This window comes from Balaenoptera musculus, chromosome 5, assembly GCF_009873245.2.
Source record: "Balaenoptera musculus isolate JJ_BM4_2016_0621 chromosome 5, mBalMus1.pri.v3, whole genome shotgun sequence".
In the NCBI taxonomy this organism is placed as follows: Eukaryota; Metazoa; Chordata; class Mammalia; order Artiodactyla; family Balaenopteridae; genus Balaenoptera; species Balaenoptera musculus.
The window spans coordinates 116,518,884-116,590,972 of NC_045789.1; the positions used below are offsets into that span (position 1 = coordinate 116,518,884).

Consider the following 72,089-nt stretch of genomic DNA (forward strand, 5'->3'; position numbering starts at 1 on the left):
TATAAAAGGAACATTGGGGAGCATGCTGCTTTGCAATGTGAATATGAATGAATTTGCATCAATTGCACAATTGCTTCATTTTTTAATACAATTCTATGCTGACTACATATATCTCAAAAGACAGCCAAGCATATGACATTTTGGTTTTTCAGATATACAAGGACAATTTTCTCCTAAATACCCATAGTTACTTATTGTTCTGTTTTCCCACAAAGAATTTTGAATACAGGAGGATCCATTAGGGCCTTGAAATGAGTCTATTGCACATTTTATAGAGATAGTAGCAGTAATAACAATAGCTATAATAATACTAATAATAGTATCTCATAGCTTTTGACACCCTTAAGTACAGATGGATATTATACAGTTAACTTTGGTAACATCAAAGTTTAAAAAAAATAAAGACTGAAATCCCCAGAGCAAGTGTTAAACTTGGTTACCCACGCTACTTCCTTTCTTGGCTGAGAGTCAGAGTGAATTCTGGATCCAGCATAAAGTCTTATTCAGGAAATAATAACTGCCACAACCCAAGCACTCAGTGTCTCAGCTTTGGAACTGAATTCATGACCACTGCCCACTTTTATTGGCATTGATAGGGTGTGGGCCTGGCTTCAAAATAAATATACCAGTTTATTTGCTGTATTGGTAGTTTATAGCATGCTGCCTTTTTAAATTATAATAGCAACTCTATAAACTAGTAGCTCTTACATGGAAATATTTTCCAAATTAACTCCCTCTCCCAAATATTTAACAAATCTATATTGAAGAAATATATCGTTCATGGAATAATGGTTCTGCTGTCAGCCATATCTACATTATATATTTTTTTAAAAGAGCTATATTCTCTTCCAGAAAACTTTAAAAAGTTGTTCTTTTGGAAACAGTTTGGTTCAAGTAACTGTACTTATCTTCCCCCAGTCTATTTTGCTGTTGCTGTCACTTCTGGCATTTTGTTAAGAGATGTGAAGTTAATTTCTTGAAAACAGAAATTTTGAATCTTGATGCTTCTTAAAGTAAAATACTTTGTAATATATTGAATAGTTGCAAAAAGAAAGATGGAAGATGGCACAATATGAATACATTTAATTTGAAAAGCAACAAATAGAAACAAAATTTCAAAATCAAAAGACTCAGTGCCCCAGTTATTTGAAGATAAACTATCTTGAGAAGTATATCATTCAAGTGTAGTTTACATGTTAAATGTAAGCATCATTGGATGCTCCTGTACACATAATTACATCTTGAAGGATAGGAGGAATTAATACCCAGCACTAGCTTTACTTTTCTGTGAAACTTCCATAAAATAAATTTTATTCCTTCCCTCCTGTAAATAAATAAATAAATAAATAATAAATAAATAAATAAATAAATAAATAAATACTAACATATATACTTGATATACTTGCCAACATCCTAAATTCAGATTCAGACAATGCATTTGGTGTGTAATGTCAACTCACCAATTGAGAAATCATAATTCAAGTGCCTTACAAATTAGCTAGGCTCTCAGAACACAATTCTTATCACAGATTATCTTTTACACTATCGGAGAAAAGAAAAGGGAGGCACCTTGTGAGCTCTTGTCAGTTGATTTGATTACAATAAAAAGTGAATCTTGATATATTCAAGGATACATTTTAGAATGATTGTTACCCCATATTTATTTACATCTGTGTCTGTACCAAATACCACAAAAACGCTGGAGGTAATCTTTTTTTTCTTCTTTTTTTCCCTCATAGAATTAGGTTTCATTGTTTAATTTAGTTCAGTAATTTTTTTAAACATGACACTTTTGTGCTAAAGATGCCTCATTATTATTACCATATGAAATTTACTATACAAAATTGACATCTTTAGAAGCAAACACATTTTAAGATTATTTTCATTAAACATGACAGAGCTTAGGTATTTAATGCCTAAATATATGCACTAGTATATATATGTAAATATTTTGGATTTAACAGCACTCACTTGGGTTGAGCATATTCACAGCAATTTATATACCAAAGTTTTTCAGATATACAAGGACAATTTTCTCCTAAATACCCATAGTTACTTATTGTTCTATTTTCCCACAAAGAATTTTGAATACAGGAGGATCTATTAGGGCCTTGAAATGAGTCTATTGCACATTTTATAGAGATAGTAGCAGTAATAACAATAGCTATAATAATACTAATAATAGTATCCAATAGCTACTAATGTTTTCAGTGTGTCAGATTATTATGAAAACTGTTTTACATGAGCCAACTTATTATTTACATAATAATGCATTAAATAATTTATGCATATACTACAGTATACAACATACATAATACATACACTACAGTTAATGATCCCATTTTTACATATGAGAAACAGTGGTATATTGAAATAATATAATGTGCCAGTGTTGCTGGCAGGAAAGGATTGACTCAGCAGGCCCTGGTTGCTCAAATCCTGCACATCCCCAAGTATGTCTTGGTTGATTCCTAGGAGATAACCTCCGAGACACTGGAGTATTCTGCCTAATAGTTTTTTTTGGTGTGTCTGAGACCTTGGACCATGTTGTCCCAATTGACAGGTTAAGTTTATTCTAAGAATGTAAGTGATAGTGACTATTCTAAGTAGCTGAGGTCAGTCATGTGGGCACCACATGCCTATGTGACTGACTCCCAATAAAAACCCTGGACACCAAGGCACAGACAAGCTTCTTTGGTTGAGAATAATTACATGTGTTGTCATACACCATTGATGGGAATATTAAGCATGTCTCCATGCAAATTCACTAGGAGAGGACACCTGGAATCTTGTACCTGGTTTTTCCAACACTTCACCTCATGCACTATTCCTCTTTGTTTACTGCCACTATAATAAACCATATCCAAGAATAGAACAAGTTTTATGAGTAGTGTGAGTCATAATCAAGTGAATATTCAAGCTTAAGAGTAATCTTGGGGATCACAAATACAGTTGTATAAATAGAAAATGTCAAAACCAGAATTTTAAGTCAGACTCTGACGTCTCTGCTCTTAATAATTACAACATTCCATCCCTAGACTACATTATATATAAAACTAGAATTTAACAAGAATGATTAATTGATAGAATACTTACATCTCTCAGTACTAAATTTTATCAAAGAAATTATGCTAAAGTCAGAATTCTTATAACTAAGACTTTTTAAGAAAACTGTTTTTAATAATTGCCAAATCATTTAATCTTCTTTTTCTTGTTTTCCTATACAGATAATAAATATTTGTAGATGACATGATGTTATATAGAGATAATCCTAAAGAGTCTATCCACATAAAAACTGTTAGATCTAATCAATGAATTCTGTAAAGTTGCAAGATATAAAATCAAGAAACAAAAATCTATAGCATTTCTATGTTCCCAAAACAAATTATCTGAAAAACAAATTTAAAATGTTTCATTTACAATGGCATTAAAAACAATAAAATACTCAGGAATAAATTTAACCAAGGAGGTAAACAATCTCTACACTGAAAATTGTAAGACATCAATGAAAGAAATTGAAGAAGACACAAAAATGGAAAGGTACTTCTGTTCATGGATTAAAAGAGTTAGTATTGTTAAAATTCACATAATATCCAAAGCCATCTATAGATTCAGTGCAATCCCTATCAATCTTCCAATGGCACTTTATTTTTTACAGAAGTAGAAAAAAATTCTAAAATTTATATAGAATCACAAAAGACCCTGGATAGTCAAAGCAGTCCTGAGGAAGAGCAAAGTGGGAGGCATCGCACTTCTTGATTTCAAGCTATTTTATAAAGCTGTAGTAATCAAAGTGAGTGTAGTGTTTTACTATAGCTATAGTATAGTGTGGTACTGGCATAAAAACAGACACATATGTAAATGGAACAGAATAGAGAGCCTAGAAATAAGCCCACAATTAATTTTTAACAAAGGAGACAAGAATATACAATGGGGAAAGGACAGTCTCTTCAATAAATGGAGTTCAGAAAACTGAATAGTCACATGCAAAAGAATAAAACTGGACCACTATCTTACTCCATACACAAAAATTAACTCAAAATGGGTCAATGTAAGACCTAAAACAATAAAACTTCTAGAAGAAAATATAGGCATTAAGTTCCTTGACATCAATCTTGGCAATAATTTTTTGGATTTAACACCAAAAACAAAGGCAACAAAAACAAGTGGGAATGTCTGGAAGTAAAAAGCTTCTGCAAAGCAAAAGAAATCACCAACAAAATGAAGAAACAAACTACTGAATAGCAGAAAATATTTGCAAATCATAAACGTGGTAAGAGGTTAATTTTGAAAACACAGAAAGAACACTACAACTCAGTAGACCAAAAAAAAAACCAATTAAAAATGTGCAAAGTACCTGAATACACATTTTTTTCAAGGAAGATATATGAATGGCCAACAGATACCTGAAAAAGGTGTTCAGCTTCACTAATCATAAGCGAAATGCAAATCAAACCACAATGAGATATCATCTCACACCTGTTAGAATGTCTATCATCAAAAAGTCAAGAGAACATAAATGTTGGTGAGACTGTGGAGCAAAGGGGACACCTGTACACTGTTGGTGGGAACCTAAATTGGTACAGCCAGTATGAAGGGTCCTCAGAAAATTAAAAATAGAACTACCATATGATCCAGCAATTCCACTTCTGGGTATTTATCTGAGAAAATGAAAACACTAACTTAAAAAGATATATGCATTCCCATGTTCATTGCAGCATTATTTACAATAGCAAAGAAATGGAGGCAACCTAAATGTCCATGGATGGATGAATGGATAAAGCAGGTGTTACACACACACACACACACAAATATTATTCAGTCATAAAAAGAAGGAAATCTTGCCATTTACAACAGCATGGATGGACCTTCCTTGAGGGCATTATGCTTAGTGAAATAAGTCAGACAAAGACAAATACTGTATAATCTCAATTATATGTGGAATCTTAAAAAGAAAAAAACAACTAATGGCAAAAGAGATCAGATTTCTGGTTACCAGAGGTTGGGGGGGGCAGAGAGGGAATTGGATGAAGGTGGTCAACAGTTACAAATTTCCAGTAATAAATAAGTACTAGAGGTGTAATGTACAACATAACTATGGTTAACACTTCTGTATGATATATATATATAAAACTTAAGAGAGTAAATCATAAGAGTATTCATCCCAGGGAGAAAAAAAAATTTTTTTTCTTTACCGTATCTATATGAGATGAGGGATGTTAAATAAACTTATTGCAGTATTCATTTTGCAATATATATGTCAAATCATTATGCTGTACACCTTAAACTTATACATGCTGTATGTCCATTATATCTCAATAAAACTAGGAAAAAAACCCATTAATTTTATAGAGCAGTTTATGTTCATAGTAAAATAGGTATCAAATGTACTACATAGTTCCAGTAATATTAACCTATATATGGAAATCAGAATATGATCTTCTTTAGTGATACTGGCAAGAGCATAAAGAACCAAGTCTAATGGGTTGAGAAGTGTGAGAATGGAGGATAGACAGGTAGACAGAATTTAGACAAGTCTCAAGATATTTAGCAGTGGAAAAAAAAACCATGGTAAGTAGAGGGCCATCAATAGTTAAAATATTAGTCATTCTTGTAACTTTATTTTGGCATATGTGTTAGATTATTTTCATATTGGAAATACTTAATTATGTTTATATTTTGATGGGAGGATATCCAAACATGGTAGAATTGAAGGTAATGAGAAAGTGACAATAATCATTATATATAGTTTAATGATACAGGGTTATGAGCTAATGATTTTAAGAAAATTATAACTGAAGAGAAGATAAATATCTGAAAAGTAGCATCTACTGTTAAGCATTCCTTAATTCCTCAAATGATATCTTTTTTACCTTCAATATACTCTCATATGTTGTTTATTATCATATTCATCATGAGTGGATTTAATATATGAATATAACAAGAATAATACAAATACCTCCTAATAAATGTCTAAAATCATTACTGCATAAGTTCAAGTAGAACAGCAAACAATATAAATGACTGCTTGAACTAAAATTATATCTGCCTAGAGGAAGTTAACAGAATTAAGAATACCTACAACATATCACCACAATGTTCAGTACATAATGTTTTAAAAATGCAAGAAATGTGAAGAAACAAAAAACGTGATCCAAAGACAATTTAAAAATGGGCAATGGTTATGACTAGGAATTTTACATCCAAGAGATAGCAACTATATTAAAATATACCCAAACTCATTAGTAATAAGAGAAAGGCAAATAAAGTCACAATTTGATCTAAAACCATAATATTATAATAAATGAATAGCCTCACGTGGACCAGTGATTTTAAAATGTGTATCATAAACTGAGAAGCACATTAAACTTGACACTCTGCATATGAGGTCTAAAGCAAGCAAACAACCAAAACAAACAAAAAGCTTTGGATGCTCACTCTTGGATCCCAACCACCATGCTGAAGGTCAAGATAGCAAATGTGGAGAATGACATCAGCACCATGGCATCATGAATCATTCAATGAAGATACAAAACAAACAGAAGGCAAATAATAAGATGGCATTCATAAGACCTTACATATCAACAATGACTTTAAATGTAAATGAATTGAATTCACCAATTTAAAGACACAGAGCGGACAGGTAAAAAATAAGACTCAACTATATGCTGCCTATAGGAGACTAATTTTAGCTCTAAAGACACTTACAGGCTCAAATTGAAGTGACGGAAAAAGATATTCCATGCAAGCAGAAGCCAGAACAAAGCAGAGCTAGCCATGCTTATATCAGAAAAAATAGACTTCAAGCCAAAAACAGTAACAAGAAACAAAGAAGGTTATTATATTATGATAAAGGGGGCAAGACATCAAGAAGATACAACTATAAATATATATATGTATACACCCAACATCAAAATGCCAAATTATATTAAGCAAATACTAACAGATCTAAGGGGAGAAATAGACAGCAATACAATAGTAGTAGGGAGGTTCAATACTCTCCTATCAGCAATGGGTAGATCATCCAGACAGAAAATCAACAAGGGAACAATGGAACTGACCCACACTTTAGAATAAATAGACTTAACCTATGTTGAACATTTTACTCAACAGTAGCAGAATACACATCCTTCCCAAGTGCACACAGACCATTCTCTAGGATAGAACATACAATGGGACAAAAAACACGTCTTAGCAAACTTAACAAGACTGAAATCATACCAACTTTCTTTTCTGATCACAACGGTATGAAACTATAAATCAATGACAAAAGGCAAGGTGGAAAATCTACAAATATGTGGCAACTAAACACACACTTTTGAACAACTAATGAGTCAAAGAAGAAAGCAAAAGGGAAAGTAAAAAATCTCAAAACAAATTAAAATAGAAATACAACATACTAAAAACTTATGAAATGCAAAAGAAGCAGTTCTGACAAAAGTTTATAGCAATAAATTAATATATTAAGAATTAGAAAGATCTCAAACACCTCAAGAAACTAGAAAAAGAAAAACAAATTAAGCCCAAAATTAGTAAAAGGAAGGAAATAATATAATCCAGATTCCTATTCTTAATTTAGCTCATATATTTTAGCAATCCTGGGCACTTTATGGAATCCCTGTATTCCATATGACACTACAGTGGTATTTACTCATATACCATTCATACAGAGGTATATGCCATACTAATGAATTGTCAAAACCTATTGAGCCATACAATGCAGAGTGAATCTTAATGTAAACTACAGACTTTCGTTAATGAAAACGCATCAGTATTGGTTGATTAATTGTAATAAGTGTACCACACAAAAGCAAGATATTATTAATAATGGGGAAACTGTGTGTGTGCATGAATTCTGTACAATATGCTCAAAATTTCTGTAAGCCTAAAATTTTCCTAAAAATAAGTTTATTGACTGAAAAATAATGCTGCAATCATTACTTAGGCACAACTTGTAAATATTAATGATACTATCTTAACACCAATTTTTTTCTAACAAAGACAAAAGAAAACTTTGTATAGGACATCAGAAATATTAATAAAACATGCTCTATAAAAAAGAAAAACATTTGTGAAAGAAATTAGATTTTAAAAAGGCTTTTTTAAATGCAAGAAATCTTTTTCATATACTATTAAATGTAATTTCATTTAATATATTTTTAAGTATATTCTTCTATTCACATCTGCTACATGCTCTAAAAATTACATATATAAAATAAGAAAATATATTTTGTTTTCTATCATATGACAGAAGTTTTCTTATTTAGCTAGCTAAGTACCCCCATAAGTACTTTAAACACTGCAATCAATATAGAGTGCAGCTAGCTAAACAGAAAAACCTCAATTGGTAGAATAGAAACTTCATATATGCTATCCCTTAATTAGTTTCCAGATTATTTAAGTATCAGACAATATATGCTTATTCATAACATGTATGCAAAAAGAGACATGCTTTCTAGAATAAGAAATAAGATGCTAATTAATAAGATAGAATTTCTGTACTGTTTTGCAATTATTTGTTGGCCTCACTGAAATTCATTCAAAAAAAAAGGCAAAGAAAATTTATATAAGTGCATCCACAATATACAAGTGTAATAATCAAAATCTACTTCTCCCAGAAAATAAAATGTTTCACAAAAGAAATTTATTTTCTAGTACTTAAAATTACATTTTTTAAAGTGGCAGTTTTGTTACCACTATCTTAAATAACTATGCTGTCATTTTAATATTTTCTCAAGGTACTGATTTTTGATAAAAATCCTTGTACTGACCCTCCATTATTGCAAATAATTCTATATTAAAAATAGTAGGAGAACACAGTATATCTTTCCATCTGTTTGTGTTGTCTTCAATTTCTTTCATCAGTGGCTTATAGTTTTCCAAGAATAGGTATTTTACCTCCTTAGGTGAGTTTATTCCTAGGTATTTCATTCTTTTTCATGCAATGGTAAATGGAATTATTGCCTTAATTTCTCTTTCTGATAGTTCATTGTTAGTGTGTCAAAATGTGACAGATTTCTGTATATTAATTCTATATCCTGCAACTTTACAGAATTCCCTCATGAGGTCTAGCAGTTTTCTGGTGGCATCTTTAGGATTTTCTACATATAGTATCATGTCATCTACAAACAGTGATAATTTTACTTCTTCCTTTCCAATTTGGATTCCTTTTATACATTCCTTTTATATCTTTTTCTTGTCTAATTGCTGTGGCTAGGACTTCCAATACTATGTTGAATAAAAGTGGCAAGAGTGGGCATCTTTTTCCTGTTCCTGATCTTAGAGGAAATGCCTTCAGTTTGTCACTGTTGAGTATGTTGTTAGCTGTGTTGAGTATGTTGTTAGCTGTGTGTCATATATGTCCTTTTTTTTTATGTTGAGTTATGTTCTATGATCACTTTCTGGAGTAATTATTATTGTTAAAATGACTATAACACCCATGGTAATATATAGATTCAATGCAAGCCCTATCAAAACGTCAGTGGAATTTTCCACAGAACTAGTACAAATAATTTCAAAATCAGTATGGAAACACAGAAGGCCCTGAATAGCCAAAACAATCTTAAGAGAGAAGAATGGAGCTGGAGGAATCAGACTCCCTGACTTCAGACTATACTACAAAGTTACAGTAATCAAGACAGTATGGTACTGGCACAAAAACAGAAATATAGACCAATGGAACAGAATAAAGAGTCTAGAAATAAACCCACGAACTTACAGTCCATAAATCTATGACAAAGAAGGCAAGAATATACTGTTTTCCCTCCATTGTATGTTCAATAAGTGGTGTTGGGAAAACTGGACCACTCCATGTAAAATAATGAAATTAGAACATTCTCTAGCACCATGCACAAAAATAAACTCAAAATGTATTAAAGACCTAAAAGTAAGACTGGAAAGCAAAAAACTCCTAGAGGAAAACATAGGCAGAACACTCTGACATAATCTGTACCAATATGTTTTTGGATCTGTCTCCAAAAGGAAAGGATATAGAAGTAAAAATAAAGAAATGGGACCTAATTAAACATAAAATCTTTTGCACAGCAAAGGAAACCACCCACAGAACAAAAGGACACCGTACTGAATGGGAGAAAATATTTGCAAATGATATGACCTATAAGGGGTTAATATCTAACATATATAAGCAGCTCATATAACTAAACATCATAAAAAGAAAAGAAACAACCCAATTAAAAAATGGGCAGAAGACCTGAATAGACATTTTTCCAAAGACATGCAGATGGCTGAAAGGCACATGAAAAGGTGCTCAACATCACAAATCATCAGGGAAATGCAAATCAAAACCACAATGCGCTATCACCTCACACCTGTCAGAAAGGCTATCATCAAAAATAACACAAATAACAAATATTGGTGAGGATGTGGAGAAAAAGGAACCCTTGTACACTGTTGGTGGGAAGGTAAATTGGTGAAGCCACTGTAGAAAACAGTACGGAGGTTTCTCACAAAAGTAAAAATAGAACTACCCAATGACCCAGCAATTCCACTCCTGGGTATTTATCTGAGAAAAAAACAAAAACACTAATTCAAAAAGACACATGCACCCCAGTGTTCATAGCAGCATTATTTATAACTGCCAAGATATGAAAGCAACCTAAGTGTCCATCAACAGATGAATGGATAAAGGAGATGTGGTATACATATGCAACGGAATACTACTCAGCAATGAAAAAGAATGAAATTTTGCCATTTGCAACAACATGGATGGACTTGGAGGGAATTATGCTAAGTGAAGTAAGTCAGACAGAGACTAATATGTATGATATCACTTACATGTGGAATTTTAAAAAAATACAACAAACTAGTGAAGAAGAATGAAGCAGACTCACAGATGTAGAGAACAAACTAGTGGTTGCCAGTGGGGGGGGGGGGCAATATAGGGCAAGGCAATTAAGAGCTCAAAATATTATGTATAAAATAAGCTACAACAATATATTGTACAACATGGGGAATATAGCCAGTATTTTATAATAACTATAAATGGAATATAACCTTTAAAACTGTTATTCAGTATATTGTACATCTGTAACTTATACAATATTATATACCAACTATACTTCAATTAAAACTTTTTTTAAAATAGGAGAATATGAAATCTATTTTATTCTTCTCTTACTCCATAGTAAATATTTTATTGAAATGTTAAAGTACCTTATATACTGCTACGGTTTTCTTATTTTCCTTTTGAATTGAATTATCAGTACTGATGATTTGGTGTAACTATAATTTGTGAGAAGTTGAGAAAAGCCAACTAGTAAGCAAGTTTCCTTGTTGAAATTGCTCCAGGTTTTCCAAGCTTCTAAGCATAATTAAACATAAGAGAAAGAAACATTAATTGCTCTACTTAAAAGTTCTATATAGGGGCTTATAAAAGTTGGATATGTTTCTATATGTAGTACCCAATCTCTCAATAAGCAAGAATAGTTAGTTTGATGTGTTGCCCCAAATCCACGTTCTTTTTTTCTCTGAATGTGAGATACATTTTGACCACCAAGTAATGTTGGTAACTTGCCTGTGTCACCCATTGTTTTCATATTTCTAATTTTCAGATTTTCTCTTGATATGTATGTATGTTCACTTTCCTCTGTTGGGTATACATCTGCCTGACAAGGTAGCTAGTTATTTTTCTGTAAACACGTGGAAGGAGTCTGTTTATTTTTCCATTAAGCTGCTATATATCTATAAATTACAGATATGGATTTTGCCATATTCTAGCCTGAAGGGAGACATACATACTTTGAGTAACCCATGCAAATCTAGAAAAGGTAAAAACAGCAAAAGAGGAATCAGTACTAGTAGTCTCATACTATGTTCAGGAAGAAATTTGGTCCAAACATATGTGGCAAGATAGTGAATATCCCAAGAATCTTGAAAGGATAGCTTACTTGGTTTGAAGCCACATCTCCTGGCGGATGAAACTGAGATACAAATGAGGTATAAACAAAATGCCCCTAGAATACCTCAGTGACAAAATATGGAAATGGAGAGGGGGAAATGAGGAGAGGAACTAGAAAAGGGAAGGGGAAGGGTCAGGATCAAGATGGCAGGGGAGTAGGAAGCAGAGTTCACCTCCCTCCACAGAAACACTGAAAATACATCTACAAGTGGAACGATTCACACAGAACAGCTACTGAGTGCCAACAGAAGACCTCAGACATCCAAAAAGACAAGGAAGCCTCCACATAACTGGGTAGGACAAAAGGAAAAAGAAAAAGAAGGAATCAGGATGGGGCCTGCACCCCAGAGAGGGAGCTGTGAAGGAGTAAAGGTTCCCACACCTTGGGAAGGCTCCCCACCATGGGAGAGATTAGACTGCATGGAGGGGGAGTTTCAGAGCCTAAAAGGGGAGAGGAGTAACCAGTTCGTGGAAAGCAAACTGAAAAGACACCTATCCAGAGGGTCAGCACTGCCACCCTGCATTCCCCAACTTGAGATACTCCTCTGTTACTGAGGGTGGTGGTCAGGTGCTGAAGCTCAGACCCTGAAGCTGAGTTCCAGGGAGAGGACCAGGGTTAGGTGCAGAAATAGCCTGAAGAGGTTGGGCCATGGCAACTGAGTGTGTACTAGGAAGAAGCCTGGGCCAACCAGAGAGGCAAATTACCATTGTTTGAAGGCACATGAGGACAGGGGCAGGACCACCATAGGAACTTCTTTCCCTGTGAGTGCTCCCAGAAAACAAAACATCACCTGCAGGAGCTCCAGGGGTGGGTGTGAGTCACTGCCGCCATCTTGGGCTCCAGAGGCTGGCACTGGCCGCCTCTTCCAGACCTGTGGGCAGACACCAGGCCCCACCCCTGCTGACCCAGAAGGGCACAGACAGCTTTCCCACTAGGAATTCCTCCAGTGGGCCCCAGGACCCACTCCCACTGACCTGGAAGGGCACAGACAGCTTCTGCCGCTAGGAATTACACCAGCAGTTCCCAGGACCTGCCCATGCTGTCCTGGAAGCATGCAGAAACCTCTTGCTACTAGGAAATCCATCAGTGGGTGCCAGAACCTGCTCTGCTGTCCCAGGAGGGTGCAGATATCTCCCCCCTCTAGGAAATCTGTCAGTAGGTGCCAATGTGGGGGTTGGGACACACCAGAGCCCGAGTTGCCTCCATAGCTCCCACAGCAGGTCCAAGAGCATGACTACTGCAGTCCTGGAACCTGACCTCAGTAGATCTGTGCTGGTGGCTGGGTGAAAATGATGCCTGAGAGTCACCAGGGCCAATTGCTGGCATACCCACAGTTAAGGCAGGACTGAGAGCAGTGCCAACAACAGTATACATTGTCAGCCCACACAATGGGCAAAAGGGGACACAACAGAGTACATTCACAGGTGAACAGCTCCAGAGGAGTAATACTCAGTGGCTTCTCTCCCAGTGGGAGTTCTCCAATCCCACCTACGTCGCACTGCAGATCAGAAACACAGCTAAGAAACAGAGCTGAGGGCCTCTGCTCCAACAACAAGGGAGCAGACCCCACCCCTAACAGGACAGTGACAACCATAGAGCAAAGGGGAGACTCCTCTCAATATCTAGGGCAGGCACTGGTCACCACAACACCAATCAAACCCCCTATCAAAGGGCTAATGGTACAAGCCTCTGGACAAACCTCACCCACCAGAGGACAGACACCAGAAGAAAGAACTACGATGCTACAGCCTGCAGAAAGGAGAGCACAAACACAGTTTGACAAAATGAGATGACAAAGAAATATGTTGCAGAGGAAGGAACAAGATAAAAACCTATAAAAACAGCTAAATGAAGAGGAGATAAGCAATCTATCTGAAAAAGAATTCAGAGTAGTGATAGTAAAGATGATCCAAGATCTTGGAAAAAGAATGGAGGCATGGATTGAGACAATACAAGAAAAGTTCAACAAAGACCTAGAAGAACTATAGAACAAACAGAGATGAACAAGACAGTAACTGAAATGAAAAATATACTAGAAGGAAGCAATAGTAGAATAACTGAGGCAGAAGAACAGATAAGTGACCTGGAAGACAGAATGGTGGAAATCTCTTCCATGAACAGAATTAAAAAAAAAAAAAAAAAAGAATGAAAAGAAATGAGGGCAGTCTCAGAGACCTGTGGGACAACAGTAAATGGACCAACATTCAAATTATAGGGGTCCCTGAAAAGGAAGAAAAAGAAAAAGGCTTGAGAAAATATTTGAAGAGATCACAGTCAAAAACTTCCCTAACATGGGAAAGGAAAGAGTCACCCAAGTCCAGGAAGCACAGAGTCCCATACAGGATCAAGCTAAGGAGGAACAGGTCAAGACACATATTAATCAAACTAACAAAAATTAAATACAAGGAAAAAAACATTAAAAGCAGAAAGAGAAAAGCAACAAATAGTATACAAGGGAATCCCTGTAAGGCTATCAGCCAATATCTCACAAGAAACTCTGCAGGCCAGAAGGAAGTGGCAGGATATGAAAGGGAAAATCTTAAAACCAAGATTATTCTACCCAGCAAGGATCTCATTCAGATATGACAGAGAAATCAATAGCTTTACAAACAAGCAAAAACTAAGAGAATTCAGCACCACCAAACCAGCTTTACAACAAATGCTAAAGGAACTTCTCTAGGCAAGAAACACAAGGGAAAAGAAAAAAAGAGGAAAGGAAAAAAAAAAACCCTACTAACACAAACTGAAAACAATTAAGAAAATGGCAATAGGAAGATACATATCAATAATTACCTTAAATGGATATGGATTAAATGCTCCAACCAAAAGACACAGACTGGCTGAGTGGACACAAAAACAAGACCCATATATATGCTGTCTGAAAGAGACCCATTTCAGACCTAGAGACACACACAGACTGAACTGAGGGGATGGAAAAAGGTATTCCATGCAAATGAAAATCAAAAGAAAGCTGGAGTTGCAATACTCATATCAGACAAAATAGACTTTAAAATACTGTTACAAGAGACAAGGAAGGACACTACATAATGATCAAGGGATCAATCCAAGAAGAAGATATAACAATTGTAAATATTTATGCACCCAAAACATAGGAGCACCTGAAGATATAAGGCAAATTCTAACAGACATAAAAGGGGAAATCGACAGTAACCCAATGATAGTGGGGGAATTTAACACCCCACTTACACCAATGGACAGATCATCAAGACAGAAAATTAATAAGGAAACACAAGCCTTAAATGACACACTAAATCAGATAGACTTAATCGATATTCATAGGACATTCCATTGAAAAGCAGCAGAATACACTTTCTTCTCAAGTGCACATGGAAAATTCTCCAGGGTAGATCATATCTTGGGTCACAAATCATGCCTCAGTAAATTTAAGAATTTTGAAATCATATCGAGCATCTTTTCTGACCACAACGTTATGAGATTAGAAATCAATCACAGGAAAAAATGGTAAACAATATGTTACTAAACAATATATTACTAAATAAACAATGGATCACTGAAGAAATCAAAGAGGAGATCAAAAAACACCTCCAAATAGATGACAATGAAAACACAATGACCCAAAACAAAAGGGATGGGATGGGATGCAGCAAAAGCAGTTCTAAGAGGGAAATTTATGGGATGCAGCAAAGGCAGTTCTAAGAGGAAAATTTATAGCAATACAATCTTACCTCAAGAAACAAGTAAAATCTCAAATAAATAACCTAACCTTACACCTAAAGCAACTAGAGAAAGAAGAACAAACAAAACCCAAAGTTAGTAGAAGGAAAGAAATCATAAAGATCAGAGCAGAAATAAATAAAGATTAATAAAACAATAGCAAAGATCAATGAAACTAAAAGCTGGTTCTTTGAGAACATAAGCAAAATTAATAAACCTTTAGCCAGATTCATCAAGAAAAAAATGGGAGAGGACTCAAATCAATAAGGTTAGAAATGAAAAAGGAGAAGTTACAATGGATACCACAGAAATACAAATGATCATAAGAAACTACTACAAGCAACAATATGTCAATAAAATGGACCACCTAGAAAAAAAGGACAAATTCTTAGAAAGGTACAACATTCGAAGACTGAACCAGGAAGAAATAGAAAATATGAACAGACCAATCACAAGTTATGAAATGGAAACTGGGATTAAAAATCTTCCAACAAACAAAAATCCAGGACCAGATGGCTTCACAGACAAATTCTAAAAAACATTTAGAGAAGGGCTAACACCTATCCTTCACAAACTCTTCCAAAAAATTGCTGAGGAAGGAACACTCCAAAGATCATTCTTCGAGGCCCCAGTCACCCTGATTACCTAAACCAGACAAAGATATCACACACACACACACACACACAAACAAAACTTAGTCACCCTGATTACCTAAACCAGACAAAGATATCACACACACACACACACACACAAACAAAACTTACAGGCCAACATCACTGATGAACATAGTTACAAAAATCCTCAACAAAATACTAGCAAACAGAATCCAACAACACATTAAAAGGATTATACAGCATGATCAAGTGGAATTTACCCCAGGGATGCAAGGATTCTTCAATATATGTAAATCAAGCAATGTGATACACCATATTAACAAATTGAAGAATAAGAACCATACAATCATCTCAGTAGATGCAGAAAAAGCTTTTGACAAAATTCAACAACGCTTTATCATAAAAACTCTCCAGAAAGTGAGCATAGAGGGAACCTACCTCAACATAATAAAGGCCATATACAACAAACCCACAGCACACATCACTGTCAATGGTGAAAACCTGAAAGCATTTCCTCTAAGATCAGGAACAAGACAATGAAATTTATTCTTGCCACTACTATTCAACATAGTTTTGGAAGTCCTAGCCACGGCAATCAAAGAAAAAGAAATAAAAGGGATCCAAATTGGAAAAGAAGAAGTAAAAATGTCACTGTTTGTAGATGAGATGATACTATACATAGAAAATCCTAAGGATACTACTGGAAAACTACTAGAGCTCATCAATGAATTTGGTAAGGTGGTGGGATACAAAATTAATACACGGAAATCACTTGCATTTCTATACACTAACAACAAAAGATCAGAAAGAGAGATTAAGGAAACAATCCTATTTACCATTGCAACAAAAAGAGTAAAATACCTAGGAATACACCTACCTAAGGAGGCAAAAGACCTGTATGCAGAAAACTATAAGATACTGATGAAAGAAATCAAAGACAACACAAACAGATGGAGAGATACACCACGTTCTTGGATTGGAAGAATCAATATTGTCAAAATGACTATACTACCCAAAGCAATCTACAGATACAATGCAATCCCTATCAAATTACCAATGGCATTTTTCACAGAATTAGAACAAAAAAATTTTACAATTTATGTGGAAACACAAAAGACCCCAAATAGCCAAAGGAATCTTGCAAAAGAAAAATGGAGCTGGAGGAATTAAGCTCCCTGACTTCAGACTATACTACAAAGCTACAGTCATCAAAACAGTATGGTACTGTCACAAAAGCAGAAATATAGATCAATGGAACAGGATAGAAAGCCCAGAGATAAACCCACAAACCTACTGCCACCTAATCTACGACAAAGGATGCAAGAATATACAATGGAGAAAAGACAGCCTCGTCAATAGGTGGTGCTGGGAAAACTGTACAGATACATGTAAAAGAATGAAATTAGGACACTCCCTAACACCATACACAAAAATAAACTCAAAATGGATTAAACACCTAAATGTAAGGCTGGACACTATCAAACTCTTAGAGGAAAACATAGGCAGAACACTCTATGACATAAATCACAGCAAGATCCTTTTTGATCCACCTCCTAGAGTAATGAAAATAAAAACAAAAACAAACAAATGTGATCTAATTAATTTGAAAAGCTTTTGCACAGCAAAGGAAACCATAAACAACATGAGAAGACAACACTCAGAAAGGGCGAAAATATTTGCAAACGAAGCAACCAACAAGGGATTAATATCCAAAATATACAAGCAGCTCAATATCAATAAAACAAACAACCTAATCCAAAAATGGGTGGAAGACCTAAATAGGCATTTCTCCAAAGAAGATATACAGATTGCCAACAAACACATGAAAGAATGCTCAACATCACTAATCATTAGAGAATTACAAATCAAAACTACCATGAGGTATCACCTCACACCGGTCAGAATGGCCATCATCAAAAAATCTACAAACAACAAATGCTGGAGAGGGTGTGGAGAAAAGGGAACCCTCTTACACTGTTGGTGGGAATGTAAACTGGTACAGCCACTATGGAGGACAGTATGGAGGTTCCTTAAAAAACTAAAAATTGAATTATCATATGACCCAGCAATACCACTCCTGAGCATACACCCAGAGAAAACCATAATTCAAAAGACACATGCACCCCGATGTTCATCGCAGCACTATTTACAATAGCCAGGACAAGGAAACAACCTAAATGTCCATCAGCAGAGGAGTGGAAAAAGAAGATGTGCTATATATAAACAATAGATTACTCGGCCGTTAAAAAAACCAAAATGATGCCGTTTGCAGTGACATGGATGGACCTAGAGATTGTCATACTGAGTGAAGTAAGTCAGACACAGAAAGGCAAATATTAGGGACTTCCCTGGTGGCACAGTGGCTAAGAATCCGCCTGCCAATGCAGGGACATGGGTTTGATCCCCGGTCTGGGAAGATCCCACATGCCACAGAGCAACTTAGCCTGTGTGCCACAACTACTTAGCCTGTGCTCTAGAGCCTGCAAGTCACAACTACTGAGCCCACGCACTGCAACTACTGAGCCTGCATGCTGCGACTATCGAAGGCCACACACTTAGAGCCCATGCTCTGCGATAAGAGAAGCCACAGCAATGAGAAGGTCATGCACCGCAATGAAGAGTAGCCCCTGATCGCCACAACTAGAGAAAGCTCATGTGCAGCAACTAAGACCCATCGCAGCCAAATAAATAAATAAAGCAGTGTGTACATGTCAATCCCAAACTCCCTAACTATCCCTTCCCTCCACAACAAGGGAACCATATGATATCGCTTATATGTGGAATCTGAAAAAAAAAAAAAAGGGTACAAATGAACTTAACTTACAAAACACAAGTACAGTCACAGATGTAGAAAACAAACTTATTGTTACCAGGAGATAAGGGGAGGGGGTAGGAATAAATTAGGAGATTGGGACTGACATATACACATCTCTATAAATAAAATAGATAACTAATATGAACCTGCTGTATAGCACAGGGAACTCTACTCAATACTCTGTAATGGCCTATATGGGAAAAGAATCTAAAAAAAAAAAAAAAGAGTGGATATATGTATATGTATAACTGATTCACTCTGCTATACACCTGAAACTAACACAACATTGTAAATCAAGTGTACTCCAACAAAAATTAAAAAAAAAAAAAAATTAAAAAAAGAAAAAGGAAGGGGAACAAGAGGTAACTATGCTTGCTGTATTCTCTAGAAGCAAATTTCGCCCAACTGATTCTCTGAGTTTTATCTAAGCTGTATCCAACTAAGAATTTCTGATAAAATTATTTCCTAAAGTTAACTTCCAGAAATTAGTTTTACGATTATAATATATGAAAAACATAACTCAATCTCTAATGCTTCTTTTGTGACCACTATCAATTCTTTGAAACCCTAAGAAAAAAGAGGATATATATGAAATTTAAAAGGACAATAATTTTCTACAAAGATTAAAGAGAAGGAATTGAATATGCTACCACTTTTCACTTGGCACAGTCCCGCTGAATGTAATCATCTCATCTCAAGAAGTACCTCACTCTTCTGTAATACTGCAGCACCGATTACCTTTTACATGTTTACTATTTGTCAGACACAATGCTTAAGGATTTATGTGATTTCATTTGCTCCTTGAAATAACTATATAAGGCAAGGACTACTAATGCAGCCCCATTTTTAATGTTCTGTAATATTTGTAATGTTTCCCTTTTACATATAAGAACACTAGGTCTTATGTAAAATACACATATTATCCAACATTGCACAGAGGTCTTACAGACTTTCAGGATTGCATTTTTGTGAAAACATTTTCCTTCCATTCTCCATTCATGTGTAGTTTTATTTCAAATCTTTGTTTGACCCAATTAAAAAAAACTTTTATTCCTTCATAAAGATTATTACTAAATAAATACAATATAAGTATAAATATTAACTTAAGCATGTTAAAAATATTGGCCACATTCTTTTGAGCATAGGTATAAGTGAAAGGAAAAAAATAAAATAAAAGCAGAATCCTGTGCATTTAAATTACAGTGAGGCTAGATTTTGGAGGTTTTGACCCTTGATTTAATTTTGTTTCTTGAAAGTAATTACCTGTTTTGATTGCACTGGACTTTTGAAAAGTGACCAATATGTGACATAAAACTTTTTCAACAAACTAGCTTATTTTTCTGTTATGTATTTGAACATGTTATATGAAATAAACATTGCAAAAGTATCAACAATATATTCATATCCATGTTCCATATAACAATAATATAAAAATGATAAAATTATTTGATATGATGGTAGAAACAAGGAATAATACCTACATGTATTTATTTTATTAGATGACCAGGTAGCCAGAAACTAACCAATAATATAAATTATTGCCATAGTAAAAACAGTCCTGGAGTCTTTTTCACTACTGTAACAGTCAGACACAGCCTCTCTTTCTCACCCTTGCCCCTTCTCTCTTTGAACATTATAAATTTGTTGTCCTGCTGTCCGGCATAATTTCTAGACATAAAATTATTTGTCCCTTTCTCAAATCAGAGTATATACTTCATTAGTTTATAACCTTGCATTTGATTACTTCGGGTGCTAGTTTGAATAATATATCCTTAATAGGTAATAGAATCAGTCAGGATAAATTACATTTCTGCTCAGCTCGAAGTACCCTTGTCTTTTCTAGTTTGGTTAACTGCCCAACATTTTGCAACTACTAAACAAACTCTAATTAACTTGAATGTTATAGTCAGAATCAGTTAGACCTTTTTGAATGTAGATTTAGAGTGCTATGACATGAAGGTGTAATTTAATTCTCTTGATTAGCAACAAGATATAGTAAAGAACTGAAAGCCTTAGCAAAACTAAGATCTTAAAATACAGTCATAGGATTACTTTTTCATTGAAATATCTGAAATCAAATGAAGCAATACATTAATGGCTTGGTGATGTTTTATTTTTTTAAAGCAATCAGTTTGTGATAAAAAGCAAATCTTGAGCATGAATTAAATTTCCTTTTATGTTTGCTCACAGTATACTTCAATATCATTGAAAAATAGTTAATTTTAATGTTATTATATGGTTTTTTTCCTTGCCTCTTCATTTTTTTCTATTCTTAGTTGTTATTGCTTGGTTTATAATTTCAAGATACTTATCTTTTTATTGTAATATGTTTACTGAATCTGTATCTACATCCTGATTCTGTCTTCTACATTCTTTTCATGTTTCTTAATCGTCCTTTCAGAGACAACTAAGATTTCTTGAAAGAGGGAAGCACTGCTGTTGATTTCAATTTTGTCTCAGTGTGATTGTGATGAAGATCAGAGTGTACATGCAGTGACTGCCACACCATTCACTAAGAAATAAATAAGTATACTTATGTAAGTAAGAATGCTGTTACTTGTAGTACAATAATAAGTAATAATAGTGTTGGACTTCTCATCTGAATTGAAAAAAATGAGTTATTTTCACCCATGTGCCTAAAGACATCAAGGGTTATTCTCTATTTATATCCAAAACTAAAACTCAAACAGACATGCATAGAAATTCAATGAATTATAACTAATCAAACATACTTGGAATTAATGGCAATGAGAGTTGTTTTTAATCAATGATAATACACTTTATTCATAGTTAAGGGGAGCTATAAAAATCACATCATTATATCCAGAAGGCATTAAACTGTTCCACAATAATTAATTTAAAAAGGAAGACTAGGGGCTTCCCTGGCGGTGCAGTGGTTGAGAGTCCGCCTGCCAATACAGGGGACACGGGTTCAAGCCCTGGTCTGGGAGGATCCCACATGCCGCGGAGCAACTGGGCCCGTGAGCCACAATTACTGAGCCTGCGCATCTGGAGCCTGTGCTCCGCAACAAGAGAGGCCGCGATAGTGAGAGGTTCGCGCACCGCGATGAAGAGTAGCCCCCACTCGCCGCAACTAGAGAAAGCCCTGGCACAGAAACGAAGACCCAACACAGCCAAAAATAAATAAATTAATTAATTAATTTAAAAAAAAAAAAAAAGGAAGACTATTACCTCAGAATCACTGATTTCTATTCCTAGCAGTCTACTTGTTAGCTCCCCAACTTCTTTTTTTTTTTTTTAGCTCCCCAACTTCTATTCCACTTTCTCAATAAACCAATCACAACAAGAAACTAAGCTTATCAGGTTGGTGATAATTAAAAGCCAGTATCCCTGAAGAACATACATGCAAAAATCCTCAACAAAATATTTGCAAACTGAATTCAACAATATAGTAAAAGTATCATACATCATCAAGTGAGATTTATTCCAAGGATGCAAGGTTAGTTCAACATCTGCAAATCTATCAATGTGATATCCCACATTAAGAAAATGAAGAATAAAAATTATCTCAATAGATGCCGAAAAAACAGACAAATTCAGTATCTATTTATGATAAAATAACACTCAACAAAGTGGATATCCAGCTTACATACCTCTACATAATAAAGGCCATATATGACAAGCCCACAGCTATCATCACACTAAATGGAGAAAAGCTAAAAACTTTTCCTCAAAATTAGGAACAAGACAAGGACACCCACTCTCACCACTTTTATTCAAAATATTATTGAAGTCCTAACCAGAGCAAATAGGCAACAAAAAGAAATAAAAGGCATCCCAGTTGCAAAGGAAGAGTATTTTCCGATGACATGATATTATATATAGAAAACCCTGGAGACTCCACCACAAACTGTCAGAAATAATAAAGTCAGTCAAGTTGCAGGATACAAAATCAATGTATAGAAATCTGTTGCATTTCTATACACTAATAAATGAACTATCAGAAAGAGAAATTAAGAAAACAATCCCATTTATAACTACATCAAAAAAGAATAAAATACCTAGGAATAAATTTAACCAAGGAGGTGAAAGACTTGTACACAGATTATTGTAAGACATTCATGAAAGAAACAGAAGACACAAATAAATGAAAAGACACCCTATGCTCAAGGATTGGAATAATTAATATTGTTAAAATATTCACATCACCCAAGCAATCTACAGATTTAATGCAATCCATAATAAAATTTCAGTGGAATTTTTTTATAGAAATAGAACAAACAATTCTGAAATTTGTATGAATTCACAAAGACTGTGAATAGGTAAAACAACCTTGAGAAAGAACAAAGCTGGAAGTATCATACTCCCTGACTTCAGACTTTACTACAAAGCTACAGTAATCGAAACAGTATGGTATTGGCATAAAAACAGACACTTAGATTAATGGACAGAATAGAGTCCAGAAATAAACCCCCACATCTATGGTCAGTTAATTTATGACAAAGGCACAAGGGGGGAAAATAAATAAGATGGAAAAAGACAGACTCTTCAACACATGGTTTTGAGAAACTGGACAGCCAAATCCAAAAAAAAAAAGGAAACTGGACCATCTTACATTAAACACAAAAATTAACTCAAAATGGAATAAAGACTTGAATGTAAGACCTGAAATCATAAAACTCCTACAAGAAAACTAGGTGGTATTATTCTTGACATTGGTCTTGGCAATGATTTTTTGAATCTCACACCAAAAGCAAAAATAAAGGAGTGGGACTACATCAAACTAAAAACCTTCTGCACAGCAAAGGAATCATCAACAAAATGAAAAGGTAATCTACTGAATGGGAAAAACTAGTTGGAAATCATATGTGATAAGGGGTTAACATCCAAAATATATATAGAACTCATATAACTCAACAGCAAAAAACCCAATTAAAAAAAATCCAATTAAAACTGGGCAGAGGATCTGAACATTTTTTTTCAAAGAAAACATGCTCAACTTTGCTAAACATCAGGGAAATGCAAATCAAAACCAGAATGATATATCACCTCACACATGTTAAAATGGCTATTATCAAAAAGACTAGAAGTAACGAGTGTTGGTGAGGATATGGAGAAAAGGGAACCCTTGTGCATGGTTGATGGCAATGCAAACTTGCCATCAAGTTCATAGTGGTGTAGCCACTATGAAAAAAAAATGGTGGTTCCTTAAAAAATTAAAAATAGAACTACTATATGATACAGCAATCCCCTGGGTATTTATTCAAAGAAAACAATAACACTAACTCAAAAAGGTATATGAACCCCATGTTCATTGCAGCATTAGTTACAATAGTCAAGATGTGGAAACAATCTAAGTGTCCATAGATGGATGAATGGACAAAGATGTGGTGTGTGTGTTTACATACACACACATATACAATGGAATATTATTCAGCCATAAAAAAGAAGGAAATATAACTATATTGATATCACAGATGGACTTTGAGGGCATGATGTTAAATGAAATAAATCAGACAGAGAAAGAAAAATACTTTATGTATGATCTCACTTAAATGAGAAACAAACAAAAAAAGAGTTAATAAAAACCTAAATAACTACACTCAGATACAGAGAACAGGTTGGTGGTTGCCAGTGGTGGAGGGTGGGGGGGTGGGATATGGGCAAAATGGTTGAATGGGATCAAAAGGTACAGACTTCCAGTTATAAAATAAATAAGTTATGGAGATGTAATGTACAGCATGGGGACTATAATTAATAACACTCTTGCATATATGAAAATTGCTAAGAGAATCAATCTTAAAAGTTCTCATGACAAGAAGAAACAATTTTTTTTGAACCATGTATGGTGACAGATATATTAACCAGAGTTATTGTGTTGATCACTTCACAATGTATACAAGTATCAAATTATTATGTCGTACACATGAAACTAATATAACATTATAAGTCAATTACACTACAATTTAAAAAAAGACCCTTTTTAGAGGTTGCATTATTATTACATAATAGCTGTATAGAGCAATAGAAAATATTTCTCTTTATTTCTATAAAGTTAGTTCTAGGATGTATTTAGCTAAGATTAATGTGTAAATCAGCATCTATGTATATTTCAGTGTACCTAATGAAGAAGGAATACAATGTAGAAACGCAATGATTTACAGTTTATAAAAATGAAACGAAATAGTAAAAACAATAGAATATCGCTCTGTGCAATGAGGGAAGAAGCAGAATAGAGAGGACATAAGAATAATAAAACTTCCATGAGGCAACTCTTGTAAGTTTTTACTATAGAACTTATAAGTAGTTTAACATGATAATAAAATTAAGTATAAAAATTAGCAATTTTTTAATGCAAAAATACTAATCAGCAATGCACATTTCAAGTGATTTGAAGTTACAGTAATTTGACTCTACAATCATAATTGGATGTATATAAAGATAAAATATTTATACATATATACATAAATATACTCATGTATGTACTATATTAGAATATTCTAATATATAATCTAAATTATAAAATACTGATTGAGTGAGTCTATTCTTATTAACAATATTGGTATTCAAAAATTATATGTAAAGTATAAAAACATTTTGCTGATGTTATTGGGAACCAATATTTTCAACATTAGAACAAAGTAGTAGAAATTTTTAAATGAAAAGGAATAAATAAAAATTCCGTGTTTCTAAATTTATTTTGGAAATACCAGTTAGAATTCATGTTTTTTTAATCTTAAAACTTTCACCTGTCCACCTAAAGGGCCTAGGAACAATGACCTAGTAGCAATGAAGATGTTCACCAGCACCTAGATGATGGTATGTGAATGTATTTAAACATTAAAATGTCTTAGGGATTCTTGGAGAAATGGTTAAATTCAGGACGGGGTAGGAAAACACAAGAAACACCTGGAACATCTTGTCGTCCAAAAAGCAAATTCACTTTCTAAGACTTCTGGAGGCAGGGGAATGAGAGATATAGTTGAAACAAGAATGTCTAGGAATCAATAAACTACTCTGTGGTTAGTTATCTCATTTTCTCCATGTTTCATATAAATTAAAAAAAAATTTTTGATAGAAGATACATTCTAATTATTGAAGCTTACAATCAATAAAACATCAAAAGAAAAATTAGGTATACAAGAGTTTAACAAGATTATATTTAAAAAATAAATTGACTTTAGTTTACTTATTTTTCACCACTTAAGGTTGAATATCCTAAATAGTTTTATAGTTGATGTTCAGAGAATCCCATATTTATCTGAATGCATGACAATAAGATACATTTCCAAATTGTGCAAGAATAGTGCCATTAACCATATAAACATTTATAAGACCCAACGAGCCTATTACATACATTTTCAAGTTTAACTTTCTAATTCTTCATAAACAGAAAGAATTAAAAATTGTTCTTCTGAAACAGTGCACTGCATACATACGACCATCAACCACAGCATGAAAATGTTAATTTTCTACATCTTCTGAAATATTGAGGACTATTAGAAATGAAGAAATATTAACCCATACTTTGTGTTGTGGTATCTCCTATCTAACTACAATATTTTCCTGCTTCATTGATGATTTTAATAATCTAAATATTACAAAGAATATGAATAAAAAATAGCTTAAGTTTTCTTTTTTGTTAGAATATAGATAAAAACATGGAAAATATATCTATTTATTCTGGTTTGAATAACAAACAGCTCTTTGGTTGTTATTAAAAGAGATTATATTCATTCTAATTTTTAAGGAATAAAGTGTTTGAGTTGGACCCTTGCATATTTTAAGCATTAAATTGTTTTATGCTTGGTATTGCTGCTACTGCTTCTAAGATATTTTAAAAAGCAAAATTTGTTCTTTCAATATACATTTAAGAGCCTGGGGTGCCACAGACATAACTGCCTTCTTGGAGTTGTTTTTTCAGTCAAATCAATCAATAAACACCAGAGTTTATTAAAAACGTGCGCTTTTATCTTAAGTGTCCAGAGGTCCATGACGCTAATTTTCTTCACTGTAAACATTCTTCGAGGGCGTGCCCCGCGCTCGCTGCAGCCCGCCCGCCCCTCCTTCTCCCCGCGGCGCCACCGACGGGGAGCCCGAGCCGCCGCTGCAGCCTCAGCCGACAGCCCTGCGGTAAGGCAGGCGCGCAGCCTGCGGGACCCCGACGTGGGAAGACGGCCCCGGGCCGGAGACGGCCATTTTAACCGGAACGTGGCCTCCAAGGTGGGCGCTGCGGCCCCTCTGCTCTCCCCCTACCTGCCCGGCGGCCCTCCCGCGGGGCAGGGAGGGCCTGGGCACCGGCTGGGCGTCTGGTGTCCGGGCGTGGCCAGGGGCGCGAAAGGGACCTCGGAGCTCCCCCCATGGCCGGCACGCCGCCTTCGCCCTCTGCTTCCTTATCTTATTCCACGTGCGCGCTCTGAAACTGGCTTCTGGAGTTACAGTGAATGATGAAGTCATCAACGTTTTTAATGATAGGAAAGTAAGGTAATGTCTACACAAGACAGCAAAAAAAAGAAAGAAAGCTGTTCTCTTCTGTTTAAGCGATGGCAGAAGACAAATAATTGTAGAGGAGGCAAATCAGATCTTGGTGGGTGACACTGGTGATATTGTAGAGGACCCCTACACACCTTTTGTGAAGTTGCTACCTATGAATGATTGCTGATAATAAGATGCCACATAGAAAACAAAAGAGTCTAAGAAAGAAGACCTAGTATTTACATTCTGGGCTTCTGAAAGTGCACCTTTAAAAAGATGATTTACGCTAGCTCTATAGATGCCACTAAAAAGAAATTAGAAGTAATAACATGAGTGGCAAGTAAATGGCTTAGATGATAATAAAGGACCGTTTGACACTTGGAGAGAAATTGAGAGGCAACGTAGTAGTTTCACTTGAAGGAAAACCCTGTAAAATCAAAGTCAAGTGCCATCTGGATCTTGAGGAGCTTCCGTTTCTCCAGCTCAGTCAACTGGAATAGTATTAGGTTTTGGGGTTTTTCTTTTCCTTTCTCTTCCCACTGGGTCCTAACAACACAATGAATGAAGGCAATATCATTCATATAAGCAGCCTATCAGAGATTGTCATTAAACTGTTACTTTTATGTAGAACCCAAGGAATGCCTTCCCGTTATATTTTAGCCCAAACAACTAGTTATATGTCTCCCTTGTAGCAAGCACTACAATGAAGTTGATTGTCAATGTGAATAGCTTAGAATACTGCAAAGGGTTAGGCTAATTGAATGCCTTGAAAGTATTATTCACTGGTGAGATGGTAAACTTTATTCAATATTATTTATAGTTGCACTTGATTGCAGTTTTGTGAGGCTGGAGCATTCGTACACCTCACTTGCCTTGGCAAGCCTACTTTTGGTGACATGGCAGCACGGATATAACACTATGCATGGAAAGCACTTTTTTTGTAATGAGTTTAATCCCCCAACCCAAAAGGAATTCCAGTTGTGTTAACTGTGTCATCAATTTATCCTACTGCCCCTGTGTTCATTCCTGTTACCTTTGTATCTTCTTAAAATAGCTGTTGTCGAGGCCTTTTCGTTTTCCATTGAGTGTACACTGCTGAATAAGTGTAGGAGTTTTATGTTTACCATGTAAGTCTTGCAACACTGAAGATATTTTGAATATGTCATGATGGCAATTTCTGTATAAAAGAGCCTTGAATGGAACACTGATCTCGAAAACAAACTCCCCACCCTCGCAAAAATGGCCACGTTGCAATAAAAATTGTGGCATATTATAGAACGAACGTTGCCTTGTTTTCCTTGGATATTTTGCAAAATGCCATGTGAAGCAACTCCTAGAGTGAACAGCTAATATTAGTCTCTGCACTGGTCATTTAAGAATTTTTTTGTACAACATTCATGCATAATATTTTCCAGTTTGTTAATTTGGTTAATTTGGCTTAATTTGGTTTAAAAAATATTCTATCCTGAAGCCAACTAATATAAAACATTATTGTTAATAGAGGGTACTTTTACAAACTTTAGTTTATTTCCTTATGTGTTAATATGATGATCAAGAATTATTTTTTTGCACTTTGACAAAAATCCTCTTCAATATCTGATCTGTTCTCTGGATAAATTAGGGTAGTTATTTTTTAATTCACGTTACATTTCTAAGTAGTTGAGTAGTAGAAGAAGTAGGAACCTCTTATTGTGTATTTGGTCATAATGAAAATAATTTGTAAAATGTTGTCCTTAAAAAGTGTAATAATATTTCTCATGTTTAGGAACTTTCATTTCAGCTACTATTTTTTAATATAGTTCGCAAATTGGAAAAAAAATGATATAGCAGTCAAACATTAGTAGTGGGATTTGGCTGTGGTCCTTATAGAGAATTTGATCTGTTCAATATGAGCAGTTTGCTGTTAGCAGAGCTGTTTATGGCAAACACATGCTCTTGTTTCTTGTCATAGTTAGCCACAAATGGCAAAACTGGACTTGATTCTACTGGTATACAAAACAGGCATGCTAATAAGCAGTGGATTGTAGCTTAGAACTTACCCCATAGCTCTGAAGAATGCTCTTATTTGAAAACAGGAAATGAAAAATCCCCCCCTTTTTTTTAATGTATGGGGAAAATTGGGTTTAAATATTTTTCCATATTTTCAAAAGGTTTTTCAGATGAAAACAAAAATAGGAGTTAAATGTCTAGGTTTCCATTTAAAATTATATGAATGGCTTGGAATCTTTTGCCCTGAGAAATTTTGTTTCAGGCTTCTAGCTGTCCCTGTGAATTAATTATCCTGGACATTTTGATGGCTTTTTGGTAAGGTCAAACTCATAAGTAAAGCATGAGAATACTGACATACACTAAACCATATGTGTACTGATACTTGTACCATGAAATTTTTCATTATTTTCCTCATTCTTCTAAAAAATAAGAGACTCTAAGTTATGCAGTATCTTTTGTTTTTATAGCTGATTTCTCAACTTTCTGATATGCCTCTTTAAATTATATAATAATTTCAGAGAGTAAAAATTGCTTTAAAATGTGGTACTTTGATGTGTTAGATTGACAAAACATACTAATATTAAGGTCATCTTTGAAATACATCTTTGTGCATAAAGCCAAAGATAATAATTAATGGTTCATATGTTACTTGAGACTAATTTGGCATTTGAAATGATCATTTTACTTTACGATCATTTACAATGAAACAATGTTCCAGTTAGCTTTAAAGGCATACAGTGCTAATCAGTAAAATATTGACAATATTTTACTGCTAGCTTGCAAAATTATGTGTTTTAAAAAATAAAATACATGAAAATATTTAAAAAAATTCTATGAGACAGTTACAAGTATTTCAAAATAAAATCTTGTCACAAAATATTCGATTTATACATTGAATTTCAAATTCCTAACAATTTTTTTTCACAAAGGGGTTGATTTATAAAGATGACCATACATAATTCTTGCCACAGAGTGTCTCAGGTATGACAGAGACTGATTCATCATTCCTGGACACACAATAAATGTCAGCGTCCGGTTTCCTTACAGTTCAGTGGGGGCTATGTGGCCGAGTCTACACATGCCTTAAAATCCCTGCACAGACTGTTGTTTCAGCGCCCTCAATACAGAGGACCCTGTGCAGGACCCTGAGGAAGGCCTGGGGAGGACCCTGAGGAAGGCCTGAAGGATGGAGAGTCACAAACTGGAATGATCTTGGATGACCAAATTATGTAGAAGAAAGTCCTCAAGAGAAATCTGATGTACGTCAGATTGTTATGTGAGCAAGAAATAACCCTGCGTTGTGTGCGCTGTGAGATGCGGGACTGTTGGCTATAAAAGCTGGCAGAGATACCCTAACATGCTGGATAAATAAAATTTTATAAAAATCAGTGATTTATTTTGTATATATGTATGATTGCATTGTCTTTTAAAAGCATGCTTTTGAAATATAATCTTAATCCTTACAGGAAAAAAAGCAGAGTTTGAAGGAAATATAATGTACTCAGAAATCATTACTGTGTAGAATAAGCATGTTAATCTTTGAGGTCACAACAATAGCATCAAAAATATGTGTATATAAATTTAAAAAAAACTTATTTCCTAGGTAGATGGATGGCTAAAATATCTAGATATGAGATACAGTATGTTTTGTGAGAGCAGGTATGCAGACCATATTATTTATTATGTAATAGCCATACTATTTAATACAGTGCCAGCACATAATGTTTTAAACATCTGAATAAACAAATAAATAAATTAGGTAATCTTTTACATTTTTAATATTTTGCCTGCTACACTGGACAACCAAAATTCAGCTTGATTTACTAAACAGAAGATAATTCTTTACAGTAGGTTAAAAACCCATTCACACTGAGGATATAAAATGGGAATAAAAAAGTAAAACAAAGCTTTCAGGGGACAAAAACAAAGCAACCCCAAAAAACCCAAACTACTATTTCTCATTGTTATTATGTAAAAATTATTTTTCTGGATAAACAACCTAATGTTATATAACTAAACCTCTACTAAGCTATGAATTTTTAGTGAAAATAATGCCCTGCTACAGAATTTTCATACTAGACATACTAATTTCATTATGACTAACCAGCAAAGTAACGTTTTGTTTTCAGTTTAGGTTTTGTGATTAAAATCTGAGCTTCTTTTTGAAACTGTTATTCCATAGGTATTTTATGCTTTGTACAAAAGGAAATCCTCTGATTTTGAAGTATGTGAATACTGATATTTCAGGACTTTTGTTGTTGTTGTGTTTTAGGGGGAGTTTTGATAATGTTGTATAAAAAAATAAAATGGTCTGCAGAAATTCCATGCCTTAACTCGAACTCCTGGTCTAGCCTGTATACGTCTATGGTCAAGCTCATCTCCCCCCTCAGGCACAAAGCTATTCATGTTCTCATTCTACCCTTATACATAATTTTTAAAAATATTGACCTTTTTAAGAATTTTCCATTTACTGTATAAACTAACTCTTTGACTACTTTATCACCTACATTACATAGTTCAAATACTATAGGGAAAATGAGTTTAAGGGACATAAAAGCAAATTTGAGGTGGCAGTTTTATTTTTTCTGAAGTTTCAGGCATTGTTTTCTCTGTATAGTATTCAGCTGAGAAGCATTAGGCTCCTAAGCACTCAGAGCAGCATAAATGAAGGAAATTATTCAGGCTATTATCACAAAAGGATTAGCCGTAAAATTAGGAGAAACTGTGTGCCTCTGTACTTGCTGATTACTCTGCAGCCTCTACTGCCTGAAGAACAGAGATAAGGTGTCTATATTTACCATGGTGTACGTTACATCCCTAGTAATATTCGACAAATGGTGCTGAAATAACTAGACATTCACATGCCAAAAAAAAAAAAAAAATCTAGATGTAGAACTTATAACCCTTTAAAATTTTAACTCAGTATGGATCACAGACCTAAATGTAAAACACAAAATTATAAACCTCCCAGAAGATAACATAGGAGAAACCCTAGATGACTTTGCATATGATGACTCTTTAGATACAGCATGGAAGACATAATCCATTAGAGAACTGATGAGCTGGAATTCATTAAAATTAATAACTTCTCTATAAAATACAAACCATAGACTAGAGTAGAAATATTTGCAAAATACTTGATACAGGACTGTTATCCAAAATATACAAAGAACACTTAAAACTCAACAATAAGAAAACAGTTGATTAAAAATAAGCAAAAGACCTGAACAGACATCTCACCAAAGATGATGTATAGATAGAAAATAAGCATATGAAAATAAGCACATGCTCAACATCATATATCATTGGGGAAATACAAGTTAACACGATGTTGATATACTCACTTATTAGAATGGTCAAAATCCAGAACAATGACAACACCAAATGCTGGTGAGGATGTGAAACAACAGAAACACTCATTTACTGTTGGTGGGAATGCAAAATGGTACAGCTACTTTGGAAGACAATTTGACAATTTCTTACAAAACTAACTATAGGATGTGGCAATTTCACTTGGTATTTATTCAAATGAATTGGAAAGTTATATTCACACAAAACTTGCACATGGATGTTTATAGCAGCTTTATTCATAATTGATAAATCTTGGGAGTAAGATGCCCTTCAGTAAGTGAGTGGACAAATAAACTGTGGTACATCCAGACAATGGGATAGCATTCAGCACTAATAAGCAAGGAGCTATCAAGTCATGAAAAGACATGGAGAAATCTTAAATGCATATTACTAAGTGAAATAAACCAATCCGAAAGGCTACAAGCTGTATGATTCCAATTATATGACATTCTGGGAAAAGCAAAACTATGGAGATAGTAAAAGGATCAGTGTTTGCCAGGGGGAGGGGGGAAGAAAGGATAAATAGGTGGCATACAGAGGATTTTTAGGGCACTGAAACTACTCTGTATGATGCTTTAGTGATAGATGCATGTCATACATGTGTCAAAAACCACAGAACGTACAACACCAAGAGTGAACCCTAATGTAAACTATGGATGTTGGGTGATAATGATGTTATCTATGTGCGTTCATTTATTTTAATAAATGTAAGACATTTCGATAGTGTGGGAGGCTTGGCATATGTGTGGAGAGGGAGTATATGATATGGGAAATGTTTCTGCCTCCGCTCAGTTCTGCTGTTAACCTAAAACTTCTCTAAGTATATTTAAAAAACAACATACAGATGGCAGGCTAGATTTGACCAGCAGCAATAGTTTGCTATCTCTGGATGTAGAAAACAGCTTCTTTATTAAAGGAATAAATGAAACACCAGAGTGTGTTCCAGTTACTACTGCTGCATAATAAGTAACCCCAAATAAAAAATACATCACAAATACAACAAAACACACAGAAGCAAAGCTGTTTTCATAAAAATGAAAGCTGAAATAACTTGGGGCCACCAAAACTGCATTATATAAAATATAAAAGGAAATTTTAAAAAGAAGATGAATGATTTTAGAGGGAAGCAGGAAATACAAGAAGGTATGAATGAAATGGAAATATATAAATAAATATAAATTAATATTGATTATAAACAAATGAAAACAAATAAGCTGGTAATATCCAGGGGAGAATTAAAATTCACAGTATTGAAAACTTAAAAGTCTGGAGGAGTAAGTGCATCTAAAGTGTTCTAAGTTTCTAGCATTCCTGGGGAAATATGTAAGTAATAATTGGTTTTAGACTACTTTATGGCAATAATGTTCAGAGAGAACTGTAGATTAACCACATAGTAGGAAGAATAATTCCCTCCACTCCCAAAGTTGTCCACATCCTAATACCTGGAAATTGTGAATATTTTACCTTAAGTTAAGAAAGAAACTTTGAAGATGTCAAGGTAAAAGATTTTGTGATGGGGAGATTATCCTTGATAATCTGGGTAGGTTCAACCTAATCACAGAGTCCTTAAAAGTGGAGGACTTTCCCCAGGTAAGCCAGGTCAGGTCAGAGTCAAAAAGATGCAATCACATCTCTGTTGATCAGACATATGTGATGTGTAAAGGACTCTACCAGCTGATGCTGGCTTTAATGGGAGTGGTGGGAATAATGAATCAAGAAATGCAGAGGCCTCTAGAAGCTGGAAAAGGTAAAGAAACAGAATCTCTCCTAAAGTAAACAGAACACAGCCAAAACCTTGATTTTAGCCCAGTGAGACTTGTGTTGAACTTGACCTGCAGAACTATAAGATAATAAATTTATTTGTCTAGGTACTAAATTTAGGGTAATTTGTTATGGAAGCAATAAAAAACAAATACAACCATATAAACTAAATTTCATAAAAGGAAAACCAATAAAATAACAATCAATTCCAAGGAAGCCAATACATGAGATAAAGAAATCAAACACATCTGAGTTAAAAAAAAAAAAAAAAAAAGAGCTATGAGAATGGTATTTGTGAAAATACATAATTCATAAAATGAACAGAAAAAAGAAAAAACATGGTTTTCACAGCAGATGCAGAAAAAGCATTTGGTAAAATGTCATCATTTGTTTATGGAATAAAATAAAAACACTTAGCAAAGTAAAAAGAAAAAAGATAATTAGTGGCCAAAAAAATACCTTCAAAAATACCTACATCTACCATTATCATTACTGATAACTAACTGTGGATTACTAAAATTCTTCCCCTTAATGAAAAAATAGAATGACCATCATTATCAGTTCTAGTCAACCTGCTCTGGATGTCCTAGTTATTGAAACAAGGTATAATGGAGAGAGAGTTTTATAAGAATTTAAATGTATAAAAAGTCATTATTAACAGAGAACATAATTTTTACATAGAAAGTGTAAAAGAATTTCAGAAAAGCCATTAATCATAAGTGAATCTGACAAGATTGTTTCATACAAGATCAATATAAAAAATAAATTGCAACCCTGAATAGCCAAAGCAATTATGAGAAAAAAGAACAAAGCTGGAGGTATCACATGCCTTGATTGCAAACTGTATTACAAAGCTATAGTAATCAAAACAGTATGGAATGCCCTAAAAACAAACACAGAAATCAACAGTATAGAGATCCCATAAATAAACTTATGCATATATCATATGCATATATCAAAGGAACCAAGAATAAACAATAGGAAGAGGACAGTCTCTTCAATATTGTTGGGAAAACTGGACAACCACATATGAAAGAATGAAACTGGACAACTATCTTACACCACAAACATTCACTCAAAATTGATTAAAGACTTGAATGTAAAACCTGAAACCATGAAATCCCTAGGAGAAGAAAACCAGGTGGTAATCTCCTTGACATCAGTCTTGGCAAAGATTTTTTTCAGGTCTAACACCAAAACCAAATGCAACAAAAGCAAAAACAAACATATGGGACTACACAAAACTAAAAAACTAAAAAGCTTCTGCACAGCAAAGGAAACCATCAACAAAATGAAAAGGCAACCTACCAAATGGTAGAAAATAGTTGCAAATCATGTATCTCATAAGGGATTAACATCCAAACTATATAAAGAGCTCATACAATTCAACAGCAAAAAACCCCAATTTAAAAATGAGCAGAGGTTTGAATAGACATTTTTCTAAAGAAGACATATAGATGGCTAACAGGTACATGAAAAGGTGTTCAAATCACCAATCAGAGAAAAGCAAATCAAAGCTGCAATGAGAAATCGCCTCACACCTGTAAAAATGGCTATCATCAAAAAGTCTACAAACAGACTAAGAAAGGTCCCCACCAAGGCTGGCACACACGTGCCTGCTGCCAGGCATTAAGAAAAGTCCCTACCGGGGCTGACCTTCTCGTGCCTGCCACTGGCACTAAGTAAGGTCCCCACCAAGGCTGGCCCTCGCACGTCTGCTGCCGGCACTAAGAAAGGCTACTGCTAGGATTGATCCTCTCACAATGGCTGCTGGGCACTAGGAAAGGCTCCCACTGGGGCCAGGTCTCTCATGCCTGTGGCCACTGGCTTCCCCATGCACCTCCTCAACAGTGGGACTGGATCTCTCGCAGCGGCTGACCACCCCCCCCCCACACCTGTCACCACTGGGGCTCCCATGACCCCGCAGCCGTGCCACCTCCGCACCCTGTCCTTACTGGGGCAGACCTGAGTACTCCAGGGCAGCTTTGGGAGCAGACCCCTGTAGGTGGCCCACATGCAGAGGTGGGGCTAAAACCACAGCTGAGCCCCAGGGGTGGGGCAACTAAGGAAGAGGAACAAAAATCTTTCCATGCAGCTGCACAAGCCACAGATTAAATCCCCGTGATCGGCTTGGAAAACTCTGCATATATGGAATATCTGAATGGACAACGAGTGTTCCCACAACTGAAACTGGTCTGTGAGGGCAAGTACATGTGAGAGTTGGGCCAGGTCAGAGTCTGAGCTGCCCCCACAGTGCCCACAGTGGGTCCAGAGACGTACCTAGAGGTATTGCAGGGCCTCCTGGGGAAGTGGAGGTTAGCTGTGACTCACAATGGGGGCAAGGCCACTCAAAACTGAGACTCCAGAAAAATATTATTACTACTATTATTTTTTTTATGTTTTGTTTTGTTCTGTTTATTTTTCTATTTTTTTAATTTAAAAAAAAATTTTAATATTTATTCTTTTAAGTTTTCTATTTTTACTTTACTTTTTCAGTGATTTCTGTTTTTCCTTGTTATGTTTTGTTTTTATCTTTTTTGATCGTTTTTGTGCATTTCTTTTATTTATTTTTTGCTTTTTTTTTAGTTCACATTCTGCTTTTGTTGTTTCTTTTTTGTTTTTGTTTTGTTTTTAATTGTTCAATTTCATTTTGGGGTTCTTTTATTTGGTTGTTCTCTTGTTTTTTGTTTTCCTTGTTTTTGTTTCTGTTTTTTGTATGTGTGTGTGTTTCTTTGTTAGTTTGTTTTTGTTTGGTTTTGCTTTTACCATTTGTCTTTGGTTTTATTTGTTCATTTTCTTCTTTTTTTTTAAGCTGTTGTTGTTACTGTTTGTGTCTTCACTATTTGTCTTGGGTTCTGTTAGTCTGTTTGTCCTCCTTCCCCCCACCTTATTTTTTTTTTTTGTCTCACTGTGTGGCTTTCAGGGTCTTGGTTCCCCAGCTTGGGGTCGGGCCTGAGCCTCTGGGGTGGGAGTGCCAAGTCCAGGATGCTGGACTGCCAGAGAATTCCTGGGCCCAGAGAATACTAATCAGCAAGAGCCCCCCAGGAAGTCTCCATCTCGACTCCAAGACTCAGCGCCACCCAACTGCCTGCTGGTTCCAGTGCTGGATGCCTTACACCAAACAACAAGCAAGACAGGAACACAAATGCACCCATCAGAGACAGGCTGCCTAAAGTCATACTAAGCTCACAGACACCTTAAAACACGCCACCTGACATGGCCCTGCCCATCAGAAGGACAAGTTCCAACTCCACCCACCAGAGCGCAGGCACCAGTACCTCCCACCAGGATGCCTACACAAGCCACTGGACCAATCTCACCCACCAGGGACAGACACCAGATGAAAGAGGAACAATGACCCTGCAGCCTGTGGGAAGGAGACCTCAAACACAGTAAGTGAGACAAAATGAGAAGACAGAATATGTTGCAGATGAAGGAGCAAGGTAAAACCCACAAGACCAAATAAATGAAGAGGAACTAGGCATTCTACTTGAAAAAGAATTAAGACCAAATAAATGAAGAGGAACTAGGCATTCTATGTGAAAAAGAATTCAGAGTAATGATAGTAAAGATGATCCAATATCTTGGAAATAGAATGGAGGCACAGATTGAGAAAGTACAAGAAATGTTTAACAAGAACCTAGAAAAACTAAAGAACAAACAATGATGGACAATACAATAACTGAAATTAAAAACACACTAAAAGGAATAAATAGAAGAATAACTGAGGCAGAAGAACAGATAAGTGAGCTGGAAGATAGAATGGTGGAAATAACTGCTGCAGAGCAGAATAAAGAAAAAATAATGAAAAAAATGAGGACAGTCTCAGAGACCTTGGGGACAACAGTTAATGCACCAACATTCAAATTATATGGGTCCCAGAAGAAGAAGAGAAAGGGTCTAAGAAAATATTTGAAGAGATTATAGTTGAAAACTTCCTTAAAATGGTAAAGGATATAGCCACCCAAGTCCAGGGAGCACAAAGACTCCCACACAGGATCAACCCAAGGAAAACACGCTGAGACACATATTAATCAAACTAACAAAAATTAAATACAAGTAAAAACTATTAAAAGCAGCAAGAGAAAAGCAACAAATGACTTACAAGGGAATCCCCATAAGGTCATTAGCTGATTTTTCAGGAGAAACTATGCAGGCCAGAAGAGAGTGGCAGGATATATTTAAAGTGATGAAAGGGAAAAACCTACAACAAAGATTACTTTAACCAGCAAGGATCTCGTTCAGATTTGACAAAGAAATCAAAGGCTTTTTAAAAAATTTTTATTTATTTTTTTATACAGCAGGTTCTTAGTAGTTATCTATTTTATACATGTTAGTGTATATATGTCAATCCCAATCTCCCAATTCATCCCACCACCCCCCCCCCCCCCGCTTTCTTCCTTGGTGTCCATACGTTTGATCGCTACATCTGTGTCTCTTTCTGCCTTGCAAACCGGTTCATCTGCACCATTTTTCTAGAGAAGTCAAAAGCTTTACAGACAAGCAAAAGCTAAGAGAATTTCAGCACCACAAAACCAGCTTTACAACAAATGCTGAAGGAATTTCTCTAAGCAAGAAACACAAGAGAAGAAAAAAGACCTACAAAAACAAACCCAAAACAATTAAGAAAATGGTACTAGGAACATACATATCTATAATTACTTTAAATGTAAGTGGATTAAATGCTCCAACCAAAAGACACAGACTGGCTGAATGGATACAAAAACAAGACCCATATATATGCTGTCTGCAAGAGATCCGCGTCAGACATAGAGACACATACAGACTGAAAGTGAGGGGATGGAAAAAGGTATTCCATGCAAATGGAAATCAAAAGAAAGCTGGAGTAACAATACGCATATGAGACAAAATAGATTTAAATAAAGACTGTTACAAGATACAGGGAAGGACACTACATAATGATCAAGGGATCAATCCAAGAAGAAGATATAACAATTGTAAATATTTATGCACCCAGCATAGGAGCACCACAATACATAAGGCAAATGCTAACAGCCATAAAAGGGGAAATCGACATAACTCAATAATAGGGGGGAACTTTTAACACCCCACTTACACCAATGGATAGATCATCCAGATGGAAAATTAATAAGGAAACAGAAACCTCAAATGACACATTAGACCAGGTGGACTTAATTGATATTTATAGGACATTCCACCAGAAAGTAGTAGAATACATTTTCTTCTCAAATGCACATGGAGCATTCTCCAGGATAGATCACATCTTGGGCCACAAATCAAGCCTCAGTAAATTTATGAAACTTGAAATTGTATCAAGAATCTTTTCTGTCCACAATGCTATGAGATTAGAAATCAATTACAGAAAAAAAATCTGAATAAAACCACAAACACATGGAAGCTAAACAAAATGTTTCTAAATAACCAAGAGATCACTGAAGAAACCAAACAGGAAATCAAAAAATACCTAGAAAAAAATGACGAAAACACAACTACCCAAAACCTATGGGTTGCAGCAAAATCAGTACTAAGAGGGAAATTTACAGCAATACAATCCTACCTCAAGAAACAAGAAATATCTCAAATAAACAACCTAATCTTACACCTAAAGCAATTAGAGAAAGAACAACAAGCAAAACCCAAAGCTAGTAGAAGGAAAGAAATCATAAAGATCAGAGCAGAAATAAATGGAATAGAAATGAAAAAAATAGAAAAGATCAATAAAACTAAAGATTGGTTCTTTGAAAAGATTAAAAAAATTGATAAACCTTTAGCCAGACCAATCAAGAAAAAATGGGAGAGGACTCAAATCAATAAAATTAGAAATGAAAAAGGAGAACTTACAATGGACACCGCAGAAATACAAATGATCATAAGAGACTACTACAAGCAACAATATGTCAATAAAATGGACCACCTAGAAGAAATGGACAAATCCTTAGAAAGGTACAACATTCCAAGACTGAACCAGGAAGAAATAGAAAATATGAACAGACCAATCACAAGCACTGAAATTGAAACTGTGATTAAAAATATTCCAACAAACAAAAATTCAGGACCAGATGGCTTCACAGGCAAATTCTAAAAACCATTTAGAGAAGGGATAACACCTATCCTTCTCAAGCTCTTCCAAAAAACTGCAGAGAGAGGAACACTCCTAAACTCACTCTACAAAGCCACCATCACCCTGATACCAAAACCAGACAAAGATATCACAAAAAAAATTACAAGCCAATATCACTGATGAACACAGACACAAAAAGCCTCAACAAAATACTAGCACACCAAATCCAACAACACATTAAAAGCATCATACACCATGATCAAGTGGGATTTATTCCAGGGATGCAGGGATTCTTCAATTTACACAAATCAATTAATGTGATACACCATATTAACAAAATGAAGAATAAAAACCATATGATCGACCCCCTGTGCCCAGAATGGAGCCCACGTTTCCACAGAGCTGGAACTCCTGGCTCGGGGTCTCTTCCCTCCACCGTCGCTAAACTGCCCCAGAGCCTGAGGGGAGGGCGGCCTCACTGAGGCTGCCGGCTCTGGAGGGGCTCCAGCAGCCAAAGCCATGACAGTCCTGGGGACCGTGGGCTGGATCACTCATCCTGCGGTAAGCCAGCTGCCATGTCATGAGGACACTCAAGCAGCCCTAAAGAGAGATCCATGTGGCAACGAACTGAGGCCTCCTACCTACAGCCACGTGAAAGTGAATGAGATTCAAGGATTATACACATTTATGTCAAACTTGATAATACCTGTCATTTTCATCTGAACTTTCTGGTTGAATCTGTAGTAAAGATTGGTGTGCTCCATGATGCAGTCCAGCTTCTTATAAGTTTTAGGTGGAATACCCCATTAGGAAGAAGTGCACGTAAGGAAGATACATACAAGTCGAAGGAGGCTTCAAGGTGGCGGAAGAGTAAGATGTGGAGATCACCTTCCTCCCCACAAATACATCAGAAATACATCTACATGTGGAACAACTCCTACAGAACACCTACTGAACACTGGCAGAAGACCTCAGACCTCCCAAGAGGCAAGAAACTCCCCACACGTATCTGGGTAGGGCAAAAGAAAAAAGAAAAAACAGAGACAAAGAATAGGGACGGGACCTGCACCAGTGGGAGGGAGCTGTGAAGAAGGAAAGGTTTCCACACACTAGGAAGCCCCTTCGCGGGCAGAGACTGTGGGTGGCGGAGGGGGGGAGCTTAGGAGCCACAGAGGAGAGCGCAGCCACAGGGGTGCAGAGGGCAAAGCAGAAAGATTCCCACATGGAGGATCGGTGCTGACCAGCACTCACCAGCCCGAGAGGCTTGTCTGCTCAACCACCGGTACGGGTGGGAGCTGGGAGCTTAGGCTCGGGCTTTGGAGTTCAGACCCCAGGGAAATGACTGGGACTGGCTGCGTGAACACAGCTTGAAGGGGGCTAATGCACCATGGCTACCTGGGAGGTAGTCCAGGAAAAAGTCTGGAGCTGCCGAAGAGAGAAGAGACTTTTTCTTGCCTCTTTGTTTCCTGGTACGTGAGGAGAGGGGATTAAAAGCGCTGCTTAAAGGAGCTCCAGAGACAGGCGCAAGCTGCGGCTATCAACGCGGACCCCAGAGATGGGCATGAGATGCTAAGGCTGCTGCTGCCGCCACCAAGAAGCCTGAGTGCAAGCACAGGTCACTATCCACACCTCCCATCCTGGGACCCTGTGCAGCCCGCCACTGCCAGGGTTCCATGATCGAGGGACAACTTCCCCGGGAGAAAACAAGGGGCGCCTCAGGCTGATGCAACGTCATGCCAGTCTCTGCTGCCATAGGCTTTCCCCGCACTCCGTACCCGTCCCTCCCCCCGGCCTGAGTGAGCAAGAGCCTGCAAATCAGCTGCTCCTTTAACCCCGTCCTGTCTGAGCAAAGAACAGATGCCTTCAGGCGAGCTACACACAGAGGTGGATCCAAATCCAAAGCTGAACCCCAGGAGCTGTACGAACAAAGAAGAGAAAGGGAAATTTCTCCCAGAAGCCTCAGGAGCAGTGGATTAAATCTCCACAAACAAGTTGATGTACCCTGCATCTGTGAAATACCTGAATAGACAACGAATCATCCCAAATTGAGGCGGTGGACATTGGGAGCAACGATATATATATATTTTTCCCTTTTTCGCTTTTTGTGAGTGTGTATGTGTATGCTTCTGTGTGTGATTTTGTCTGTATAGCTTTGCTTTTACCATTTGTCCTAGGGTTCTGTCTGTCCATTTTTGTTTTTGTAGTATAGCTTTTAGCACTTGTTATCATTGGTGGATTTGTTTTTTGGTTTGGTTGCTCTCTTCTTTCTTTCTTTTTTTTATTACTTAAAAAAATGTTGGGCTTCCCTGGTGGCGCAGTGGTTGAGAATCTCCCTGCCAATGCAGGGGACACAGGTTCGAGCCCTGGTCTGGGAAGATCCCACATGCCGCGGAGCAGCAACTGGGCCCGTGAGCCACAACTGCTGAGCCTGCGCGTCTGGAGCCTGTGCTCTGCAACGGGAGAGGCCGCGATAGTGACAGGCCCGCGCACCGCGATGAAGAGTGGCCCCCGCTCGCCGCAACTGGAGAAAGCCCTCGCACAGCAACGAAGACCCAACACAGCCAAAAATAAATAATAAAATAAATAATAAATAAAAAATTAAAAAAAAAAAAATGTTTATTTTCACAATTAGTTTTTATTTTAATAACTTTATTTTATTTTATCTTCTTTCTTTCTTTTTTTTCTCCCTTTTATTCTGAGCCATGTCAATGACAGGCTCTTGGTGCTCCAGCCAGGTGTCAGGGCTGTGCCTCTGAGGTGGGAGAGCCAAGTTCAGGACACTGGTCCACAAGAGACCTCCCAGCTCCACGTAATATCAAACGGAGAAAATCTCCCAGAGATCTCCATCTCAATGCCAAGACACAGCTTCACTCAACGACCAGCAAGCTACAGTGCAGGACATCCTATGCCAAACAACTACAAAGACAGGAACACAACCCCATCCATTAGCAGAGACGCTGCCTAAAATCATAATAAGGCCACAGACACCCCAAAACACACCAACAGACATGGACCTGCCCACCAGAAAGACAAGATCCAGCCTCATCCACCAGAACACAGGCACTAGTCCCCTCCACCAGGAAGCCTACACAACCCACTGAACCAACCTTAGCCACTGGGGACAGACACCAAAAACAACGGGGACTATGAACCAGCAGCCTGTGAAAAGGAGACCCAAAGTACAGTAAGTTGAGCAAAATGAGAAGACAGAGAAACACAAAGCAGATGAAGGAGCAAGGCAAAAACCCACCAGATCTAACAAATGAAGAGGAAATAAGCAGTCTACCTGAAAATGAATTCATAATAATGATAGTAAAGATGATCCAAAATCTTGGAAATAGAATGGAGAAAATACAAGAAACGTTTAACAAGGACCTAGAAGAAATAAAGAGCAAACAAACAAAGATGAGCAGCATAATAAATGAAATTTAAAATTCTCTGGAAGGGATCAATAGCAGAATAACTGAGGCAGAAGAAAGGGTAAGTGACCTGGAAGATAAAAGAGTGTAAATAACTACTGAAGAGCAGGATAAAGAAAAAAGAATGAAAAGAATTGAGGACAGTCTCAGAAACCTCTGGGACAACATTAAATGCACCAACATTCGAATTAGAGGGGTCCCAGAAGAATAAGAGAAAAAGAAAGGGACTGAGAAAATATTTCGAGATTATAGTTGAAAAATTCCCTAATATGGGAATGGAAATAGTTAATCAAGTCCAGGAAGCACAGAGAGTCCCATAAAGGATAAATCGAAGGAGAAACACATCAAAACACATATTAAACTATCAAAAATTAAATACAAAAAAAAACTTTAAAAGCAGCAAGGGAAAAACAACAAATAACACACAAGGGAATCCCCATAAGGTTAACAGCTGATCTTTCAGCAGAAACTCTGCAAACCACAAGGGAGTGGCAGGACATATTTAAAGCGATGGAGGAGAAAAAGCTACAAACAAGATTACTCTACCCAGCAAGGATCTCATTCAGATTTGACAGAGAAATTAAAACCTTTAAAGAGAAGCAAAAGCTAAGAGAATTAAGCACCACCAAACCAGCTTTACAACAAATGCTAAAGGAACTTCTCTAAGTGGAAAACACAAGAGAAGAAAAAGACCTACAATAACAAACCCAAAACAATTAAGAAAATGGTAATAGGAACATACATATCGATAATTACCTTAAATGTAAATGGATTAAATGTTCCAACCAAAAGACACAGACTTGCTGAATGGATACAAAAACAAGACCCATATATATGCTGTCTACAAGACACCCACTTCAGACCTAGGGACACATACAGACTGAAAGCGAGGGGATGGAAAAAGATATTCCATGCAAATGGAAATCAAAAGAAAGCTGGAGTAGCAATTCTCATATCAGACAAAATACACTTTAAAACAAAGACTATTACAAGAGACAAAGAAGGACACTACATAATGATCAAGGGATCAATCCAAGAAGAAGATATAACAATTGTAAATATTTATGTACCCAACATAGGAGCACCTCAATACATAAGGCAAATACTAACAGCCATAAAAGGGGAAATCGACAGTAACACAATCATAGTAGGGGACTTTAACACCCCACTTTCACCAATGGACAGATCATCCAAAATGAAAGTAAATAAGGAAACACAAGCTTTAAATGATACATTAAACAAGATGGACTTAGTTGATATTTATAGGACATTCCACCCAAAAACAACAGAATACACATTTTTCTCAAGTGCTCATGGAACATTCTCCAGGATAGATCATATCTTGGGTCACAAGTCAAGCCTTGGTAAATTTAAGAAAGTTGAAATCGTATCAAGTATCTTTTCCGACCACAATGCTATGAGACTAGACATCAATTACAGGAAAAAATTTGTAAAAAATACAAACACATGGAGGCTAAACAATACACTACTTAATAACCAAGAGATCACTAAAGAAATCAAAGGGGAAATCAAAAATTGACAATGGAGACAAGATGACCCAAAACCTATGGGATGCAGCAAAAGCAGTTCTAAGAGGGACATTTATAGCAATACAATCCTACCTTAAGAAACAAGAAACATCTCAAATAAACAACCTAACCTTGCACCTAAAGCAATTAGAGAAAGAAGAACAAAAAACCCCCCAAAAGTTAGCAGAAGGAAAGAAATCATAAAGATCATATAAGAAATAAATGAAAAAGAAATGAAGGAAACAATAGCAAAGATCAATAAAACTAAAACCTGATTCTTTGAGAAGATAAACAAAATTGATAAACCATTAGCAGACTCATCAAGAAAAAAAGGGAGAAGACTCAAATCAATAGAATTAGAAATGAAAAAGGAGAAGTAACAACTGACACTGCAGAAATACAAAGGATCATGAGAGATTACTACAAGCAACTCTATGCCAATAAAATGGAAAACCTGGAAGAAATGGACAAATCCTTAGAAATGCCCAACCATCCGAGCCTGAACCAGGAAGAAGAAAATATGAACAGACCAATCACAAGCACTGAAATTGAAACTGTGATTAAAAATCTTCCAACAAACAAAAGCCCAGGACCAGATGGCTTCACAGGCGAATTCTTTCAAACATTTAGAGATAAACAAACACCTATCCTTCTCAAACTCTTCCAAAATATAGCAGAGGGAGGAACACTCCCAAACTCATTCTACGAGGCCACCATCACCCTGATACCAAAACCAGACAAAGATGTCACAAAGAAATACAACTACAGGCCAATATCACTAATGAACAGAGATGCAGAAATCCTCAACAAAATACTAGCAAACAGAATCCAACAGCCCATTAAAAGGATCATACACCATGATCAAGTGGGGTTTATCCCAGGAATGCAAGGTTTCTTCAATATACGCAAATCAATCAATGTGATACACCATATTAACAAATTGAAGGAGAAAAGCCATATGATCATCTGAACAGATGCAGAGAAAGCTTTCGACAAAATTCAACACCCATTTATGATAAAAAACCCTCCAGAAAGTAGGGATAGAGCGAAGTTTCCTCAACATAATAAAGGCCATATATGACAAACCAACAGCCAACATCATCCTGATGGTGAAAAACTGAAAACATTTCCACTAAAATCAGGAACAAGACAAGGTTGCCCACTCTCACCACTATTATTCAACATAGTTTCGGAAGTTTTAGCCACAGCAATCAGAGAAGAAATAAAAGGAATCCAAATCGGAAAAGAAGATGTAAAGCTGTCACTGTTTGCTGATGACATGATACTATACATACAGAATCCTAAAGATGCTACCAGAAAACTACTAGAGCTAATCAATGAATTTGGTAAAGTAGCAGGATACAAAATTAATGCACAGAAATCTCTTGCATACCTATACACTAATGATGAAAAATCTGAAAGTTAAATTAAGAAAACACTCCCATTTACCATTGCAACAAAAAGAATAAAATATCTAGGAATAAACCTACCTAAGGAGAAAAAAGATCTCTATGCAGAAAATTATAAGACACTGATGAAAGAAATTAAAGATGATACAAATAGATGGAGAGATATACCATGTTCTTGGATTGGAAGAATCAACATTGTGAAAATGACTCTACTAACCAAAGCAATCTACAGATTCAATGCAATCCCTATCAAACTACCACTGGCATTTTTCACAGAACTACAACAAAAAAAAGTCACAATTTGTATGGAAACACAAAAGACCCCGAATAGCCAAAGCAATCTTGAGAACGAAAAATGGAGCTGGAGGAATCAGGCTCCCAGACTTCAGACTAGACTACAAAGCTACAGTAATCAAGACAGTATGGTACTGGCACAAAAACAGAAATATAGATCTGTGGAACAGGATAGAAAGCCCAGAGATAAACCCACACACATATGGTCACCTTCTCTTTGATAAAGTAGGCAAGAATATACAGTGGAGAAAAGACAGCCTCTTCAATAAGTGGTGCTGGGAAAACTGGACAGCTACATGTAAAAGTATGAAATTAGAACACTCCCTAACACCATACAAAAAAATAAACTCAAAATGGATTAAAGACCTAAATGTAAGGCCACACACTATAAAACTCTTAGAGGAAAACATAGGAAGAACACTCTATGACATAAATCACAGCAAGATCCTTTTTGACCCGCCTCCTAGAGAAATGGAAATAAAAACAAAAATAAACAAATGGGACCTAATGGAACTTAAAAGTTTTTGCACAGCAAAGGAAACCATAAACAAGATGAGAAGACAACACTCAAAATGGGAGAAAATATTTGCAAATGAAGGAACTGACAAAGGATTAATCTCCAAAATTTACAAGCAGCTCATGCAGCTCAATATCAAAAAAACAAACAACCCAATCCAAAAATGGGCAGAAGACCTAAATAGAAATTTCTCCAAAGAAGATATACAGCTTGCCAACAAACACACAAAAGAATGCTCAACATCATTAATCATTAGAGAAATACAAATCAAAACTACATTGAGATATCATCTCACACCGGTCCGAATGGACATCATCAAAAAATCGACAAACAATAAATTCTGGAGAGGGTGTGGAGAAAAAGGAACGCTCTTGCACTGTTGGTGGGAATGTAAATTGATACAGCCACTGTGGAGAACAGTATGGAGGTTCCTTAAAAAACTAAAAACAGAACTATCATACGACCCAGCAATCCCACTACTGGGCATATACCCTGAGAAAACCATAATTCAAAAAGAGTCATGTACCAAAATGTTCATTGCAGCTCTATTTACAATAGCCAGGTCATGGAAGCAACCTAAGTGTCCATCAACAGATGAATGGATAAAGAAGATGTGGCACATACATACAATGGAATATTACTCTGCCATAAAAAGAAACGAAATTCAGTTATTTGTAGTGAGGTGGAGGGACCTAGAGTCTGTCATAGAGAGTGAAGTAAGTCAGAAAGAGAAAAACAAATACCGTATGCTAATACATATATATGGTATGTAAAAAAAAAAAAAAAGGTCATGAAGAACCTAGGGGCAAGATGGGAATAAAGACACAGATATACTAGAGAATGGACTTGAGGATACGGGGAGGGGGAAGGGTAAGCTGGGACAAAGTGAGAGAGTGGCATGGACATATATACACTACCAAATGTAAAATAGCTAGTGGGAAGCAGCCACATAGCACAGGGAGATCAGTTTGGTGCTTTGTGACCACCTAGAGTGGTAGGATAGGGAGGGTAGGAGGGAGGGAGACGCAAGAGGGAAGAGATATGGGGACATATGTATATGTAAAACTGATTCACTTTCTTATAAAGCAGAAACTAACACACCATTGTAAAACAATTATACTCCAATAAAGATGTTTAAAAAAAAATATGATCATCTCAATAGAGGCAGAAAAAGCTTTTGACAAAATTCAACACCCATTTATGATAAAAACTCTCCAGAAAGTGGGCATAAAGTGAACCTACCTCAACATAATAAAAGCCATATACGACAAACCCACGGCAAACATTATTCTCAATGGTGAAAAACTGAAAACATTTCCTCTAAGATCAGGAACAAGACAAGGATGTCCACTCTCACTACTATTATTCAACATCGTTTTGGAAGTCCTAGCCATGGCAATCAGAGAAGAAAAAGAAATAAAAGGAATCCAAATTGGAAAAGAAGAAGTAAAACTGTCACTGTTTGCAGTTGACATGATACTATACACAGAAAATCTTAAAGATGCCACCAGAAAACTACTAGAGCTAATCAACGAATTTAGTAAAGTCACAGGATACAAAATTAATGCACATAAATTTCTTGCATCCCTATACACTAACAATGAAAGATCAGAAAGAGAAATTAAGGAAACAATCCGATTACCATTGCAACAAGAAGAATAAAATACCTCGGAATAAACCTACCTAAGGAGGCAAAAGACCTATATGCAGAAAAGTATAAGATGCTGATGAGAGAAATCAAAGATGACACAAACAGTTGGAGAGAGATACCATCTTCTTGGATTGGAAGAATCAATATTGTGGAAATGACTATATTACTTAAAGCAATCTACATATTCAATGCAATCCCTATTAAATTACCAATGGCATTTTTCAGAGAACTAGAACAGAAAATTTTACAATTTGTATGGAAACACAATGACCCTGAATAGCCAAAGCAATCTTAAGAAAGAAAAATGGAGCTGGTGGAGTCAGGCTCCCTAATTTCAGACTATACTACAAAGCTACATTCATCAAATCAGTATGGTACTGGCACAAAATCAGAAACATAGTCCAATGGAACAGGATAGAAAGCCCAGAGATGAACCCATGTACATATGGTCTCCTAGCCTATGACAAAGGAGGCAAGAATACACAATGGAGAAAAGGCAGCCTTTTCAACAAGTGGTGCTGGGAAAACTGGACAGCTACATGTAAAAGAATGAAATTAGAACACTCCTAACACCATACACAAAAATAAACTCAAAATGGATTAAAGACCTGAATGTAAGGCCAGGCACTATCAAACTCTTAGAGGAAAACATAGGCAGAACACTTTATGACATAAATGACAGCAAGATCCTTTTTGACCCACCTCCTAAAGAAATGGAAATAAAAACAAAAATAAGCAAATGGGACCTGATGAAACTTAAAAGCTTTTGCACAGCAAAGGAAACCATAAACAAGACAAAAATACAACCTCAGATTGGTAGAAAATATTTGCAAATGAAGCAACTGACAATGGATTAATCTCCAAAATATATAAACAGCTCATGAAGCTCAATATCAAAAAAACAAACAACTTAATCCAAAAATGGGCGGAAGACCTAAACAGACATTTCTCCAAAGAAGATATGCAGACGGCCAACAAACACATGAAAAGATGCTCAACATCACTAATTATTAGAGAAATGCAAATCAAAACTACAATGAGGTACCACCTCACATGGGTCAGAATGGCCATTATTAAAAAATCTACAAACAATAAATGCTGGAGAGGGTGTGGAGAAAAGGGAACCCTCTTGCACTGTTGGTGGGAATGTAAATTGATACAGCTACTATGGAGAACAGTATGGAGGTTCCTTAAAAAACTAAAAATAGAACTACCATATGACCCAGCAATCCCACTACTGGGCATATACCCTGAGAAAACCAGAATTCTGAACACACACATGCACCCCAATATTCATTGCAGCACTATTTACAATCGCCAGGACATGGAAGCAATCTAAATTCCCATCAACAGAGGAATGGATAAAGATGATGTGCTACATATATACAATGGAATATTACTCAGCCCTAAAAAAGAATGAAATCGGGTCATTTGTAGAGACGTGGGTGGACCTAGAGACTGTCATACAGAGTGAAGTAAGTCAAAAGAGAAAAATATCATATATTAACGCATATATATGGAATCTAGAAAAATGGTATAGATGATCTTATTTGCAAATAGAGACACAGACGTAGAGAAAAAAACACATGAACACCAAGCGGGGAAGGGTGGGGTGGGATGAATTGGGAGATTGGGATTGACATACATATACCATTGATACTATGTATAAAATAAATAACTAATGAGAACCTACTATACAGCACAGAGAACTCTACTCAGTGCTCTGTGGTGACCTAAATGGGAAGGAAATCCAAAAAAGAGGGGATATGTGTATAGTATAGCTGATTCAGTTTGTTGTACAGTACAAACTAACACAACATTGTAAAGCAACTATACTCCAATAAAAATTAATTATAAAAAAGAAGTCTACAAATAACAAATGTTGGAGTGGATGTGGAGAAAATGGAACCCTAGCACACTGTTGGTGGGGTTGTAAATCGGTGCAGCCACTGTGGAAAACAGTATTGAGGTTCCTCAAAAAACTAAAACTAGAGCTACCACATGATCCAGTAATTCTTCTGCTGGTATATGTGCAAAGAAAATTTAAAAAGTAATTTGAAAAGTTATATGCATCCCAATGTTCATAGCAGCATTATTTACAATAGCCAAGATGTGGTAGCAATCTAAGAGCCCATCAACAGATGAATGGATAAAGATGTGATATATATACATAATGGAATACTCCTCAGCCATAGAAAGAATGAAATTCTGCCATCTGCAACAATGTGGATGGACCTAGAGAGTATCATGTTTAGCGCAATAAGTCAGAGAAAGACAAATACTGTTATCACTTATATAACAGTGGACTCTGAAAAGTAAAAAAAAACAAAAACAAAATAAACCTAAAAAACCCAAAACAAAAAAAAACAAACGTATTAACAAAACAAACAGATTCACAGATATAGAGAACTAGTGATTACCAGTAGGGAGCAGGTAGGGGAAAGGGGCAAAATAGGAGCATGAAATTGAGAATCTACTACGTATAAAATTGATAAGCAACAAGGATATATTGTACAGCACAGAGAAATATAGCCATTAATTTGTAATAACTTTAAATGGAGTATAATCTATAAAAATACTGAATCACTATGTTGTACACCTGAAAGTAATACTGTAAATCAACTACACTTCAGTTAAAAAAAAACTAAACATAGCAAACCCTATAGCTCAATCATTACACTCATAGATATTTAACCTACCTATTTGTTCATGTGTCTACCCCCCAAAATCCCAAGAGTATTTATAATAGAATCACCACCAACAGTTCAATGGATCAATAATTGTGATACATTCATACACTGGAACACTATAGAGTTATGCATAATTAAGTTAGTACTATACACAACAGCATGAATGAATTCATGAATATTAAGTGAAATAAACCAGGCATAGGAGAATGTGTTTGCACACACAAAATTATATACACATAATATACATAAAATCATAAATATTTTAAAACATATATGTATATATGATTTTATCTAAGTAGATTTCAAAAAACAAGAAAATAATCTATGATATAAAACTCCAGTAAACACTTTCCAAAGAAAGTATTGACTTGGTGGAAAGGGAGGTACTTAAAAGAGGAAATCTTACACGTGGTACTGGCAATGCTGTATTTCCAGATATATGGGCTTGAAACAAGAGTACGTCATGTTATGAAAAATACTTTGAACTAAAAGCATGATTTGTGAATTTTTCCATGCGTTTAATTATACTTACTGCCAGTTTTTTAAAATTCAAGGTTAAGTGACTCTATTTTCAAAAAATTTTGTTAAGTAGTATTTTCATGGAAATACAACTTAAAATAGAGCAAATAAATATTGTTTGAACCATGCATTAAATATTTATTTCATGAGGAAAATGGCTTAGGTAAATAGTCAATAAATGCATGAAATATGTCACTGCTTATAAACGCCATTATCAAAGCTGCACTTGAAGAAGTGATTAATAATTTCTCTAATAGATGGTGACATGAGCATAAATAAAATTATCTAAGTCACATTAAAATGCCTGTAATAGGCACAGAATTTTAACTGTCAGCAACTTCATAAGAACCCTAATTAAAAGGTGTGGCATTGAAGATAATTTAAGATAATGAAGCATATATACTAAACTATATTTAGCAGGATTTTTCCTAAGAAAATGAAGTTAATATTATAATTACTAAAACTGTGGTCCACTTAATAAACATTGTAAAATCAACCCAGCACATAAACTCTCCCAAATGAATGGGAAAGGGGAACTGTACTTTTATTTTTTTTTTTGGCCCCAGAAGAATATATTAAGAGATATTTTACCCTATTTCCTCAATACATTACTATTCTTGAATTTTCTTGAATTACGTGTTAGTTACAACCAAATGAAACACCTGGAAGAAAAATGAAAAATTAAGTCATTAGGAAATGTGTGTATATGTCAAATGTAGACTTACACTGTTATTGGTATATATAAAAAGGGTTTTCATTATATGAATGTCACTTGTGACATTATATGAATGTGCTGTATTATAATTATGGAAATCTATACAGGAATATATTATGAACCAAAGACCCTTTTCTGACTGAATTTGGCTTATGTGTGGTGTAATATTACAAGGGCTTTGAAGTCTGGCCACCATCTGATATCAAACCATATCTCCACCTGTTGCTAAGTGGGTGATCTTAGAAATAAGTTGTTATTCTATGCCTTGTGTCTCTCTTCTTCTGTAAATGCAAAAAAATAGTAATACCTATCCCCACTGGACGACTGTGAGGATGAAATAACATCACACACTTAAAACACTTCACAAATGGTATATAATGAGCACCTCACAAATGTTATCTCTTGTTACTTAACATACATGGACTACATAACCAGGATTATTAATAAAAGCATGAAAGAAAATTTCTAATGGATATGCAAATATACTTTACAAAATCAATTGTATAAGCAAATTATTACATTAAATATGAACTGGAAAAGCATCTTCAATAACGGAAATAGAAAAAAGACAAAGAACTAGAAATCCTAAATAGAACTCTAAAGAAAAACTAAAAAAGGTTATTTGAAAACATTAAGGAAACGAGCCATTAAAACATCTTTTGAATTGAAGCATAACCTGTGTCAGTAAAGTTCAATACCCACAATCGAGACAAAATAGTAAGGAACATTTGTCTATGTATGTCCAGGTCAGTTATAAGAAATCTGTGCAAAACTGAATTAGTATACCTAAGTTTATTTTTATGATATGAAATGCTTGTAATTATGTGGACAAAATGATCTACTTGGTTCATCTTTTATTTCCATTTTTCTACTTTCAAAGATTCCCGTAATACAGTATTTCACAAAGTATAAATACTATTACATCTTTATTTCAAAATATCATTCAAAATATTAAAAAATCCACGTATTTGTCAAATTAAAATCATGAGACACTTGTATATTTTTCAAACTTTCTAGAAAAATTGAAAAATTTAGAAACTGTGATCTGGCATAAAAGCTTAACTTTTCTTTTAAAAAAAGATCCTGAACATTTTTAGAAATAGCTGTCATTCTCTATGCACAAGAAAAATCTGAAGTGAAATCAAAAGCCTTTAACATCTACAAACTAGATTGGAAACTGATTCCCTGCAGGAGACTCTTCTACTTTCATCTCTCACCACGTTGTTTGCATGGTGAAGACATTTGGCAGTCAAGTTCTCTGCACACAGCATACTGCAGGTGCTTAATTGTCTGGTACAATCACTTGTCTGTGAAATAAAACCCTTAATGATACTACAGCTTTGACTGGTTTCCATAAGTGGAGAAATGGAACTACCATTAGGCCCAAAAGTAACTGAAAAGTATTTATCTCTTCCATAGAAAGCATAATTTGCTTCTGATTAACACCTCATAATTGAAGATCATCCCCAAGTACCTTAGGAGCATAACATTACACATTCCTAGCCACCAGTTGGCTGATATTTTCATTTCTACTCAGACTATAAGTTGATTCTGAGTTCCACTATAGCTAATGTACCTTTTGGGAAAGACATGAGATTACATATAGAATCAGAGGGACCCCAGATCGAGTTAAGTCAAAGATTTTGCAAATAAATGACTGAGCAAGGTGAGTCATGTTTAGACTGCCTCCTTGATTACATGGTTTCTGAAAAGTGTGTTCTGAGTTTTATTCTTGTTCCTCTGTAGGCAATGCTTTCCCTAATCCCAGTTGCCCTCTGGATGAAGAGTACTTGCTTTTTCTCTTCAACTGTGTGTGCACAGATGTGTTGCCTTTTATGTGCCAAATACACACATACACACACACATACCCACACACACATATATATATATATATATATGTGGACATATTCTCTGTGAGGGTACATTGTGGTACATTTTTGAAACCATTATTTAATAATAGGACATGGGCATCTCTTCCTTCTGTTAGGTCTTTGGTATGGGGTTTTATATTCATCTAGAAAGAGTGTATTTAAAGTTTGTTGTTGGTCTGGTTACCCTCAGTGGTTCAGAAGCTACGAGTTTCTCTACTGATACCTTTTTCTTGTCTCCCTGTTTAGCTTTGGGTCTTCACTCAGTGCTGTTCTCCGGGAACCCTGTCCCTCATAGTCTCCCAGCTGTATTCCACTGTTACTTTGCTTCAGCTTGTCATCCTGGGCATGTACTGGAGAAGGCAGAGCTGGCTGCTGTGCCCAAAGCTCAGCCAGTCAGTAGGACTGGGTCTTGGTCTGTGGCCCTCACCAGGATTTCTGTGATGTAGTGCTTGGCCTTGCATGTATTGTGGCTCTTCCCCAGTAGAAGGGCTTCTTTTTTTCACTCCTCTGAAGCCTCTCCCTGCTGCAGTGTATTTCCACCTGTGCACTGAGGCTACACTTTTGATGTTCTTTCCCCCTATAGTTTGAGGCTTTTGTTCTGAAGGGGACATAAGGAAGATGTGTCTCATTTAGACAGTAGCCACCAATCTCTTTTCCCAGGCAGAGCCATGAGGGAGCTTTCTCAGGATTCCCCTGAATCTTTATTCTTGATACTTACTGAGTTGCCTGAGGAAAAGAAGGTGTGAGACCTCGTATCTGTGGTCCCAGAGGCTTCACTCTCCTACCCAGCCCACACACAGTCTTTAGCTGTTCATTAAGAGTTTAATATTTTCCCCAGCTTTGCATCTGACATCCACGGACTGTTTGAATTAACACAAATACTCAGCTCTATTTTCACCTTGCAGGTCCCTATCTCCCTTTGGATTTGGGGATAGTTATTTGCCCTGTGCCCTCAGTTTTGGAATGGGTACACAGAAGTCATTAATCTGTAGTTAATCCAGATTGTTTTTCTTTTTTGTAAAGATGGGAGTAATACTCTTTTCAGTTCTCTGCTTCTCTAAACTGAAACATGGTATTACTAAAAGTCTAAGACAAGGATTTTGAAAATCTGTTAGTAGGTTGCTAACTCAGTTAATATCTTATTTCAGTTCTTAACTTTCAAATAAGGACACTAGCAACTCAACTTAAAATTGTGTTGTAGGTGGAAAGTACTCAAGTCCACTTAAAAGACTTAAGAGTGGGGCAAGATGTCTAAATTAGGCTAAGTGGAATTAAATATAAATTAATATGAATTTATATAAATTTTTTCATGTTTACTGATTTTACTAACTTTGCAATAATTTACTTGATAAATATGGTTCCTTTGATCTTACTATAAATACCCAACTACCAGATAAGTATCACACTAGTCTTGATAGGTTATATACATCATTTGAACAAATTTCTACACGCATATTCTGTAAGAAATAAATATACATACATAATTTCTCAACATATAATACATAGGGAAGTATCTCATGCTTCCCCATTCTTACCTTGGCTCTCAGGGCTTTCCTCAAACTTTCAATCTTTCCATCCATCTCTGCCATGTTATTTATCACCTTTATTCTAATAATATCTATTATGTTCCAGTGCTTCTCTAATTTCTACCCACAGTCACTCCACTAACATCTCTTCACTGTCATGTCCTCAAATGTAACTTTTCTGATTGCTGAACAGGGCATAGCTATAGCATCTCTCTTATAAAACGAAAATATCCTTCAAGGAGATCACTTATCTGATTGGTCTATATACTGACAGTGAGAACAGTGACTTAAACATAGTACATGAATAAATGAATGTCTGTGTGTATTGTATTACACACATACCCACACAAAATTGAAATAAGCCAAATCTAAGGTTAACACATGTGAATCAAAATATGTCAGGCTGAAACCAACTCCTGTTTTCCCATTGTGAACCAATATGTTTATAATCCCAAGGGCTGACTTTTGCCAAGATATTCAGATTTTTAAAAATTTAAGTCATTGCGAAAAGAATGAGTCCTGTTGATAAAAACTGACACTTAGTTTTTCTAGATACAGAGAAGTAAAAGAATATGTGGGACTGTCTCCGTGGCAAATTACCACAATGGAAATATAAGGCTAGTCACTATGATACCTGTATTGGTGCTCATTCACCTGTGAGAGTAATTTCTGAGCTGTTTGACTAGAACACATCCTAAATCTTCCTCTCCATCTACAGAAGACATGCCTAAAACAGAATGGTCAATGTCAATATTAGTTTACTAGGAAGAAACACTGTGACTAATGCCTTCCTCAAAGAAAAATGTAACTGTATTAATGTCATTTTTAAAAATTCATTCAGGTTTTACTCTCTGAATGCATTCTTAATTTTGCATGCAAAGTAAAGTCGTATTCAGTGCTTATTTTCTTAGCATATGTCTCAACAATTAACATAGGGCAATTAATCTTTGAAACAATACCAAATGTTAAGAATAGATGTATCAGCTTCTATGTTTATCTAAGTAATATGTGCTATGGCAAGAAAAAAGCTATATGCATATACAATGTACTATCTATAAAATATAAATCTATACTATATATAGTATACACTATACCCTACTGTCAACATTTTATGTGAGACTTACTGTAAATTACTCTAAAGAGAGATGAAACACATCATGCTTAACAAATTTTGTTTATAAATTATTCGGACATCTTTCACATTTAGTAAATTATATGTCTTTAGGTAAAATTTTGAGAATCTTATGCAATACTGTGTATCTCTAGGTTATTATTGATGTTACATATTTTTGTTTTTATTTTAATTTTCTCTTTTATTAATCAATTCTTCCTCAATTGAAAATCCCTGAAAAAGTAAGTATATGTAGAGTGTGTTGTGATACATGGTTTGGGGCAGAAGTAGTGCCTTGAAAAGAAAGACCTACATCTATGCAGGGTGATTTTCTCATGTCTGTTGTCTTTCATTCCTCTAGGCTCTTTCCCTTCATTTCTTCCCTTATATCTGCTCAGTTCTGAGTTTTCAGCAGATGTTCATTGAAGACACATGTTTACCATATGGCTTTTAAAATTCTTTTCTAGTAATGTACTTAAAGCTCTCACCAGTCACAGTTTTCGGTAAAATATGATCATATTAGTCTCACAGTTAAATTTCCTAAAAGAAACCAATGGCATTTTATTCATTAATATGATATGTGTTATCTGACAATTAGTTTTAAAAGTTTTAATGTTTGTTTTGGTTTATATAAGGCAAGCAAAAGTCTGTACTTTGAAAGTTTTAAGTGCAAATCATCATGGCTTGAAGAAAAGAAATCAGATATAAGAACTTCATAATGATATTTAATTCTTTGGATATCAGTATCTTGGGAAAGAAATTCTGGTAAGCACATATTAAAATTGTTTGGAGATTTCAAATAAGTTGAAACACGTGAGATGTTGAAAGTATGATTAAGCTTTGCGATTTGACCCATAATGTGTTTGGAATATGTTGCTGAAACTGTTTTCCTTAAACTTTTTTTTTTCTATCTTTCCTTTGCAAAGATTAGATCCATGATGTTCTATCTAGGGTAGTCCTAAAAACCTTTGATTTCAATGGAATTAATGTTTTAATATTTCCAGAAGGACTTGCTTTATTCATATAAATGCTTAATTAAATGGAGAAAAGATCGATCTCTCATGCTGAATAATTCCAAATAATATGTGCAAATACTCCACCCTCAGAGAGTGGACTCATAACTCCCCAGTCCTTAAGTGCTGGCTGTGCATATAGACTTTCTATCAAAGAATGCACTATGGAAATGGGGAAAAAAGAGTAACTTTACAGTACAGAAACCTGACAAACACCAGGTAATAAAGGTCAACATTAACATCAATAAATCATGTTGATATCAGGATTACTCTTGATATAAGATAAAAATGGTACTTTACCCCATGATCTTCCTCCCCAAAGCTCATAACATCTAATCATGACAAACACATTACACTAACTCTAATAGAAGGGAATCCTACAATATACCTGAACAGTACTTCTCAAAATGCTTAAGGTCATCAAAAGCAAGGAAAATCTGAGAAACTGTCACACCCATAAGAAGCTTCGGAGACCTGAGAACTAAATGTAAGGTGGTATCCTGGAACAGAAATCTGAATGCAGTATGGACTTTAGTTGAAAATAGTGATCAACATTGATTCATTAATTATAACAAATATATCATTTATATGGTATGTTAATAGGGGAAACTGCATGCAGGGTATATGTGAATTCTCATCTTTTTAACTTATACTTTAAGTCCAAGACTGTTCCAAAAAAGATCTATTAAGAAAGTTAATGGGGCTGATCTGGTAGTTCTCAGGTATTAGTAACCTTCTCAAGCAGGAATAGAATGTCAGTTGATAAAACATAAAAGCATCCTTGAAGAAAACAATGGGATGAGGCTGTGAACTATCTAGTGAAAACAAAGATTACCTATCATAATATACTGGCAGGTTAAGTTTTAGAATTTTTGTCTATGGTGACTTAAGTAAGATAATATTTTTGGTTTTAACTGGAATCAGTTTGCTCTTGGACAGGAAAGGGGAAATGACTCACTCCATGTTTTAATGCAGCTCACTTTTCTTAAATGATATATATATGGATAGTTTTAATGAATTACGGGACTAAAATTTTCATTCAGCAGCTACTGTGTCTTAGAATTCACTCTATTGGATCAATAAGACCATGACATCACACATGGATGATAATAGGACAAATTGCTGGTGGTCAACTTCAGAAAAATTCTACCACAGTTACCTGTCTACCATAATTTACAGGTATGCCAGAGGCAAAATTTACCCACTTTCTTCCAAGACCTCCAAAGTATCATCTAAATATGGTAGCAGGATCTCATCATCTAAATCAGACACAGATATGGATAAACCTCTTCAGAAACTCTTGGGCTGGAGACCTGTGAATTAAGACTAAATTATCTCCCCACTTCCCACCCACCCTACATGCAATGATGAACTGAGGACATGAAAACTAAATTGGATGCTCTCATTTTAAAGAAGAAACAAGAGGAAGCTCATAGCGTCACTAGTTGCTAGCAATTCTGAAATCCAGCCAGGCTCGTGTTGCCAGTTTTCCCAAATCTGTGCACAAAGAATGTTTCTTTAGTAGGGCTGTATTCTTACTTCTGATTTTGAGAACCTAATTCATTTTTCTCCAAGTCTCTTGTTTTTGTTCTCTGCCTCTTTGAATAAGACCACTGTATTACCCTTTTATTTGTTAGATATTGTCCATATTTATATATGGACAATTTATAGGGTCTATTTCCAACTGTTTATATGCAAGATGACAGTATATTCCTCATTTTTACCTAACAAAATCTGTGGGCTTTTAATGAATATTAGGGTTAAATCAGAAGTAGTGTGCAATAGCAAATCTTAGAAGCACTCTCTTCAATATCAGAAGTGAAAGAAGCATGCCAATATCACATTATTTCATAATGGACAAAAAGTGATAAATAATAAGTGATTTCATTACTAAATTGATAAAATTAAGCCTGTTGTCTGCAAAGGAAGAAAGTAACCCCATCTCCAATATCTTTATAAGTACATTCTCAGACATCTTCATTGAGGCAAGAGTCCTTTATGGGCAGATGAATACGATTGCCATTGACAATTTATATTGAGAATGTTACATTTTTCTACTAGAGACCATGTATGCTTAGCAATCCTATTTTCTCCAAACCCTGCTGTATTACTTTGCTAGAGATGCCATAACAAAGTATCACAAACCAGGTGGCTTAAACAGAAATGTATTGTGTCACAGTTTTGGAGCTAGAAGTCCACCATGAAGGTGTTCACAGGGTTGGTTCCTTCTGAAGGCTCTGAGGGAGAATGTGTCCCATATCTCTCTCCCGGCTTCTAAGAGTTTGCTAGCAGTCTTTGGTGTTCCTTAGCTTCTGCTACATCAGCTCTATCTCTGCCTTCATCTTCACATGACATTCTGTGTGTGTGTGTGTGTGTGTGTCTGTCCAAATTTTCTTTTTATCAGGGCACCAGTCATATTGGATTAGGGACTACTATACTCTAGTATGACCTCATCTTAACTAATTACATCTGTGTGACCCTATTTCCAAATAAGGTCACATTCTTAGGTACTGCAGGTTAGGACTTTAACATATAAATTTTGGAGGAACTCAATTCAACTCATAATAGAAGTTATCAAAACTTACAATGTTAGTAAACCACTGAATAAAACACATCTATCTTTCTAAATAAATTCATATATAGAGTTGATGCTCATTATTCATATTCTATATTTGCAAATTTTCCTACTCCTAAATATTTGTAATATTAAAGTCAGTATTCTCAAGCATTGGTAATAATTTGCAGAAATACCCTTGATTAAAGTGGCAAAAGAAAGTATTTCTCAACACAAGTTCCCAGTTGAGATCAAACAAGGTGGTGTTCTGCCTTCCTGTTTCAGCTGTCATACTGTAAACAAGCATCCTTCTGCAGTCTACTGTCACATTTTCACATTTGTGTGCTATATATTGGTGCTGAAGTGCTAATTTTCCTAAGTGCAGGAAGGCTGTGATGTGCTTTATAGAGGAAGTGTGTTAAGTTTCTTTCAGGCACAGCTTAGTGCCATTGGCCATGAGTTCAATGATAAGGAATCAACATATATGGAAAATAAAATAGAAACACACAAAACCAGGTTATGTATTGACTGGTTGATGAATATGTTATAACCAGAGGCTCATAGGGACTTAACCTTGAATTTCCTCTGGAATTAATGATTTAGTAGTCACTAATTCAGTGTTCTGGTTCATGGTGACTTTATAAAATGTAACTACTGAGAACAATGAGAATCAACTGTTACATACAAAATGAATTTATGAAAAAGCCTTAATAATGAATGATCCTAAAGTTTTAGAACTAAATAACAGGAAGAACAATGGTGTTATTAACTGAGATGGGAACAACTGTTGAAGGAGCATGCTGAGTAAGGTAGGTGTCAGAATTTGGGCTTTGAAAGTATAAAATAGGAGAATATAAAATTCTGCTCTCCCTCAAATGTCACGGTTACAAGATGTTAGGATGCTAAACATTTCATTCTCTCCAGAATGGTCATGTCCTTCTGGAGGAACAGGCTCCTTGCAGCCTTAGCAGCAAGTCCTTTCCAACAGACCCTTTTGGGAAATCTAACCAACCTGTAATTAGATTAAAACACACTTGAGACTTTTCTAGAGTATGTACAGGGAAGCTAACGTAAATTCATCCTTTCCCCTACTCCCAAAACCAATATAACCTTTTCCATTTTTTTTTTAAATCAAGAGACTGAATTTCCATACTGAGTTGTCATTTGCAGGAGTGAGAACTTGAGTCAATTCAGATTTTTGCTTTTCAGATTCAAGTGAAGCATGGTGTTCTTTCACGAGTTTTAAATACTTAATTATACATCCAAGAGAAGTATAATTTAATCAATTGGGTATGAATCTAGTATATAGGGATAAAAATGTAAATTTATGTCATTAAAATTACTGCTGGTATTGAAAGCCAAGGGACTGGTTGAGTAAAATTACAGATTAAATTTAGATAGATAATAGATCAGGATGAAGGACTAAGTTCTGATCATTCCAGAAAGTATAAGTTGAGTCTGGAAAAGAAATACAAAGGAAATAAACATTAATCTATTAGTAAAAGAAGAACAGCATGGCATTCCTTCAGAGAAGAAAATACTTCAAGAAGGAAGAAGTGATCCACTGTGTTTATGCTGCTGAGATATCAGTTAAGATGTTTATTTGATGTGGACCTCACTAGGGCCTTTGGAACTTGGAATCCAAAATGCTAGTGAAGTGTTCGTCGTATGGAACAGGGACATTTAATTCAGTATAACAGAAGGGAAGGCAAAGAATAAATGTTTAGATGGAGGTCGGTTAACAGGTTTTGTAACGAGATAATTAGATAATTTTCTCCTGATTATTTTTATTTTATTGTGAAATAAGAAGCAAAGTCATCTGTTTAGAATGAGAAGTGGGGAGAGGGTATTGAGGATGTGGGCAGAGTGGTGAAATTGTACCAGAGTTCTATGGCAGTAGGAAAATGAGTAGAATAAGAAATGCATCAGGCAATGCTAAAGGCCAATGTGAGATGCAACTTTCTAAACAGAAAGTAACAGAGTTGTAGTAGGGAAGAACAAATCTGACTCCATATTAGATCTGTTTCTTGTACTTTAACGTTTGTATTCTATTGCTTTTGCTTCTAGTTAAGAATGCTGCCTATAGCCTGAAATAGACAGGATAGCCTATTCTCAAGGCTCTGACCTTTAAGAGTATAACCTCCATTCGCATAGAGATAATAAGTTGCAGAACAGAGGACAACATGTCTTGTTGGAGGTTTATGGGAACATCGTGACCTGACCTAGGTGGACGGCTGCAAGAACAAAGGACTCCTGCACCAAGAAGTTTGTAACAACCAACCACTCCCCCTTCCCTTTCAATATAAAAGAAGCCTTAGTTCTGACTGGGTAAGATGGTCTAGGACATTAGCCTGCCGTCTTCACAGTCTGCTGGCTCTCTGAATACAGTTATTCTTTCCTCCAATAACATGTCTCCAGATTCACTAGCCTGTGCTATGGCAAGCAGAAGGAGTTTGGACTTGGTGACACCAGGTCGTGAGGTTCCAGACTTTTCTCTAGCCACCTTCATTGTGTGGCTGAAGCCAAAAAAAGGTGGAGACTGAGAATTGGTTTTTTTCCAGTAAAGTAAGAAGGTAAGAGAGTGGTAAGGTTAATTCCAGCAATTGTGGAATGTACATTAGGTAAAATGGGAAAGGGAGATAAAGAGCAGAGTGAAAGTTGGATTGAAAAATCTTATGGCTTTGTGGACTTTGGGATGAAGGATGCTAGAATAAGTAATTGTAAAGATACAAAGTGATATTCACAGAAATGAGGCCTGAAATCAATACTGTAAGGTGATGTGGTTATTGCTACTGATAACATCTTGGGTATCACTACAGTAGTCATGGATGAGGTGGGGTAGAGGAAAAGGTCACCAGAGAGCTGAAACTCAGGAACGAGAGTCCAGGGTTTGGGGCTGAGTGTTTTTGTATTTGCTTATTTGTGGTATTTAATTTAGATTTACATTATCAAATGTTTCTTAAGATTGTAGTTTTTCCAACTAAATGTATCATTAGGGTAACAAAGCAAGAATAGTTTATAATAGTCAACTTTCCTGGGGAGTTAATTTTTGAATGACCCCTTTGGTTAATCATCATTTCTTTCAGTATAGATATGTTTTAGTTGACATTAATTTGTGATAATTAATTTTGTTTTGAAAATTTTAACTGATTCAAAGTGGACATATGCTTTGTTATTGTGTGAGCATTTATGAATTTCACAATATTGCTAAGTTTCTTATTTCCTGTTTAAATGTCAAACCTGGATCCTTTTTTGTAAAGCTTAAAGCAGAAAAATGTCTGAATTGTTGATGAATAATTAACATTTGTCACATCATGTGGGCAGGTGTTCTCTTGACACACAATTAATCTTTAAGGCTTTGTCCTCCTCTGTCGATTAGCATATGGTCTACATTGTAACCAACACTTGATGGCCCAGATGTGGAAAGTTTATGGTTGATGTTCCTCACACATGTCCACTAAGTCTCTTGAATTCTCAAGGCTATTTTTTCAAGCTGTAATTGATGCATGAATAAATAATTAATGAAGAAATTTAACTCTTACTAGAAAGAATTAACAAGTTTAGAAAAAACACATACTATGCTCTGTTAATATCTTCTTCTATGCACTTAAAGTTCGTTAAATTTTTAAAGATTTAGTCAATTTATTATACAAACCTCTTATTTTGATATAAGATTAGGAAATTCCATTTAGAATTTATGTTTAGTTTTGGGTAGAACAATTGAATATATGAGGAACACTGAGCTGAAAAATTCAGGAGATATAGTTGTCTTCATATTATTTTGGTAATTACTCCTTTAATGCTAATCCAGTTTCTGAATTTAAAATGTTTCATTTAAACATTTGTGTATGATTCAGAAATCAATAAAAGTTAAAAACTGACGATACTCAACAGTACAGCTGAGAAATTTAACATCATTTTCTTAAGACTTTTAAAATTATCTCCAATCATTCTAGCAATTCATTTTGAAGCTATTATTTTGACAGAATTTGTTTAGAAAAATAGCATATTCCTTCAAAGTTATTGGGCTTATATATGTGGCAGGCAGCAAGCCAGGATTGGGAGATACAAAATGTTACATAGGCATTGCTCTCCAGGAGCTTAAGTGTTGATATAATGTTAGACTTTTACGGTTCTTCTTCTATAAATCTGGGGAGACACGTTTGGGGATTTTTTTAAAGGCAATATTTTTTTCTGGAACTCATGGTGGTTGCTGGAATTTAGGGCATGTATTACTTTCAGGATGAGGCTCAGAAACAGTCTAGGTGGCTTGTTCTCTCAGGAAAATGATATCCATATGGTGAGAACAGAATATTTCTTAAAACCTTTGGCAAGAAATCCAAGACAATGGTAAAGTTCATACTATTAATAGATTCAGTGATAACAAAACCTAGTCAATAGCAGAATAAGATACAGCTTAGGGTGGGAGATGAAAACATTTTAAAATGATAGATTAAATCTTAGCTTTGGTTGATCTCAGGATACTGGAGATGGATACTGGAAGTGAGCAGTGACAGATCCAATGATAGAGACTCTCCACAGAGAGCTCAGAACATATGCGCAGCTTGTGTAACCAAGGGCAGGGTTATATTTGAAGGACGTGTTGCCTGACCAGCCTCGGTCACCCTTTTCTAAGACCTGTCTCCTCACTGGATCTGTTATATCAGACGGCCTTACTCTCTCAGCTAAGGGTCCTTATCGTCCTTAGGGCAACAATCTCTAGTGGGGCAATCACAGCTCCTTTAAAAGACCCTACAAGGGCTGATTGGTCCAGGCGTTGTACCTTGTCTCAGGTGAAGACAGGAAACTCTGGGAACCTGGGACTGAATTGAATTAGTGTATATATTTGGAGGTTTAAGCTATACTATGTAAACCTTGGGTTTCTATGGAGCAATTGGACCAAAGAAATGGAAGAAGCTTTTTACAGAGAGAAGAATGAAGCAGGAATGCAGAAAAGAGCTGACACGAGATAGAATTTTGTGGTTTCCGTTCAGTTTTACCCCCAGAGTTGGGCCATATTTCATTGCTCAATAATCCCTGTATCTAAAAGCTAGTTACAGTGGTTTTCCTTTCCATCTGTAAGAAGCCTAAATAAAGGCAAAATGAAAAGTCTAGAAGAGCTAGCATATGCAGATATTCATAAATATTTGTTGAAATGAACAGAATTCCTAGGATTTGAGGCAACTGGAAAAAATCATAAAGGTTTTTATAAAATCTATTTTATATAATTCAATCCAATTTGGGGGAGGTCATGGATAAATTATAGGAAAAATATCATTTGGCTTATTATCAATTTCATCTGATCTTCAGAGAATGTCACTTATTAAAACATAAATAAGAGGAAACTCTAATACAGAGAAGATAGAGTCATGATGGATAATTCCATTAGCAGAGTAGAGCATCTGCCAGACTTCCTGGTATGAGTTCACACAGGGTTAGAGGGAATAAACTTTACCTCACAAAAAGCTAAAAACAAATGAAAATAGATTTTTTTAAAGACCCTTATAATCGCAAACTTCCCCACTGACACCAGACATTGCAGAAATGATAGCCACAACATTCCCTATGAAATGCTGCATGGTGGCAATTGATCAGGAATTGGAATTGTAAGTTCCTCTGATGGCATCTGATGTAGGGCAACCGGCTGACCTAGCACTGGATACCTTTATGTGTGTACAAAGAACAAGATTTACCTTACATTTTGGCCCAGAGGCTTACAAATGAGTATGTACTAGTCTGTCATAAAATGTGTGCTAGGGATTGAATTGTGTCCTCCCAAAATTCATATGTTGAAGTCTTACCCCTCAATGTGGTTATACTTGGAGATAGGACTTTTATGGAGGTAATTAAGGTTAAATGAAGTCATAAGGGTATGACTGGTGTCCTTATAGGAAGAGGAAATGACATAACAGCTGTGTGTGTGTGTGTGTGTGTGTGTGCGTGCGCGCACAGAGGAAACCCCAGGTAAGGACACACAGCAAGAAGGCTGCTGTCTGTCTGCAAGCCAGGAAGAAAGGTCTCACCAAGCACCAACACTGGGCACGTTGATCTTGGGCTTCTAGTCTCCAGAATTGTGAGGAAACAAATTTCTGTTGTTAATGCCACCCAGTCTATGGTATTTTTTTTTATGGCAGCTAAGGAGAATAATTCGATGTGCTTCCCAAATCATAAGGGAAGTATGTCATCCAAGGGAAGATTGCAAACACTAAGAATCAGGACACAGTTTATCAGCATTAAATAAACTCCAACAATTGCTTAATTATTTGACAAAACTGTTACTTAGTCTTGATTTCCATGTTTGCTATGTATTGTGTACACAATTTTTCAGTGCACAATAAGTTTTACATGAAATATGACTATTTATATAGTTCAATTTAACCTCTGTTAGGTGAGAATTCAGTCAAATCAGGATTTTCCCCATCCACATTTGTTGTTGTACTTATTCCCCGCCCCCCCCCCCAGGTGGCTTTTGAGTTCTATGTGGTGGCTTATATAGTGTTTGGCATTTGATGAGGGAAATCAGTTATTTCATCTTGGAGGGTTTCTGGTCACACCATCATCTGCTGAAGTGCCCCCTGTCCTATCTGAGAGTGGCCATACAAAGCTGATTTTAACACAGGTGCCCTACTGTCAAAATTATTAGACTGCTTTTAGTTAGGTCCATTGGCTTTATTTAGCTAATATCCACATCTGACTCGCAGGTACAGAAAAATCAGGTGCTTCCCCCAGACAGGTGAGGCTGTGGGAAAGCCGATGGGATTACTCAGGCGCTGCTGCACCAGCCCCACTCTGCAGTCTTCTCCTTTCCCTGTTCAAAGACTTTTTTTCAAAAGAAGAGCCTTAAAAACCATGATCATTAGTAATAGCTCATATAGACCAAAGATAAGGTGGTACAATTCCAAAACCTTGGTTATATAAATTAAGCATCTGTCCTCTGATACTTGTTTTGATTTAAAGTATTTGAATTTAACTGGGGAGTAAATATCACACTATAATTTATTTTAAAAAATAGTTAAACTAAATACATGTTTATCATTTGATTTAGCAATCATGCTCCTTGGTATTTACCAAGAGGGGTTGAAAACTATGTGCAAAAGCCTGTACACGGATATTTATAGCCGCTTTACTCTTAATTGGCAAAACTTAGAAATAAGATGCCCCCTCAGGAGGTGAATGGATAACAAACTGTGGTACACCCAGACAACTGAATATTCAGTGATAAAAAGCAATGAGCTATCAAGCCATGAAAAGACATGGAGGAATCTTAAATGCATATAACTAAGTAAAATTAGGCTATCTGAAAAGGCTACTTACTATATGATATCAACTGTATGATATTCTGGAAAAGGTAAATGATGCAGCCAATAAAAATATTAGTGGTTGCCAGGGGTGGGGTGGGAGAGATGAATTGGCAGAGCACAAAAGATTCTTAGGGCATGAAAATATTCTGTAAGAAACTGTAATAAATGATATCTGTCATACAGAGAATGGACAAAACCAAGAGTGAACCATAATGTAAACTATGGACTCTGGGTGATTATGTTATGTCAATGTATGTCCTTCCTTGGTAAAAAATGTACCATTCTGGTCAGTGATGCTGATAATGGGGTTGTAAGGGGCTAATGCATGTGTAGAAGAAGGGCATATGGAACATCTCTGTACCGTTTTCTCAATTTTGTTGTAAACCTAAAACTGCTCTAAAAACAATAGTCTTAAAAAATTAGTTTAAGAAAACAACGATAATGTTGGCATGAAGCTTATTCTTTTTTTTTTGTTTGTTTTTGGTTGTGTTCGGTCTTCATTGCGGTGCATGGGCTTCTCACTGCGGTGGCTTCTCTTGTTGTAGAGCATGGGCTCTAGGTGTGTGGGCTTCAGTAGTTGCAGCACGTGGGCCCGAAAGCGCGTGGGCTTCAGTAGTTGTGGCATGTGGGCTCTAGAGCACAGGCTCAGTAGTTGTGCTACTACAGTAGCACAACTACAGTAGGTGCACACGCTTAGTTGCTCTGTGGCATGTGCCATCTTCCAGGACCAGGGATCGAACCTGTGCCCTCTGCACTGGCAGGTGGATTCTTAACCACTGCGCCACCAGGGAAGTCCTGAAGCTTATTCTTGTTCTTTTTTTAATATAACTTTTTATGATATTTCCTAATCCTTTACAATCTTCTATGACCGGATACACTCATTATCAAGTCCTGGGATCCTGGCAGTATAGGCAACAGAACATCTGGTGTATGTTTTCTCCCTTTTCAACTTATCCTCTCAATCTTTTTCTATGAACGTCTAAGTTCATTTGCATAGTGCAATTCCATTGCTTGAAATAAATTATCTAAATTACTTTAATACAGAGGGTAGTATATTAACATATTAAATCAGTTGTCATAAATTTGATCAAATGTGTCATATCTTCCAATTTAAAAGGTAAACCAGAGTAATAATTGTATAAATAAAAAGGTTTTTTCCAAAACTAAACTGAACAACTGAACTTCTTTGGATATTCAAATTAGTAATACTCAAGATATGAAAACTAAAAAGAAAGGCTCATGGTATTTGTTTTTAAATGCATATAAATATTATGCCATATAAGACCCATTGTTTTGTTATTGACCATTCTTCTAATAAAATTAGAGGCACAGCTATGTTAAATTGGCCATGTATTGAGAGAGCCATGAAAAGAAAACAAGAGGTATCACTACATGATTTCACTACATGTCTTGACTGTGTACCTGAACAATAACAAAATCCAGTGACTTCACTTATCAAGAGGAAACCTTTTATAGATTTCACAGTGGCCAAATCTTTTCCATGGTATTTTAAAAATAAAGACAAAATACTTTAAATATCAAATTGTTATTTTTTGTTGCTGTTGTTTTGAGCCTTTACAAGGCTTTACAAGGGCTTTATCTACAAAGGTTCTCTTATTTAAATATTTAAGCATCATATAAAAGTAGATTATCCTTTTAGTTTTTCACTTTATATATGTATTAGCCAAGAAAAAATTCATATAGTAGATAAGACAAATATGAAGCTTCTGTCAAATTATGACCATACCATGGGACCCTGCACTATGAGACAAGAACTGGTGAAGTTACACAAGGCCTCCACATTGCCTCACTGTTTTTCTGAATATGAAAGCATATCAGGATAGTTCCAGTTTCCAGTTTTGCACCTAAGGAGCTTGGAAGTTCCTACTCCATCCTAACAAATGAAAAGCTGAACAAACTCAAAAAAAAATAATCAACTCTTATAGGATCCATAAGATAGGGAAGAACACAGGGCAAACCACTGCCCTCATGATTGGAGAGACAGACAGACAAATATAGAGCCAAACTCACCAGAGCAGACACTCAGGGGAGGAAGCTGTCTCTGGAACCAGTGCCAGGGGAGGAAACCTGAACTGGGATTGACAAATTGCTAGAGGCTCAGTGTGACAATTCTGAGAACTAAAAGTCCAGGGGGACCCAGTCATCGGGAAATCTTTGTTGTATTGTAAGGTTTACTTCCAGGAACTCAATCAGATTCCCACAGTAAATATCACAGAAAAATCCCCTCTGACTTCTCCCGTCCCACTTAAGGAGGGTGGAAAAAACTGAACTTCACAAGACCAGAGGTATAGGCTCAATAAAAGACTGAGACCTAATCACAGGACCATAGATGATTCCCCTCTCCCCCACCTGACCATTACTAAAGGCCTATTTGTAGCAGTTGCTTTTACCTGGTACATCACGTCTAACTAACAAGAAAACATTGCAAGGCATTTCAAAATGCAATACATAAAATTTGAAGAGGCAGAGCAAGCATCAGAACCAGACATGGCAGGAAAGTTGGTATTACTGGACCAGGAATTTAAAACAACTCTGATTAACATACTCCGTGATTAAAGGGCTCTAATGGATAAAGTAAACAGCATATAAGAACAGAAAGGCATTGTAAGCAGATGAATGAAAATCCTAAGAAAGAACCAGAAAGAAATGCTACAAATAAAAAATACTATAACTTTGATGGGTTTAACAGTACACTTTGGACATGGCTGAGGAGAGACTCTCTGAGTTTGAAGATATATCAATAGAAACCTCCAATAATGAAAAGCGAAGAGAACAGCAAATGGAAAAAACAAACAAACCCAGAACAGAATTTCTAAGGACTAGGGGACAAGTGAGACAACTATAAAAGTTATAGCATATGTGTAATGGGAATACCAGAAGGAGAAAAGAAAGTAACAAAAGAAATATTTGGAACAATAATGACTGAGAATTTCCCCAATTTAATGTCAGACACAAAACTACAGTTGAAGGAGGATCAGAGAAAACCAAGCAGTGTAAATGCCCAAGAAGCAACACCTAGGCATATCATTTTCTAAATATAGAAAATCAAAGATAAAGAAAAAAATCCTGAAAAAGGCAGAGGAAAAAATCACCTCTGTACTCTATAAGCATATAGAGAAACAAAGATGGGAATTACATCTGACTTCTCTTCAGAAACCATGCAAGAAAGTAGAGAGTGTAGTGAACTATTTAAAATGGTCAGAGAAAGACCACCAACCTAAAATGCTGTACCCTGTGAAATTATCCTTCAAATGTGAAGGGAGAAAAAGACTCTTCAAACAAGAAATTGAATTTGTTGCCAGTAGATCTGCCATGCAAGAAATGTT

General features: G+C 35.8%; 1 pseudogene; it reads left to right on the top strand.

The window, feature by feature from the left end:
- Window positions 1-24,672: 24,672 nt before the first annotated feature.
- On the top strand, window positions 24,673-27,979 carry LOC118895340 (annotated as a pseudogene).
- The last annotated feature ends 44,110 nt before the right edge of the window (window positions 27,980-72,089 follow it).